The sequence below is a fragment of the Tenrec ecaudatus genome, chromosome 13, assembly GCF_050624435.1.
Source record: "Tenrec ecaudatus isolate mTenEca1 chromosome 13, mTenEca1.hap1, whole genome shotgun sequence".
Lineage (NCBI taxonomy): Eukaryota > Metazoa > Chordata > Mammalia > Afrosoricida > Tenrecidae > Tenrec > Tenrec ecaudatus.
Window position 1 is genome coordinate 124,864,916 of NC_134542.1, and position 72,089 is coordinate 124,937,004.

The 72,089-nt window shown below is 42.7% G+C and overlaps 2 protein-coding genes and 3 pseudogenes across 2 annotated transcripts in view; 3 read left to right on the forward strand and 2 right to left on the reverse strand.

Moving 5' to 3' along the window:
- Positions 1-11,742: 11,742 nt before the first annotated feature.
- On the reverse strand, positions 11,743-15,755 carry LOC142424086 (serine/threonine-protein kinase RIO3 pseudogene; annotated as a pseudogene).
- Positions 15,756-16,354: 599 nt separating this feature from the next.
- Positions 16,355-42,054, reverse strand: LOC142424087 (uncharacterized). Its single transcript, XM_075529161.1, has 2 exons — positions 41,937-42,054; positions 16,355-17,760 (listed from the first exon to the last, which is right to left on the reverse strand). Exons 1-2 carry the CDS (start codon positions 42,052-42,054, stop codon positions 16,355-16,357), a joined length of 1,524 nt encoding a protein of 507 aa, XP_075385276.1.
- A 27-nt stretch (positions 42,055-42,081) lies between these two features.
- On the forward strand, positions 42,082-42,358 carry LOC142423795 (non-histone chromosomal protein HMG-14 pseudogene; annotated as a pseudogene).
- Positions 42,359-43,332: 974 nt separating this feature from the next.
- Positions 43,333-44,061, forward strand: LOC142424088 (small ribosomal subunit protein uS11m pseudogene; annotated as a pseudogene).
- A 12,739-nt stretch (positions 44,062-56,800) lies between these two features.
- Positions 56,801-72,089, forward strand: part of LOC142424420 (anomalous homeobox protein-like) — a 15,776-nt gene continuing 487 nt past the window's right edge. Inside the window, exons 1-5 of the mRNA XM_075529613.1 lie at positions 56,801-56,927; positions 65,574-65,656; positions 68,591-68,723; positions 71,600-71,681; positions 71,986-72,089. The exon at positions 71,986-72,089 is cut by the window's right edge and continues 487 nt beyond it. Coding sequence (XP_075385728.1) covers positions 68,602-68,723; positions 71,600-71,681; positions 71,986-72,027 — 246 coding nt within the window. The 5' untranslated portion in view covers positions 56,801-56,927; positions 65,574-65,656; positions 68,591-68,601 and the 3' untranslated portion in view covers positions 72,028-72,089. The remainder of the gene's footprint in view (positions 56,928-65,573; positions 65,657-68,590; positions 68,724-71,599; positions 71,682-71,985) is intronic.

A 72,089-nucleotide genomic window follows, 5' to 3' on the forward strand; every position in this document is an offset into this window, starting at 1 on the left:
TGTGTGATCACGTGGTTCCGAAGGGATCAGTTAGCAGGCATCAAAGAACAAAAAAAAAATCATATCATTGGGTGCACACCTTCATGATAGCATTGCTGAGGACAAACGGGTGCATTAGCACATGTGGCGAAGGAAGTTGATGGTGACCGGCTGTCAAAAGGTATAGCGTCTGGGGTCTTAAAGGCTTGAAGGTAAACAAGCGGCCATCCACCACAGAAGCAACAAAGCCCACCTGGAAGAAGCACATCAGCCTGTGTGATCACAAGGTGTTGAAGAGAGCAGGTATAAGGCATCATGAGAACAAAAAAATCTTACCATAGTGGATGAGTGGGGAAGTGCAGAGTGGAGACCCAAAGCCCATTTGTCGGCCACTGGAGATCCCATTGCAGAGGGGTTTAGGGGAGGAGATGAGTCAGTCAGGGTACGATGTAGCATCGATGAAGAACACAGCTTTCCTCCAGTTCCTAAATACTTCCTCCCTCCCAACTATCATGATCCAAATTCTATCTTGCAAGTCTGGATAGAGCAGAGTTTGTACACTGGTGCAGATAGGAGCTCGAGGCACAGGGAATCCAGGGTGGATGATACCTTCAGGACCAGGGGTGTGAGTGGTGATACTGGGAGGGTAGAGGGAGACTGGGTTGGAAAGAGGGAACTGATTACAAGGATCTACATGTGACCTCTTCCCTGGGGGATGGACAACAGGAAAGGGGGTGAAGGGAGATGTCAGACAGGGAAAGATATGATAAAATAATAATTTATAAATTATCAAGAGCTCATGAGGGAGCGGAGAGTGGGAGAGAGGGGAAAAAAGAGGACCTGATTTAAAGGGCTTAAGTGGAGAGCAAATGCTTTGAAAATGATGAGGGCAAGGAATGGACAGATGTGCTTTACACATTAGATGTATATATGCATTGTGATGAGTTGTATGAGTCCCTAATAAAATGTTTTTTAAAATGTTTTTTACCTGGGGCACTAAGGGGATGGCTAGTCCAAGGTAGAAAGTGGGCTTGGGTCTTATGGCAATTGCAGAAAACTAGGAAGTAAATATTAGAAAATAAGAGTCTTAGCTTTAAGGGATCTTCTGTGGTTGAGGTCATCACCCATGAGTTTTCTTCTCGAATGCCCTTCAAGTGGGAGTGGTGCATCTGTGGGGCATGGGTTTGCAACTGCTAGAATCAGCAGAGTAAAAGTTAAAACAGGCTGTATGAAAGCTGGGGTTTGAGGTAGTGCTAGGTTTCGGTTTCAGGTTCCTGGTCACTGATGCAACAAATCACCTGATCCACCTAACCAATGGGATATAACCTGACATCGCCTGATCAGACCTAACCAATGGGACACATCGCCTGATGATGCCTTAGCCAATAGAGTTCGAGTAACAGCCCACCAGTGACCGATCAATCAGGAAAGCACATGCGAAACCTACTCACCAATCACCGCTAGACAATGCTGGCGCCAGAAGTTTTCTCCAAAAAGTTTAAAGAACAGCAACCCTGGACTGCCCCTTGTCCCTGGCCCTATAAAAGCCTGGAGAACAAAGAGCTCTGGGCTGATTCCCTTTGGACACTGGGTCCCTGCTGGGCGGGGCAGCGGAGGGAGAAAGCCCTGGCTCAAGCTAGCTAATAAACTCCTTTTGCCACTTTTGCATCTCAACTGGTCGTGATTATTCCGTGCCCAAGGTAAGCTCGCCTTCCTTCCCCAAATCTAACATATCCAAGCAGAGAACCCACTGATCTTAACAGCCATGAAGGTGGTGAGGATGATGGTATAAGGTTCCTTCCAATGAGGAGTAAGTCCTGTAGAGGTCAACCACTTTATAGAAAAGGTGTCTCCTGGCTGGAAAGGGTGTGCTTTAGATGGGTAACATCTACTGGGGATGGGAGAGCAGTATTTCACAGGGACCTCTTTCTCATGTTGTGGTGACCCCCAATCATAAAATTTTTTTCATTGCTACTTCATAACTAATTTTCCTACTGTTATGAATCATAATATAAATGCCTGATATGCAGGATGTATTTTCATTGTTACACATTGAACATAATGAAAGCTTAGTAATCAATCACAAAACAATATGTAATTGTATATTGTGAAATATTTCTTTCTTTTTTTGGGGGGGGGGACCATAAGGATTTTATTGGCTATTTTTCAGAAGCAGCATGCCAGGTCTTTCTTCCTAGTCTGTTTTAGTCTGGAAGCTTCCATGGGTCCTTGCTGGCAGTTGAAATACCACTGGCATCGCTTCCAGCATCACAGTTACACACATGGGGCCACAATGCACTAGCTGACAGACTGGTAGTTGATGAAGTAGCACATGGTTGATAAAGATGGTACATTGGAAGAGAGAAGCAGAGAGGAGCTATAGAAGTCAGTTGAGGGGCAGGAGTTGGCTTGTCCAATAATAATGGGGTGATCCTGGAAGCCCCCTTTGAAGGAGGTAAGGGAGCTCAGCAAATCAGGGCTCCTAATGTTATTGTAACGAATTTAGTTTCTCCAGAAAACACCAAAGCGGCGGCTTCCATTCAGAAGGTTCTGTCACTGGGGGAGATGGGTGGTACCCTCATGTTGGGGGAGCTATGCCACGTAGGTGCCCCGTGGGAGAGTGTGGCAGAAGGTCAGAGCAAAGGGTTGTTGAACGTTGGGGACGCCAGGAAGGGCGAGCCTGGGCCCCGGGCAGGCTCTTCCTGCGGGAGCAGGATCCGAGACAGGAGCTTAAGCGCCCAGCACCGGCTAGCAGACAAATATTTGACATTCCGAGTTTATCTGGAGAAGGGCGAGGCCTGAGAAGTGACGTCCCTCCCCCTGTGCTGGATTCGCTCATCGCTTCCGGGGGTGGGGACACTCGGGAATGGGCCGTCGGGAGAGGGCGAGCTTAGCTCCAGCAAAGGGTTCCACCGGAAGGGGAAGCGCCTGTCCCCCCTCCTCACCCCCGAAACTGCAGTCCGCGGTCTCCACCTCCCACTCCCTCCCAGCCGCCGAGCCCGGCGCGCGGGTCCTCTGCGTCCCAGGCGCCCTTCACTCGCCAAGCGGGGCCACACTGCGGCGTGGTCAGTGCAGGCGGCCCCGCAGGCGCACGTCGGCACCCCGACCCGATTGCTCATGTTCCGCTCACTCTGGGCTCCCGGCGCCTCGACGCGGCCCGCTTCTCCCTGGAAGAGCGCGAGGAGGACCTCTACCGGGCTCGGGCCTGGGTCACCGCGAGGGCCGCTCCCTTCAGGCCCGAGCCCCGAACCCCTTCTTCTTCCCCCTGACTCCTCCTTCAGTTCTTCACCGAGCATCTGGGGGCCGCTTTACAAATCGGGCGACGGGGCCTAGGAAGTCCTCGAGGCGGCACTCTTCGGACTCGGCGCTCGGTCCGTCCTTCTGGCTGCATACTTAAAATTTCCGGCCGGGGGGGAGCCTCCTTATGCGCGCACACCCCCCTCTCCTTGACTGAGTCCTGGTGTCCCCACCCCCGCCCCCACCCCGCAGTCTGGCAGGTTACTTCGAACAGGTTTCAAGGTCCCTGCGGGGAGGGGGCGCCCGGGAATCGCTTCCCGGAGCATGCGGCTAGCCTGGAGCAGGAGTGCGTGCGGTCGGGGCTGGGTGCTGGTCCCCCTCCCCTCGAAATATTTCTTTCTAATTACAAATAAATGAAATTTTGTTTTGAAGCATGGTGTACCGTGGGTGACAGTCTTAATATAACAACAGTAAACTACATTGCTACATTTTGCAACAGTAAGCATAAAAAGCCAATGTCAGTGTCAAGGTTGAGATAGCGTCTTTCTCACCACATCAGAAATGCTCGGAGCAGTCTTTGCAAGAGCACAACGAAGATCATCTTCCACAACAGGTCTATTTCTGTATTTAGACTTGATAACCAACAAGCTGGAAACCCCTGTTTCACAAAGATATGATGCTGGAAATGGAAGAAGGTGCAACATAGTCTCAGACAGAACAGGATATGATTGCAAACACTTGATGCAGAATTTTTAAACTGGCATTATAGAGAAATCAGTTCTCACTGTATCGCTGTTAATAAGTTCAATGAGCTCCTCTTGTGCTGTCTTAAGAACAACTTCAACTTTGGCTTGTGGTAAGTGCAAATGGTGTGTCAGGTAGATTTGGAAATAAGATGAAATTTCGTCTGCAAACACGTGCAAGTGTTCTTTCACAGAAATTATCATCATATTCCTTTTGCCTGGTTCAATGTCATATTCCTCAAAGAAACCATATAAGTTAAGCAACATGTAAACTTTATTTTCATCCAACTTTTTACCCCAAAGTTGAAGTTTCATTTGGAATGATCGGATCTCTTTAGACAAATCGAGTCAGGTTGAATTTGGTCCTTGCAGTGATCAATTTAACTCATTCAAGATGCAAAGATGTCAACTAAGTAAGCTATTTTCCTCAGTTCACATTTGTCACTGAATAGTTTTTCAAAGTCCAGTCTTGCCTTCTGATTAAAAATGTTTTTTCAGTTCATCATGAAGCTCAAAAACACATTTTTAAACTTTTCCTCTTAACACCTATGTCACCTAGTGTGAAATAGCAGAGCATTTTTGGCACATACATCTCATTGCATAATTGCAAAATCAGTCAGCTGTTTAAAGCGCCCACCTTTAAAAAAATGACAGAACTTAGGATGCTTTTCATTACTTCTTGTAACTCTTGTCGCAGCATTGCTAATGTGTACTGATGAGTTGTACAGTGAGTTCTGATGTCTTTTGGTGACTCATTCAGTACCAAACATTGAAATCCAGATCGACATCCTAGCATTGCTGCTGCATCATCTGTGCAAACACCACAAACATTTTCCCAAAAGATCTTATGCACTTTAAGAAATGAACCAACTGTGTCAAATACATCATGTGTACTTGTCATTTCCAGAGGTTTACAGAAAAGAAACTCATCTTACAGTTTGCAACATCTGTAGATTCATCAAGCTGGATGTTAATATTGGAAGTGGAGATTTAATTTCCTGGATAACCTGATCAGGAATATCAGCAGACATGTCATCTTTTCTTCTGCGGACAGGGTCGTTAAATAAGGAAATTTCACTCGATTTCATAACAAATTCATAAGGCGGACAATGTCTTTGGCTGCTGGCAACAGTAAATCCTCAACAGTGGTGTGAGGTTTCATAGCTCTGGTGATTCTGAGTGTAACCAAATATAAAGCTTCAATGGCTGCTACATTTTGTTTGTGGCACTTGCCACCAGTGTCAAGTCTGGCATTATTGAGTCCATCAGCTTTGCTTCTAAAATAGTTGGGATCCTTGTTGGCAAAACTCAGATGCTTGTTATCAAAACGGCATTTTCGTTTGTTCGGCTTCTTAGATTCTGCTGAAAGAATTTCACAACAAATAATACTTTGCAGTTTCTTAATCCTTGCTGTAATGATTGATGTCAAACCATACTGTAAAAAATCCTCACTATATTTTCTTTTCTTAGCATTCTTCTGTACATGATCCATCATCATGGGATGGTTTGCTAATGAAAATAATGCATAATAGCTTTAATAATACAAAAGAGGGTACATGGCATAGTTCAGTCATTACAGTTGATTAAAGTTTCCTATGATTTCCCATTCTGTATTGTTATTTTTACATACTTGTTACTATCACAAGGGGGAAGTGTAACAAGGGGGAAGATAGGCAGGATAAACAATTCAGAGATGAAAAGAATTGGACCAAAGGTTCTGAGGGAGATATGGGAGAAGGGGATGTGGTAGAAAGGAAGGATGTGGGGTGGGGGTGGGGAAATGAACCCAGAGACAAGGGAACAATAAGTTAATTAAAATCAGTGGAGAGAGGGGCGCAGGATGCCTAGTGGGGCTTGATCAAGGGCAGCAAGGGGCTTGATCAGTGTAGCAGTAACGAATTACTAAACTGGAAAGAAGGCTGAACATGATGGTGGGACAAGAGGACAGTAAAAGCAAATAGAGCAGTGCTTCTACATCTTCCTAAGGCTGTGACCCTTTAATACAGTTCCTCATGTTGTGGTGACCCCCCAACTATAAAATTATTTTTGTTGCTACTTAATAACTGTAATTTTGCTACTGTTATGAATCGGGCAACCCCCGTGAAAGGGTTGTTCGACCCCCGCCCCAAAGGGGTCGTGACCCACAGGTTGAGAAACTCTGAAATAGAGGACAGCACCAAGAGGCAAAGGACATTTATAGAGGTCTCAATACAGGCATGTACACTTAAGTAGGAGATGGACATTGGGCCTCTCTCAAGTACTACTTCAAGGAAAGAACACTTTTTTTTCTAATAACCTGGCATTCCATGATGCTCACCTTCCCAACATAATCGCTGAAAACAAAGTAGGAGCATAAGCAAATGAGGTGAAGAAAGTTGATGGTGCCCAGCTATCAAAAGATATAGTGGCTGGGATCCTAAAGGCTTGAAGATAAACAAGCAGCCATCTAGCTGAGAAACAACAAAGCCCACATGGAAGAAGCACACCAGCTGTGTGATCATGAGATGTCAATAGGTTTAAGTATCAGGAATCAAAGACCCAGAACCAAAAATCATATCATTCTGAATGAGGGGAAGTACGGAGTGGAGACCTAAAGCCAATCTGTAGGCAACTGGACATCCTCTTAAAGAAGGGCCGTTGGTAGGAGACCAACCACTCAGGGTGCAGTATAGCAAATGTGGTTAAATACAACTTTCCACTAGTTCTTTAATCCTTCTTCCCCCCTCCCCCCACTACCACGATCCCAAGTCTACCTTACAAATCTGGCTAGACCAGAGATTGTAAACTAATACAGATAAGAGCTGGAAACACAGGGAATCCAGGACAGACAAACCCCTCAGAATCAATAATGAGATTACCAATACCAGGAGGGTAAAGAAAAGGTGGGGGGAGAAAAGGGAAACTGATTACAATGATCTATATATAACCCCCTCCCTGGGGGACAGACAACAGAAAAGTGGGTGAAGGGAGACATCAGTTAGTGTAAGACATGAGAAAGTAATAATTTATAAATTATCAAGCGTTCGTGAGGAAGGGTGGGACAGGGAGGGGGGAAATGAGAAGCTGATACCAAGGGCTCAAGTAGAAAGAACATGTTTTGAAAATGATGATGGCAACAAATGTGCGTCACACAATGGATGGATGTATGGATTGTGCTAAGAGCTGTATGAGCCCCCAGTAAAATGATTTTTTAAAAAAGAATTAAAGGCAGGACAGAGATGGTATCATAAGCTGTTTTCTTGCTCACCATAGGTTACTACCCTAATAACAAACTTAATAAGTCATTTAGTTTTCAAAAGAAGTTTCCAAGAGGAAAAGCCTATAAATAATTCAAGGTCTGTGTTGTTGTTTTTTTTAACCTTTAGGAGTGTTTTCCAGTCACGTCCGATGGGTTCATTGTCCTGACCCCACAGTCTATTTTTGGTATTCCCCGTGGACTTAATTGCTCTGTTCCCCTTGTTGTTCTATTGCATGCCTTTAGTGTTTTGCTTCAGTGTGATGGGGTCAGATTGCATACAAGCCCTGCACTGTCTCTCCAGTGTTGTGCGCTGTAGCACTATGGGTCAGTGAAGGATATCATGTCTCGTGGTGGGGCCTGCCTTATGGTACCCTCTGTGCATTGGCTGCTCTGAGCAGGAATATCATCCTCAGGGCTTGGTGGTCCACGATGCGCTCCACTTTTTCTCTCCCCCTTCATTTGTTCCTGTATGTTCCATTCAGACATGTCTCTCTCCCTGAGATGTAGCTTCAGTGCTGTCCTCTGAAGTGAATTATTCTGCGGGAGAGGGAGTTGTCAATGAAGTTGCGATTGGTGTCAGCCCTTGGGGATTTTCTAAGAGACTTAAATCCTCCCATTGGCCACCAGCTAAAAAAATGACTCCCAATTTGGAAGGAAATGGCATAGTGTTTATTCATTTCTCACAGCACATGACACAATATATTCAAAATATTTGACAAGCATTGCAACCTTTTTCTTTAAGGAAAATCTGGTCGTATTTCTTCCAAGATAGAACTGTTTAGTGGCTACAACCCATAGCGACACTATACACCCCAGAACAACCCGATTGCAGGGCATGCATAGACTACTAAGTATAATGGAGGACGCATATTCAGCAAAGACAAGGTAGACGATTTGGACTTGCTGAAATGACATCACTTATGCACATCAAAAACTTTTATCAGGAGAATGAAATGAGAACCCACAGATTGGGAAACAATTTTTACCAATGACACATCAGACAAAGGGCTAATTACAAAAATATATGGAACTCTAAAATATATCAATAAGAAAATAACAAAAGGCCCAATAGAGAAATGGGGAAAAGGTATGACCATGTAGTTCACTCAAAATGAAGTACAAGTCATTAACAAATACATGAAAAATTCTCAGTCATTAGCCTGCAGAGATGCAAATTAAAATCACAATGAGAGAACGCTTTATACCCACAATGTCAGCTCAAATCAAAGAAACAGAAAACAACAAATGCTGAAGAGGATATAGAGGGATTTGAACTCGTATATAATGCTGGTGACTTGTAAATACATACAGACACTGGAAAATGATATGGCGATACTTACAAGTAACCAGAAACTGAATTCCTACATGATCCAGCATTACTACAACAAGGCATCATGGGTTTCATTTACAAGAAATATCTATTTTAAACAACAACAACAAATTTAAAAAGATAAATCTGAGTGGAAGAGGAATATTAAAAACTGCAATAGATTTAAAACGTGTCATAATGGAGCTCAAAAGATAAAGGGCTATATTTTAACCTAACTGCATCTGCAACAATCCATTTTCCAATGCATTCTGCAAGACAGTGAGGCCATTCACATTCCTGGTCTATGGTCAGAGTATCTCTCCACTTTTTTAAAGACTAAAACTATATTAACATGGGTCAAAAGGGAGATCGAATGTAAAATAAGATTGGTCTTGATATCAATGTATATACAAACATAGGATGAATCAGACTTTCCCAGTCTCTGTATTCATGATTTCCCGCAGGATATGCATGTAGTCACAATGAAGCAGGCATATTGTCAGCCCTCCTGTATAATCAGTGCATAAAAGTTGATCCTGAGCTTTGTGGAACATAAAATAAAACGTAGCTAGACACTGGAGACACTTCCAGAGTCACTAAATTCATGCACAGTGCCACATTCACTGTATTTATATGGTTTCTAATCCTCTACTGTCACTTGACTCCTTTCTGGCTAAAGGCCGTCTCACCAGAGCTACATCAGTTAGGATTCCACTGGTATTTACTGACACAAGAGAGACGCCACAGAAGGCATATACAAAGTCACTATATTGACATGTGTGATGACACATGACTCCCTGGGGAGGGCTTCCCAACCACATTTGAATTTAAAGCTTTTTCAGTTTTGCGGGATTCTTTATGTCAAGAAAACTTAGAAACAGGTAAAAGTATCCCCACACTCAATACAGCTGCACGGTAACTGTCCTACATGAAATCATTGAAGAAACATGAGCTCTTCATTTTTTTTTGCAACTTTTATTGATTTAAAATTTTATAGAAACTCGCCATGTGTTCCTGTGGATCTGTCTTGCTTCAACTGTTTGAACGGAACAGATCCGGAGACTCACTACCTCCATTCGACCACTCTCCAGTTTCCTTTCCTGACGTAATGTTCTGGGCGAACTTCTTGATTAACCCCTATTATTGGGACCAGTTGACACTTTTGTGTGTGGTGACCTCCAAACCAACCAGTCAAAAGGTCTCAGATCCATGAAAATTATTCTACTGAAGCTGAGGCCAGAGTCAATCTTCTGATCAACCTGCATGTGCGGGCCTCTGGGCTTCTTTTTCGACCACAATGATGTGGCCTTGGAAGGCAAGAGGCACTTCTTCGGCAAGCTGGCAAAGGAGAAGCGTGAGGGAGTTGAACATCTCTTAAAGCAGCAAAACCAGCGTGGTGGCCAGGCCTTCTTCCAGGAGGTGCAGAAGCCGTGGGAAGATGAGTGGGGTAGAACCTGGACACCATGGAAGCTGCGCTGGCCCTGGAGAAGACCCTCAATCAGGCCCTTCTGGGCCTGCATATGTGGGATCCACTCACACTGACCCCCATCTCTGTGACTTTCTGGAAAACCACTTCCTAGATGAGGAGGTGAAACTCAAGATGGGAGACCACCTAACCAACCTCCGCAGGCTGGCCAGCTCCCAGAGTGGGCTGGGCAAGTATCTTCTGGAGAGGCTCACCCTCAAACCCGACTAGGAACTGCGGTGAGCCACCTGAGGGGCCCTCTGCCTCACAGTTGGCCTTTGCCCCGCTACCTGAACCTGCCAGGCCAGGCACAGTGGCACCGCCCAGGAGTCCCTCCCCTAAGCTGGTGACCAAATAGAAACGATAAAGCTACCTTTTGCAGCTAAAATGTTTTGTTTTTTAACAAAAGTAAATTGGTTTTCCATTCAACAATTCATACATTGATGCAGTCCCCAGGATGTACCAGCATTCTTTCCACTTCCGCCCTCCCTGTTTTTCCATTATTATTCAAGCTTCTTTCCTGTCCCTCCCTGCTTACAAGTTTCTATCCATAAGAAAATGCTGACCTTACGATTTCGTACAGTTGGATGTTTTAAGGAGTGCATCTCTCTCAGATGTTGTTCTTCCCCCTCCAAGCCTACATGTCACTTGGCAGAAACCTGAGTCAGAGGAGAGAGCACAGTTCCAAGAGTGAAGAGTCGTTAACGGCCAGAGTCTTGGGATTCCACCAGTCTCTGTCAGACCAGAAAGCCTGGTCTATATATTTTTTCTAACGATCTCTTCATTTTCAATTTTAAAAAAGCATGTTCACAACACACTTAAGAATCTCATGCAGCAATGGTTTGTTGCTCTTTGTGAAACAGCCAATGTTACAAAACAAAACATTTAAATGCTAAAGCTTTTAAAAATTAGTCCTCTGGAATTTCTGTCACTAATCACCAGCTACTTAACCTGTGCTTCCTAAGAGTAAACATTTTAGGATTGTAATGAGTATCTACCTCAAACACACTTTTCTGAAATGCAGTTAAAAACAGTATCAGAGAAATAAAAATGTTTAAGAACAACTTATTTGGCATTTAAGGGTTAACATGTTTTGCTTTTTTCTTTCTCTAATCTGAGTTAATAGTAACAGTAGGATTCACCATGTTGTACTTTGTAAACCTCATCCTAACAAACTAATGAGGAAAGCAGAGAGCTTGCTTTTCTTGCAGAAGGGCTCAGCCATTCTCAGTACTAGAGACTATTTAAAGATCAGATCACTCAAATCAGCTGGTTAGTTTGGTTCCTGATCTGCTTTAAAGGTAATTTTACCATTGAATTCTCTATTTCTCATTTGCCATATTTCCCTAGAAAACTAATAACTAGTTTGAATAAAATGTAAACAGAGCGTAGAATGGGCCAAAGATGGTTTAAATCTTATAGCCCATGCTTTCAAATAGTCCATTTACATTATAGCTGTGAGTTACAATTTAACCATATTAAGTAGATGCAAAAAAATTGAAAATTTAAAGAAACTTTTTGGGCCAGGATATTTAGGTAGTTATTATGCATTTATCTTCTCCACAAACTTATGATGTCTCTCCTTGGGTGTTATAGTATGGAAGACGTGCCATTCAATTCCATTTAATGATGTTCCAATGAAAGGTTTTGCCTGTTTCCATGCTTTTGTGAAACCAAATTTTCATTTTTCATACCAACTATAGAGAACATTTTTTCCTGTAGGATCATGGTCACAGTCACTGCTAACATAGAAAGGCAGTGGGCATCGGTGTTATTCATTATGTAGTACTGGTGGACCTCTGTCATCCTTGACAAATGAAGCAGCTTTCCTTCCATTCTTGTGAACATAATCTTTGCTCATTTTCTCCAAAGCTTCTACTTCAGCTGAGAAATCAGCTTCATTATCTGCTGAGATGTTTAAGCCTGAAACAGCATTAAAGAGTTCTCATTCACTGAGAACTTCCATAACACCTCCTTTCTGGAAAAACTGGAAGACATTCCTACATTCCCAGAACAGGGATTACAGGCCGTGAGGTTGGTACTACAGACTGACTGACATCAATCAACCAGACCTTTCCAGCATGCCACAGCATGTTATACCCATTGATGTCAGTATGGACCAGTGCACACTCATACAACTGCTGCATCATATCAAGAGTTTCATAGTGTGCATAGTTAAATTCATCACTACTGAGCTTTACTTCTTTTAATGAAGAGAAACTTTGATCGTGGCCAATAAAAGACATAACTGAAATGTGTTTCTTGAGCATGACAACTGTTGGACAAGGAATTCCAATGTTCTACATTCTTGAGAGATAGTGCACTTCTTTTTCTGCCCACATGTGGATAATCTTACGTGGATTTAGTTTACTCACGCAGTCTAAATCTTTAATGATCCGTAATATATTTGTCAAGATTCTTGAACTCAATAAGTGTTGTTTTAAATACCTTGATAGCATATTCTGTAGGTACAACTTTACTATCATCCTTTTCATCTTCCATGCTCCCTCTACATGCATGAAAGACAAGAGATTCCTTTCCTGTAATAATACAGCCAGTGATTGTCTCCAATACTCCAGAGTTGACCATTTTATACATAAGTAAACGTGCCTTAGGATCAACTGCTTTTTCAGTAGAATGCTCTTTTTGTTCATGCAAAGCCTGGTCTATTTTATGATTTTGGATTTTGTTCCACTTTGTTCTCCCACTTTACTCAGGACAGTCTTTTGCGATCCCTTTCAGAGTAATTAGCAGTGGTAGATGGCCACGATTTAGTTCTTCTGGTCTGAGATACATGGAGGCTGAGGTTGACTGTGGTCCATTTTTCCTCTGGACTAATTGTTTCCATATGTCTTCCAATATTTTAAGAGTGCTGCTTGGAGTCATACATGATATGAGGGAAACAATACAGAAAAAGGATGAAATGATAGAGGAGATAAAGGCCATACACCAAGGGGAAATACAGGAGTTTAGGGAGGAGATAACAAAAACCAGTAGCAGAAACATGGACCCCGAGAACTGACTGGAGGAAGCAAAGAACCACATCAGTGACTTGGAGGACAGCCAAGCAGACTTTAACAAACATGAACAAAAATCTAATGAGATCATTAGAGAAGCTGAAGAAAACCCAAGAGCTATGTCGGATGCTATGAAGTGGCACAACATCAGAATTTTGATCATTAGAGAAGCTGAAGAAAACCCAAGAGCTATGTCGGATGCTATGAAGTGGCACAACATCAGAATTTTGATCATTAGAGAAGCTGAAGAAAACCCAAGAGCTATGTCGGATGCTATGAAGTGGCACAACATCAGAATTATTGGCATACCAGAGGAAGACACAACAAAGAAATCATCTGCAATAATAGTGAGTTCTTGGAGGAAAATTTCCCAGCTTAATAAATGAAAAAGAGGCAAGCATTCAGGAGGCTGAAAGGACACCAGTTAGACTGAATCCCAAGAAGTCACCAAGGCACATAATATTCAAACTATCCAACTCTGAGGAAAGGGAGAAAATCATGAGAGTAGCTAGGGAAAAACAAGCAATCACTTATAAAGGTTCCCAAATAAGAATATGCACACACCTATCAGCAGAAACTATGAGGAAGAGGAGAGAGTGGAGTAACATGTTCCAAAAATTGAAGGAAAACAAAACAAACCCAAGAATACTCTACCCAGCCAAATTACCGATCCAGATAGATGGAGAAGTAACAGTCATCTGAGACAAGGGAAAGCTCAAAGAATACGTTAGAAGAAATGCAGCCCTACCAAAGATTCTTGCCAACCCAGTATGGGCAGAACACTCACCAAGCATATATAAGAGACCGCCACATAGAACAACCTCACCCAGAGGGCAATAAAGAGATAACAGATCCCAAGATAGCACTGGAGTAAGGATGGAAAGCATTCAAGAATGATACACACAAACACATGCACAACACACTAATGAGAAAGGAAATTAGGAAAACTGCCAACACAAAAGGTATAAAATGACATCACAGAGTCTGCAGATGGAGATAATAATCTTGAATATCAATGGCCTGAACTCAGGCATTAAAAGACTGAGACTAGCAGACTGGCTTAGAACACACAGGCCATCAATCTGCTGCCTACAGGAGACACATGTCAAGGCTACAGACAAAAATAGGCTGAGAATGGTATACCAAGCAAACAAAAATTCAAAAAAAAAAAAAGCAGGGGTTGCAATCCTAATCTCGTATAAAATTGACCTCAAAGTGCAAACCATAGAAAGAGAAGGAGGGACACTATATGATGCTCAAGGAAATGGTAGGTGAAGTATTGTAAACATATCTTCCCCGAATGAGAGACCGGCTGAATATGTCAACCAAACACTCCATAAGATTAAAATAGAAATCACAGACTCGACAATTATAGTGGGTGAATACAACACACTACTCTCTGAGAAAGATAAATCACAGGGTATGAAACTCAACAGGAGGCTAGAGAACTAACCATCACAATTAGACAATTTGACCCAATAGATATTTACAGAGCTTTTCATACAAATCCCAAAAAAATCACATTGTTTTCAGGTTCACAAGACACATATTCGAAGACAGATCACATGCTGGGGCATAAGGCAAATCTACATAAATTTAAGCACATTGAAATAATACAGACCTCTCTCTCCATAAGGCTGGAAATCAACAAAAGGAAGACGAAAAAAAACAAGAGCAAACAATTGGAGGATGAATAAATCTCTGCTGCAAAAAGAATGTGCAATTGCGCAGATCAGAGATGAAACTAAGAAATTTCTAGAAACCAACGAGAATGAGCACATGATGTCCCAAAACTTATGGGACACAGCAAGGCAGTCATCAGAGGAAGTTTCATAGCAAAACACACACACCTGAGAAAGGAAGAGAGACTCATGATTGATATGCCGGCACAAAATTCACAACAACTATAGCAGAGTCAGCAGGACAACCCTACTAATAGCAAAAGAAAAGAAATTATAAAAATCAGGGCTGAGATTCAGGAGAGGGAAAATAAAAAAACTATGGAAAAAATTAATACTGCTAAAAGTTGGTTCTTTGAAAGGATAAACAGAATTGATAGACCACTGGCAAACCTAACCAATGAAAGGAGGGAACAAACCTCAATAGCAAGAATAAGGGATGAAAGAGGGGTAATTGCAACGAACCCTAATGAAATCAAAAGGATAGTCACATAATACTATGAAGGATTGAAATCCAATGAATTCTTCAATTTGGAAGATATGGAAAAATTCTTGGAAAACCAATTCCTCCCTAGGCTATCCTCGGTGGATGTCAAGAATCTCAACAGACCTACAGCAATAGAAGAAATAGAAAAGGTTATCAAGGGATTACCAACAAAAAAATCCCCTGGACCAGATAGCTTCACTGGAGAATTCTACCAAGCATTTAGGGAAGAACTAACACCAATCCTACACAAACTTTTCCAGAACATTGAAAAAGATGGCCAACTCCCGAACTCCTTCTATCAAGCTAGTATCTCTGATACCAAAACCGGGCAAGGATCCCACAAGAATTGAGAACTACAGACCAATATCCCTAATGAACATCTATGCAAAAATCCTTAACAAAATACTAGCCAACAGAATACAAATGTATATAAAACAAATAATTCACCATAACAAAGTGGGATTCATACCAGGGATGCAGGGATGGTTCAACATACGAAAGACCATTAGTATCATTCGCTACATTGACATGAAAAACTGTAAGAATCACATGATACCATTAATAGAAGCAGAAAAAGCATTTGATAACATCCAGTACCCATTTCTGTTTAAACCGCTTGACAAGATAGGAATGGAAGGAAAATTCCTCAAGACAATACAAGCTGTATATGAAAAACCAACAGCCAATGTGGTAGTCAATAGAGAAAAGACTAATACAATTCCACTGAAAAAGGGGACCAGCCAACGATGACCATGGTCCCCACTATTATTTAATATCGTGCTGGAGGTTTTGGTTAATAGCATAAGGCAAAGAAAAGATATCAAAGTTATTCTCTGGGGAAGGAAGAGGTGAAACTTTTGTTATTTGCAGATGATATGATTTTATATATGGAAAATCCCAAAAGTTCCACGAGGGGAATACCGGAAGCAATAGAGGAGTTTGGCAGAGTGGCAGGATACAAGGTCAACAAACAGAAGTCCATTGGACTGTTATACACATCGGATAAAACCACAAAAGAGGAGATCAAAAAGGTGGTACCCTTCAAAATAGCCAAGCACATATTGAAATATCTAGGGATATACCTGACTAAAAGAAAATATATGGGGAAAACAATGGAACACTATTACAAGAAACCCAGAGTGACCTCAACAAATGGAAGAATATCCCATGCACCGCTTCTGGCTAAAAGCTTTACCTGACTCACACCATACATAAGGTTTTTTCTCCAGCATGGGATCGCTGATGAAGAATGAGGCTACTCTTCCAGGTAAAGGCTTTTCCACATTCACCACATACATGGGGTTTCTCTCCAGTATGAGTTCGCTGATGAACAGTGAGGTTTGTCTTTCTGTTAAAAGCCTTTCCACATTCATCACATACATAGGGTTTCTCTCCAGTATGAGTTCGCTGATGAACAGTGAGGTTTGTCTTGTAGGTAAAGGCTTTTCCACATTCATCACATATATAGGGTTTCTCTCCAGTATGAGTTCGCTGATGAACAGTGAGGTGTGTCTTTCTGTTAAAAGCCTTTCCACATTCATCACATACATAGGGTTTCTCTCCAGTATGAGTTCGCTGATGAACAGTGAGGTTTGTCTTGTAGGTAAAGGCTTTTCCACATTCATCACATATATAGGGTTTCTCTCCAGTATGAGTTCGCTGATGAACAGTGAGGTTTGTCTTTCTGTTAAAAGCCTTTCCACATTCATCACATACATAGGGTTTCTCTCCAGTATGAGTTCGCTGATGAACAGTGAGGTTTGTCTTCCAGGTAAAGGCTTTTCCACATTCACCACAGACATGGGGTTTCTTTCCTGTGTGAAATATCTGATGTGCTCTCAGGCATCGCATCTGCCTGAAAACTTTGCCACATTCACCACATACATAGGGTTTCTCTGCAGTATGAGTTTGCTGATGAGCAGTGACATCACTGTTCCTGTTAAAGCCTTTCCCACCTTCACTGCATACACAGGGGGTACCTGCCACATGAGTTTTCTGAAGCTCCTTGAGGTATGATTTACTGTGACAAGTTTTGACACATTGCAAGCATGTATATGGCTTTTGTCCTTTATGTGCGGTTTGATATTGTGCAGTGAGTTTGAATACTTTCTTGAATTCTTGCCCACACTGACCGCATTCATAGATCTTATCTAGAATATGAATGAACTGATGCTCACAGAGGAAAGACTCCTTGAAGAGGGTTTTCCTACATTTATCACCTATGAGTGATTTCTTAATTTTGTGCGATTCTTGATGCTGAATGCATTGTGACTTCATGCTACTGGAGTTTTCACATTCAGGGAATTTCATTTCAGTACAAAATTGCTCTTCTTCAATATTGAGAAAAGTTTTCTCGTCTTCATTGAAAACAACTGACTTCTTTATTTTGCTGCTACTGTTCTGATTTAATGCCAAAATGATCAAATCTGATTTTTCAATTTTATCATGTAAGCCTAATATCTCATAATTTGCCTTTACAGGAAAATTACTTTTGTGTTGATAAAGAATATTTTCAAATGTATTAAATTTATAGCATCGTTCAGTTCTCTCCACACTTCTTTCATGTTGCGAGTGCTCAACCAAATGATCATCAACTTTCTGAGTCTCTATAAAAAAAACAGAACATAGAAACTCCATCATATTGATTTACAATGGACCCCTTAAAACATGCATTGATACAAGGTAGATCTTTAGTGACAAACTGCTTATATAAATGTAAATAAAATACTATGCTTCATGTTTCTTGCCCATTGGTACAAACACAATTGTGTAAACAATCCAAATGGTAAATGCAGTTACTGTAGAAAACATGCAAAAAATGTGAATACAGGCAAGACACTGAGACCCATAGACCACAAGGTGGTAAGGCCTTCTAATTTCAGATGCTAGAGGTCAGATGTATTCATTCCATCAATCTTTACTGAAAGACAACTAGGTACTAGACAAATTGGAAACGTGTAAAATGCAGAATGTTCAACTTGGGAGAACACAATTTTACAGGTATATATGAGAGGTACTATGTTACACAAACATAATCCTTATGTTTATGTGAAGCCTACGTCTAGCTTATAAAACTCATCTTCAAGTGTTTTCCTGTGGTGGTGTGCAGGTTGCTGTGTTGGAAGCAATGTCACCAGTATTTCAAATACCTGCAGGATCACACATGGTGCACAGGTCTTAGTGGAATTTCCAGAAGTACAGACTGGGAGAAAGAACTGGTGATTAACTTCTAGAACATGAGCCCTTCAGGTTTAATGGCACTGAAATAACACTTTAGAAGTACTAACTTCCCAAAGTACAGTCTACAGTAATGATGCGAATGGAGTAACGCTTTGGGGACCTTCAGTGGGTGACATGGCATGAGTGAAAATGAGAAAAAATAGCTGCCTGCAAACATGCACTAACAATTGGACGACAGAATGCATGAAACACTATCAAGAAAAATTGCAAATTGTAAAAACGAAATGTTTAAAATTGATAGTGTATGTACTATTGGACTTTAAGCACTAGCTATTTTTAGATTACCAAGTGGTTTATGAGGCTGAGATTTACCAATTAAAAACTGGTGTCATATTCACCATCAATAAAGTATATTGCAAGATCTTTCCTGAAGTACAATGTTGCCAGTGGTGGGTTAATTTTCATATGCCTACAAGTGAGAACAATGACTACAACTGTTATTTCATTTTTGTACCAACTCTTAAAGCAGACATTAACTGTGGGATCCAGCCTCACAGTTAAATGGGTCCGTAGAAGTAGCATGTGAAATTAAGGAAGATAAAGCAGATAGCAAAAACAGGGTACAGCATCCTCATCTCCAATGCTGATAAATGATCGAGGTGAGTTAGTAGGGAGTTTATGTAGTAGTGAGACATGAAAGTCTTCAGCAGCCAAATACACAACAGAATGGGCAAAGTATGAATCTGGAATATCCTGATCCTTTTAGAACACTTCATGATAAATATCAGGCTGTGAAATTGAGGACCAGGAAGAGCCCATTTGCAGATAAATTCTCTATTGTCTGGAATAAAAAGCCTGAAGGTGGATTAGAGAAGCATCCCAGTCATATTGTCCTAATGAAAATTCATCCCCATCATTCTCACAATATTCTCCCATTGTAATGATACCTCATAAGACCATATGGCTAATATCTAATAGCCACCAGTTTTATCTAGAGGAGCAGACACTCTGTTATTGTTCTCCCCACTCAGGGGACAAGATACTCGCCTCTAACTGCCCTCAGCAGTGGTGTTAAGTTACTCAATCAAGGAACTCAGGGACCTCCACGGTAAAGACTCTGCCACCTCGTTATGTAGGTAAGCCTCTCTGTGTTTGCTGAGGGGTGGGGGTAGGTTTGCAAGCCTCGAGATTATATAAAGTGGTGAAAGAATACATTCTCTCAATCCAGCTCAGACCTGACATCATGGAAGAGGTGACTGCCTGAAGACTTTTCTCTCCCTTTTTATTTCTGCCCCTCAGTTACACAACCATCTCTTAGGACCCATCCAGAAGGCATATAAGAGACAAAGGAATAGTTGACTCTTTGATAGCAACAAAGAGAGCCTGATTCCTCTTAAAGCTAGACATCTTTTAGCTGAGGAGAGAAAGTCAGATGCCTGTAGGAGACAGTTTTATACTAGCATCTTAATGGAGGGCAGCATAGAGAGAACTGTTTCTATCTGGAGATTCTGGAGTTTCAACTTTATCTATATCCTCTAGACTCTGGATGATTTCCTTTACCATTAACACTGGTCTTCCAAGCCCTGTGGTCAGGAGTATTGAGATGAGGCTGCTTACACTTTTATTCAGGTTCTGTTTCCCACAATTAAGAAATTGAAGGGTGGGGGTTGAAGGAGAAAAAGGGGAGACGATATCAAGGAGTTCTAGAAGAAAAAAAAATATTTTAAAACTGATTGTGGTAGCAATTTTGTAATGCTGGTTGATGTGATTGAACTAGTGTTATCTGTAAGAGTTCACAAAACAATAATTTAAAAAAATCTATATTGAAAATTTCACCTAAGTTTTATAGCCTGAAATTGATCGACCATGCAATCATGTACACTGATGAATGTGAAATTTCAAAAAAGTATCAGTAGTTGAAAAATGTGGTGTGAGTGATAGAAATGACACTCAAAATTAACAATAAAATTTTGAGAAACTAATGATGAATTCATAGCAAATTCCTTATTAAACATCAAAATTAAAAACTATATATATGAACTTTTCTGAATGGACTACAGAAAAATCAGATTAACCACATCTGTGGAAAGAAATGATGAAGAAGCTAATCAGTCAAAACTAGGCCTGGGATCAACTGTGGAACAGATCATCAAATGCTCAAATCCAAGTTGAATCTGAAGAAAAGTTCAAAGAACTCAACAATAGCTAAAATATCTACCTCACTTGAGTTTAGAGATAATATAAAAAATAATCTTGAGGAATAAAATACTGATGACTAAAGACTAATAACTGAGACCAGATGAGTTGTGGGATTACAACAAAGACATCATACATATGGAAACCAAAAGGCTACTCAAAAGACAGAAACAAAAGAGCAGTACTGACTATACCGTGCATGTTTGAATATCACCAAAACTTCAATGTTGAAAATAGAGCCAGAAGAGTTCTTTAAAAGCAGCAAGGTCATCTTTCCCATTTTGGACGTGTTAGGAAGGGGTGGGCCTAAAGAAGGCATACTGCATAGTAAGGAATATACATCAGGTAAGTGTTTAGTGAAAAATCCAAGGATGCACGATGTTAAAAATGTCCTTTCCACTTACAAAATTATTAGAGGAGCAGACAACTTCAAAGAAAATCCTATAGGTGGAAAAAAAATTGAAGGTACAGTGCTAAACGATATTCTAAACTGATAACAATTGTCTTGCTGGGAAGATGATGTTAGATATCTGAAAATTAACAGAAGTCATAAACTTGTTTCACTAAAAGGAGTAAAATATAGAGAAACATGTCTGTTAAGTAATTCCCACACAGAAGGCAAATTGACCATCAGTACTAGAAAATAGAAAGAACTTATATCACCCAGAATGAAGAAAACTTTAAAGGGTTAGGGGACCAAATGAGAAAATGGACACCAAAACCTTTGTAGAAACTCCAAGGGATGAAGCTAAGGATGCACAATGGAGACCCGCTTATGGTGGGAGCTCAAGATCCAAGGTGGGGTGAGATACTACAAAGGGAAATCCATTCTTACTCAATAGGGGAAGAGTGTTCTGTATTTGGACAACAGTTACAAATTGAAAGTTCTCTGTATGGAGAGAGGCGTATAAGACGGACTTTCATAGTAAGGTAGAAGAACATAAAATAGGAAAAGGTATGAGAATCTTCAAGAAAGAAAATTATGGAACCAAATATACAATAGTAAAAATCAAATAATTGGAAATCTAATCTCAGAAGAGCTAGAGGAGTTCTTCTCTCAACTTCCACTAAAATTGGGCTATCACATTTGAACAAGTACACACTTTTAGGCATTATCCGACACCTATCATGGCTGTGAGGCCTTCTACCAGTTGAATCAACCACCCTGGCCAATTCTCCTTAAGGTATTTTGACCACACACATGAAAAAGTGTACTGTAGCTTGTTTCTAATACAGACCACAGTTCTCTTTGTTTCAATTGAGAGAAAGTTTCTGGGATGACAACTAGATAACCTGTTCATGAGAACTTACAGAATCAGACAGACCATCATTAACCTAAGGTTTGTAAAGCGTGCAGGATGTTGTATTTCTAGGACAAAAATGTTCAAAGGAACAAAGTAAATAGTGTTTTCTCAAGGGTAGAAGAATGTATCCACTAACTTAGGACCAGAGAATGCAACAAGAATCTACCTCGTTGAGAACACCACAGACACTGCAAAGATTTTAACACATACGATAGGAAAAACCAATGACTTTAGAATGCTCCTCACCAATGGAAACCAGGTTGTGAAAGTTCTCCAATATCACATCCTGATATAATGTCTTCTGAGCAGGGTTCAGGAGCAGCCATTCCTCCCAGGTGAACTTTACAGCCACATCGTTGAATGTCAGTGATTCCTGTAGTCAGAGAAGTCTAGTTAATTACCATATATACTCGTGTATAAGCCAAGTTTTTAAGCACAAAAAAATGTGCTGAAAAAATGGGGTTCGGCTTATACACGAGTCAGTGGTAGTATTAGTAATGCAATGGATGGCAGTGAAGACTGCGCTTTGTGTGAAAATGACAGCAGTGATGGTGATGACAGCAATATCAATGAGGACAGCGTCCATGATGACCTCACACCAGCTGAAGCTCTGCATTGGGATATGGATGATGATTAGGGATCCAGTTTTGAAGGATTTTAACTCTTCACATTTTAGCTTCGTTGCTGATTGAGCTCAGGGAATAGTACTATTAAGCTATCATTGTTAATATCTTATTGGTCTTGTTGAACCTATTTTCAACTTACTGTGCTGGTTTACTAATGTCAAATGACTTGTCCTTTTATTTAAGTTTTTTAGTTAAAAATAAATATTTAAATACATTACCCCATTGATTTCTCAATTTTTAGTAATTTTATTTTTATTTGTTTGGATTATTGAAACTCATCATTAACTTCTTCATTTTCCACTCTCGGCTTATACTCGAGTCCATCAGTTTTTCTGGTTTCCCAGGTAATAATTAGGTACCTCGGCGTATACTGACGTCAGCTTCTATTCAAGTATATATGGTAAGTAATTTCCATTGGAAGATTTTTTAAAAATTATTGTACAGTAAAGAAAGCAAAACAGAAATAAAAACTATTCTGTGCTAGTACATTCCATAGTGTGTGGTAAACCGAGGAATTAGTAGAACGTATTTGACCTTATTTCTATACTCGCTACCACAAGCACGAGATACTAGCCCTATTCATAGAAAAATCTCCACTGTTCTGAAATAGAAATGTTTGCAAATACACGTTCTCCAGGCCAACTAATGTGCCCACCCGCCCCTGACCCCAGCAAATTAACATTCAATTAAGGAGCAGTTTTAAAGCAGCTACCATAGTAGATGAATCATTTGTGTGGACTAGACTATTTCACTATATCTGAAGGTTATCTGTAGATTAGAGCAATCATCTTGTATAGCCAACCCAATATAAATGTAACAAATCACTGGGGAGGGAAAAGGGAAGGGTCGATTGGGGTTTTCGAGGTCAAGTAGCATTAGGTAAAGATAGTAACTCACCTCCTTGATTTTTTGTTGTTACCTGCTTGTAATAGTACCCATAGACTAAGTATGTTAACTCTATGACGTGCATGCCTAATGAAAGATCTGTAAATGCAATTATATATATCCAGTGGAAAATATATTCAATCTCTCAGTCCCGACATGGGAAGAGGAGCTCCTGTGCCTGCTGTCTGTCTGTCTTTAATGTTTTCCACAATCACAAAGTCATTCCAGCGGACCTGATCCAGTGTTGGAAATATTAATGCATCCACTCATAAAATTAGAATTTTGTGTAAGAGTGAAATTAGCTGAATGAGCTAGAAATAGCTCCCATTTATACTCGCACACAGTAGGTAAACACATACCAGTTTATATTAAAAAACAAGTTTACAGTACATTGTGAAATGGAATTAGGAGGCCTAGCAGTATCACCATTATAAGATGCTCTGGTACCTTCAGTGGTGATAGGCATCAGGCTCAATTCAGAGCTGATCCCTATGGGAAAGATCAAACATACCTCAGCTCTCCAACATTTTTGTCAATTCTTACACAAGTCATTCCTCCCACACCACTCTTTGTCTTATTTCCGGATATGATAATCCATTGCTATGGTCACACAAAACTCACAGACTACAGTGGTTTACTAATGAACAAAGTAAAAGTCGGGATCAGGAACAAGAACCTATAATTAAGGACAAAGAACAGAAAGCTCAAAGGCAAAACCTTCCTGAGTGCAGAACAACTTTCGAAGCTCTTGGAGGCCACCTTAGGACAAACATCTCTTGTTTAGTTTACTTTAGGACAAATTCTCCTCAGCCACCTGTGGACAGTATTGCCTTCACTTTAATTACAGGGTCCTTTTGGACCTGCTACCTGTCATCACAAGCTCACCAATGGGCCCCTCCTAGTTTTATTGCCATTGCCTTGACCTCTGAAGCCCACCTAATCTCACCTAGGCTGTGAAGGTGCTAGGATGGCCAAAGAAGCTATCATATCCAGAATAAAAGCCAGAGGGAGAGAGAGAACTGCCTGCAGGCATGGTTGAGAAGGGATAGTGAGATATTGGCCTATCATCTGACCTATTGATTTAGTTTTGTTATCCTGTGCAGCCACAAAGTTCAGAATGAACCAATGGTTTGAAGATTTGCCAGCTTCCAGAAATACGGGAAGTATTTCCTTGACATCCTTGCAACTGAGTGCTACATGTATGACCTGATTTGGGAGTTTCCACTACTCTGTCAGCCCCAGCATGCTGTGTGACCTTCCCCTTTGGGTTCCTGACCCCTGCAACCTACTATCTGACCAGATTCAACAACTTCAACTTGTGAGGCAGCTGGTTCATCAGTCTTGGCAAACACATTAATGAGGAGCACTCTCCAGATTGATACTGGAACTATGGATTTGGGACTCACCAGCTTCCACATCCTGAAGAGTTATTAACTTGATATATATTTAGTTTTGTGAAATACTGCAGAGCAAATCATAGAACAGCTTATATCTCTACTTCATAGGGACTGGTCTACTGCTGCTCCTGCAAAAGGAACTTTAATACTTATGGATCAAGAGCCGTCCAATGAAGATAATGACCGGGGCAGAAAAGACACGGCAAAGGAGTCAATGGCGAAAAGTCCAGAGAGGGCTTTTCAGCCAAGATAGTGGAACAGGCAGGCAAGATCAAGAGGAGGATATCCTCAAGGAGCTGAGAGGAGCCTATACAGATGGAAGTAAGAAATGAGCCTATCTTTAGAAGAAAAGATGACTGTTCAGGACAGGGAAAACAGGCCTGCCCTGAAGAAGAGCAAATGTGCCTAATGTTTCCTTACTATGAATCCCAATGTGTAGCCTATTGATTCTGATACCAAGTTACATTCTGTTACTTAATAAAACTTGAACCTATGACTCTGTACTGTAATTTCTATGTGGCCACTGAAAAGAACTAGTGAACTGAGAAGGAGTGAATTGTGGTAAAGGTAACTGCTGTCAGAACTGGAAAACCATTGGAGGGTACAGGTGTATGCTTAAGCTCTCCCATAGAGGAATCAGAGCTGGTACTGATGGCTGATATTCTCCTCTACATCTATAGTTAGAGGAGGTGAGAAGCTATCAACCAGTTTTAAACCACTATTGCTACAAGGCCCGTTTTATTTATTTTTAAATGTTTTATTAGAGGCTCATAAAACTCTTATCACAATCCATACATACATCAATTGTGTAAAGCACATCTGTACATTGACTGCCCTCATCATTTTCAAAGCATTTGCTCTCCACTTAAGCCCTTTACATCAGGTCTGCTTTTTTTTTCTCCTCCTTCCCCGTTCCCCCCTCCCTCATGAGCCCTTGATAATTCATAAATTATTATTTTTTTATATCTTGCCCTATCCGACGTCTCCCTTCACCTCCTTTTCTGTTGTCCGTCCCCCAGGGAGGAGATCACATGTAGATTCTTGTAATCAGTTCCCTCTTTCCAACCCCCTCTCCCTCTACCCTCCCAGTATCGCCACTCACACCCCTGGTCCTGAAGGCATCATCCGCCCTGGATTCCCTGTGCCTCTAGCTCCTATCTGCACCAGTGTACAAACTCTGCTCTATCCAGACTTGCAAGGTAGAATTCGGATCATGATAGTGGGAGTGGGGGGGGGAGGGGGCACGGCAGCACTTAGGAACTAGAGGAAAGCTCTACAAGGCCCATTTTAGATGCATTAATGAGGATGCTGCTGTTTGGGAGATTACATAACATATCACCTTCAGGAAAAAACAATAAAGAAACTTATCAGATAAAAATTCCATGGAATACTGAACTCTCTGAAAGATGTGATCTTATTTCGCATTAAAAACAAGGCATAGTATTTAATATGAATGATTCTCATGGGTTGGCCATAGAATAATGAATTAAGAGTTGGACGCTAATATCATCCAAAGAATCCTCAGCAATATATTATGCTCAATGTCAGTAGTTTAGTATTATTCCTATGATCAACATATTCCTAATCTTCTCCAGCCCAATATTGAAATCAGAATCAAAGTTTAAATATAATTTCTACTGTTTCAAATTTCAATCTTTCATGAAGACACCCCAGAAATAATAATACCAAAATAAGGAACTTCTTCTTTCCTCTAAGCTGCTGGTGATGCACAATCTGCAGGCTGATGGGAGAATACAATGTGAGTAATACAAAACCTGTAGGTCCAGATGCTGTTACTGTTCTGTCCCTCTTCCTACAAAAAGTCCCCAGTACTGTTAATGGTGCCCTTATTGAGTGACAAAAACATGCTTATACCATGAGCAATAAAACCTAAAATTCATAATTTTCAGACATGTGAATAAAAGATGACTTTATAAAATAGAGATTGGACAATCAAACATACATATCAAAAGGAAGAAACAAAAGAGCTGGGTCCCTACCTCACAGCATACACAACCACCAATTTCTTACTGTGTGACTCTCAAGGAGAATGACAAATCAATGAAATTTGAAGATGATTATGTTAAAGCATTTGGAAACATTTCAAATGGGCTACATAAAAAGCTATTATAAATTGAAAATTATTTTCTAGAGGAACTATAAATTGCACAATCACTTTAGATACATTTTAAAACTCACCATCAAGTAGAGTTAGACATGTAAGCACCCGATAGGACACAATAAAGCTGCTGCATGGAGTTTCTGAGACACTAAAGCCAAGACAGGCAGCCAATGGGATTTATACTTCCGACCATGAGGTTAGCAGTCCAACTCTTAATACATGGGGCAAAACCAGGGCTCCAAAATAAACACGTATATATCATATTAGATTGAAATTTATATATTTTTAATAGAAATAAGAAGTATATATCCCCCCATAAGGAGTGCACTTTTCAATCCCAAGGTAAGCAATGATTTAATGCAGCATTATTTGTAGTACCTAATGGAATTTGCTCGTTGGCTTACACAAGTACACAGTCTTTCTAGCTGTGGTCCCTTAACTCCTTCCAAATATTTACGTGGGTTTGTCGCCCGCCAATGTGAATGAAGCAAAGGAGCCCTGGTGGCATAGTGGTGACTGTTGGGCTGCTAACTCCAAGGTCAGCAGTTGGAAACCACATATTTCTCCACAAAAGAAAGATGGCACTTTTTTCTCCCAAGCGAGACATGGCTCTCTACTCTGCTAAAGAGATACAGTCTTTGAAACCCACAGGGGCAGTTCTATCCTTTCAGATAAGCTCTCTATGAATCTGTGTTAACTTGATAGCATTGAGTTTGGTTTTTCGGGTTTAAGAGGATGGGCAGCTTCCCCAACAATAGACTGGTACCATTGTAGTTAGGCAAATAAGATGTCTAACAACCTAACCTGTCAATTAGTCACATTGGACATCACATCAGGTTTAATTGAGCCATTTCAGAGACAGAAATTAGGATCTCACTACCATCTAAAAAAGAGAGCCAGGAGTAGGGCCTTTGCATGCTAGATTCTGGTATTAAAACTCTTCAATGCAGAAGACAGAGAACTGTGACACAAGAGAGAAAGTGTTGGGGAGAAGCAGATACAGAGACAGGGTGGCAACAGCACCAAGACACTGAGACAGAGCAGTGGGATTCCCATGCCACAGAACAAGAGAGCTCAGTGCCTTTGGCCAGGAGGTTAGTAGGTGAAGTGGTGTACGTATGAGTATTTATCTGGGGAATTACATTTGCCAACCTACACAGTGCTGAGTGTATTTGGTCTGAGGCTAAGGGGCGGAGTGAGAATTTATGGGCAGAGCAAAAAATCCTTTGTAACATTTTCCCATTCAGGATAGAAACCAGGAGGCTGCAGGGCCTGACCTTATCCGCATTTATGTCTGTCAAGATAATGTCCGAAAGAAGAACTGTGTTGAGAACTGTGTTATGATCCTAAATTGTGCGTTAGGGTAGAAAAGTGACCCTTATGCCAAATGTAATTTAAGGAGAACATTTATTAAACTTAAGAGATAACAAAAGATACACACGCACACATGCACGCACAACAACACACACATCATATATTAAGGGAGGCCATGAGCACGAGGTCAAAATAACTACTGAGGATTCGTAGCCGGGACCCTGAATAAATAGGGTATACAAAAAAATGCAAGTCACAAATGACGTTCGGTGACAGATTAATACATTACAGGTACAGATGGGACTTCAGCAGCAGGAATGGGACCATGATCAGCACATGCACATTATTAGATAGAGGTACTTACAAGATAGATTCAGAGCCTTTACACAAAGCCAGTCAAGGTAACACTTATGACAATGTCCCCTGTTCTGTACTCAGGAAGTTGACCTCCATCAAGGATACACCTAGGCTGGCAAGTGGAGTGGGGATGGCTGGAAACAAGTGCAGGCAATCTACTTCGAAGGCAATCTAACCCCGGGGAAGATGATCTACCTGCTTGGTGAATGATCAGAGAGAATTTAATGGAAGCTTAATCAAAGTGAGGACACAGCAAATAGACACTGAGTTGTCACTGTCATCAGCAACCCAAAACTAAAACCCTACTCACTGCCATCAAGTGTATTCCGATTACAGAGACTCTCTATGAGAAGATGGAACTGCCCTTTGTGGGTTTCCAAGACTAACTGTTTATAAGTGTAGACACCCTGACTTGTAATTCTGCAACGCTGACCTTGCAGTTAACAAACAGCCCAATCTGTAACTACTATGCCATGAGCCTTTTGTAAGTTGGAGTGCTCAGAACTTAAATTCAAATACAATTATAACAGTTACTTACCCAGGGAATTCTCTCATTCAGGAAGATGAGCAAAGACCTCGGACCCTGACTATCAGGACAGCCTGGGTCCTTGTACACTGGTGCTCTCCTATTTCCCCTCGAGCTCCCTGCCCGGCACTACCTCCTGAAACCCCAGAGTGGCTCACCCTGTTTGGAGTCAGGTCAATGGATTTGGTTAATAACCCAACCAGAAGTTGAAATTCTTCCTTGTGATGCTTCAATGTGCAAGGCAGTAGTAAGAGATTTCTAACTCCCTAGACTGGACCATATTTCTTTTTTCTGAAACAGAAGTGGAATCAATGTTAAGAAAGGCATGTCAGGTTCTTGGCCTACACTTCTTGTGCTAAATAGTGATCACCCCCACCCCTTGGGATCAAAACCATGCTCCCATCTGAGGGTGTTTGCATTAAACAAGAGTCCACTCTATCTTTACAGAACAATTTTACTAGTTTCTGAAATATCATTTTCAACGCTGGATCCACATCCTATATATACAATATTTATTCGTAGAATAAAGTGCATAAGGCCTCAAAATTTTCAATCTCCATTGAAGGTAAATATCATGTTTTCAAACCAATCTAACTGAAGAACGGAGTATTTTATGAAGAACGTTCTTTACCAGTCCGTATTGCACCTCAGACCATAACCCTTGACATATCTGGCGAAAGTGGTCACACCACTCTAACCCATGCTAAGCTTTTCATCAAGTTTAACCTGTCCCTACCCCCTTGCATCCTGTGTGTTCTTTACAATATTTATTGTGAAGAACTGCCTATGGTTGGGTAGTCCATTTATGCAAAGTAGAGTGTGGTAACTAGAGAAATTTGTTGTACAGGTGGACAGCAAGAGACAGAGGGACACCAATAGGACATCCTAGAGGTACCTAAGCCAAGACAGAGCTATCCTAAACAAGAAAACAAGCCAGGGAAACCTTTATTTGCTACTCTTTTATGCTCTTGTGTTTACAGACATCCAATTTTAAAGCCTTTGGGAAAGATTGCAGCCTACAGTCAAGGAAGTAAAGGGGTAAGTAGAGGGGTCATAGAAAGAGCCAAGGTGAGGGCAGAAGTTTAAAAGTACAAGAGAGAACCAGGAAAGAGATGACCGATCAACTATTGTGTCATCTTGGCCTAGATTCTGGATTCCAAGCTTTCTAGGTAATGCTGACAGAGAGCAAACAACATAGACTGTAGGAGAGGTGTCATTGGCTTGGGTTCAAGGCTAGTGCCTAGGCTTGAGCTTGTGAAACATGCTCCACCAGGAACCTAGTTTGGCGGGAAAACAAAATGAACATGGTGGGAAGAGGCAATGCTGCGATGAACTAGAGAGGCAGTAGCCTGAGTGGCTAGTTGGATATCATTGGCACTGCGCTTCTGCAACCCCCAGGGTGTTTCTGAAGGCAGGGATGTGTGAGGTTGCAGTTATAGGACAAAGGGTGCAGATTAGTGCATCTCTAAAACTAATCAGCCAGTCAGGCTACTAGAGAAAAGTAAAATTTGTTTTAAACTTTCTCATGTACACCAGCCATCAAGCATACCTTGAATATAAGGCTCATCATTCCACCACGTCTTGACAGGCTTAAACGCGGGGCTCTTACATTGGTTGGTTACAGAGTAACGTTGGCTTCCAGGCCCCTCTTTGAGCAACATTCTTAATTTAACCTTGACTAAATTTTAACTCCTTCCAGAAATACTGCTAGCTTATGCAAAACATACCCAAAAAACCAGAATGGTGATACTAACAGTCAAGATATTAATAGATACATTGTATAGGATAAATATGCCTTATTAGGCTAGTTTAGAGTGTTGAAGAGCAGGGATCTTACTTTGAAGACTAGGTTCACCTCACCCAAATCATGGCATTGTCAATTGCCTTATATGTATGTGGAAGTTGAACACTGAATAAGGAAGACTGAAGAACTGAGTTGTTTGAATTGTAATGCTGGCCAAGAATACTGAAATATCATTGGTCTCCAAAAGCACGAAAAAGTCTGTCTTTGAAGAAGTGCGAGTTAGAGGTAAAGAGAGTAAGAGTTACATTGCATATTTTGGACAATGTTGTCAGAAGGGAGCAGTCCCTGGAGAAGGATAGTGTATGTGGTAAAGTGGAAGGGCAGGGAAAAATAGGAATCCCCAACTACATGGAGTGACTCAGGGATGGCAGCAATTGGTTCATCCAAAATTGTGAGTCTGCCAAAGGAGAAGGCAGTGTTTCCTCCTGTTGTATGCTGGGTCCCTATGATGTGGAATCAACTCAATGCCACCTAACAACAATAACCACCTCAGAAACCACTAATCAGTACCCAACACGTGCACAAAATTCCAGTCAGTGTGTTAGTTATGTTTAAAAATGTTATTTCCATAGTAACCAATGCCAAATTTTTCATGTGACATTTGCTGGAACATTAGTTCTCTTACTAAAAAGAAGGAATAGGTTTTGTGTGTGTGTGTGTGTGTGTGTGTGTGTGTGTGTGTGTGTATAACAAAGCAATGACAAAATCACTGAGGAATTCCTACCCCTCATTGATTTAGACAATTCTCCTAGAGGTGAGCTGAGGAAATTCTCTAAGATCCACCTAGCATGTCTTATGACAGAATATTTCCCAAACTTGGGCTCTAGTGTGAGGTCAGCACACAGTCACTAAGGTGTGAGTCTGTCAAGGGGAGTGTAAATCACGTAGCCGTCTACACTGAAGGGTCAGCTGCAAGATCAGAGGATCCAGCCAGAGCAAGTGATCTATGAGAATTGTGTGGGTTTCAGGATGCTCAGAAGGGCTATAAACAACTGAATCACAATTAAATTCCTGAGAAACTTCAAGGATAAACTGTAGACAGATTAATGTTTTGTTGCTTAAGTTCAAGTTTATTGGGTGCAAATATTAACAATGTTTGTGAAAGTAAAATTACTAACATTTTCTTTGAGACCAGTAATAACCTGATACCAAGATCATACATTTCAAGTAAACTGTAGCCAAATATTGATAATGGATCTACATGAAAGACTTGTTCAAATTCGTGGTGAGGAGGGGGTGGGAGGCCTGGTAGGGCATGATCAAGGGCAATGTAACCAAGAGGGATTGCTGAAACCCTGATGGGGACTGAGCATGATAGTGGGCAGGAGGAAAGTCAAGGAAAATAGAGGAAAGAGCTGGGAGGCAAAGGGCATTTATAGAGGTCTAGATAAAGACATGTATATTTGCAAATATATTTATATATGAGGATGGGGAAATAGATCTATGTGCATATATTTATAGGTTTAGTATTAAGGTAGTAGAAGGACATTGGGCCTCCACTCAAGTACTCCCTCAATGCAAGAACACTTTGTTCTATTAAATTGGCATTCTATGCTGCTCACCTTCCCAACACAATCGCTGAAGACAAAGTGGGTGAATAAGCAAATGTGATGAAGAAAGCTGATCATGCCCAAAGAAGCACATGAGCTGGTGTGATAACTAGGTGTTGAAGCATTCAGGTATCAGGTATCAACAGAACAAAAAATCTTATCATAGTGAATGAGTGGGGGAGAGTGCGGAGTGGAAACCCAAAGCCCGTTTGTAGGCCACTATCATGATCCGAATTCTACCTTGAAAGTCTGGCTAGACCAGAGGATGTACAGAAAAACAGGGAATCCAGGACCAGTGGTGTGAGTGGCGATGCTGGAAGCGTAGAGGGTGGGTGGGTTGGAAAGGGGGAACCGATTACAAGGATCTACATGTGATCTACTCGTTGGGGAATGGACAACAGAAAAGTGGGTCAGGGGAGACATCGGCAGGGCAAGATATGACAAAATAGTAATTTATAAATTATCAAAGGTTCATGAGGGAGGGGGGTATCTAGGAGGGAGGGGAAAAAAGGAGGACCTGATGCCAGGGGCTTAAGTGGAGAGCAAATGTTTTGAGAATGATGAGGGCAATGAATGTACAAATGTGCTTTACACAACTGATGTGTGTATGGATTGTGAAAAGAGTTGTATGTACCCCTAATAAAATGATTAAATAAAAGAAAAAGTTGTTTAAAATATTAGGAACTGATTCAGACAACACATTAAAATAATTATATACCATGATTAATTGAAATCTGTCCTAGAATTGATTTAACATAAGAAAAATAAGCACTGTAATATAGCAATTAATGTAAAAAAAAAGAATTACTTATCCAAATAGACACACAAAACATAGGATACAAATTCAAAGGATTTTAATGTTAAGGAAAAAAAACCCCTACAAATCTAAAATAAAGCAGACATAGTTCAACATGTTAATATGCTAATAAACATTCCTGGGGGGGGGGAAGGTCAAAGTCATTCGAGGAATGAGAAATTTCTAAGAGGAAAGAGAAACAACATCACCCTACCTCAGAAAAAGTACAAAAATATCCACTCTCACCATAGATATTAAAAATTGACTGTACATTAAAACTACAGCTATCAGAATAAGATTTGTTAAGGAAGAAAAGAGGCTTCCAAAGAGAAATTAAAATTCTTCTAATCATAAATCAGCAATCATATTTATACTAGATTCAAGATATGACATAATAGCTAATAAGTATAAAAATGTTGTAGGCCACATTTCAACATGAAAAAATAACTTTTGGTACTTAATTCACAAACCATTAATTGAAAGGAACATCTCCCAAACAGACCCTTACACTTTAACATGCTGAACGTCCTTACAACACACAGATAATTTCCTCAAACACTGAACCCCTAACTACCCGAAAAGCCCCTTACCATCCAGGATGACTATAACACCTTGAGCATTCCTTGATATCCACAACCAATTTCATTTATCCCAAATTTTTAAGTCACGAGCACAACTTGGAAGCCTCAAATTAAAAAACCAACTTCCCAAACTGTACTGTTTAAATTATAACTCTACATCTTTATACATAATACATAAGCCCTACGCAACCCCAAACATAAGCTGTTAGGAAGGACACATTCTAAATATAAAGCCCTTTAATCTGTCCACCAACATCTGACACTTAACTCGCAACATTTATCTTCTGTTTCTATCCATTGACGCTTATTCTTGAACAGGGAACATTAATCCCAGGACCTAGATTCCAATCTAACATACAGACTCTGGCTCTAGCACTCTACAACACTAAATTCAACCCAAATCTAACTCTCATTGCTAATTACGTATGTGGCACTGTTTTTTTTCTTTCAGATTTCACCTAAATGTAAGGAACTAAGGTAGGTGGACAGACCAAACCAGGAATCACAGGCACATTTTCAGTAAACTATTAAATCATTTGCATCTGATTCCTGTTAGTTGGCAAAGTAAAGTGGTTTATAAATGTTTCTATATGATAAACAACAGCATGTCCATATCACAGGTGTCGTGGATCTCACCTCTACTGTGCCCTGGTGTCAAGCAATCTCCTCTGCTATTAGACATATGCACGGACGTGTTACCCAATAAGGAAGGTGATTGAGGATTCAGTTGTACTGATTTACTAATTTGTAAATCCTAATTTCATCTGGTTTGGTTTCTTCCTCAAAGATGTAGTCACTACATGTGAAATAAGGCATATTAATTACTGGTTATTTTGTCATCGAACTCTTCCCTGCCTTCATCCCGGGAGATACTCAGGTCACAAAAGATGCAGGAGGCAGAAAATTAAAGGTGGAACATACATTGGAACCATTGAATCCATTTTTCAAAACCAACATTGGCCTTCTTCTCAGACCTAGGTAAAGGGCTCAGAGAATTATTTTGTATACCTGTTCTACCAGTGTACACTCATAACCCTAAAATATTTGACTGTGCATCCTTTAGATTGGTGTGAGCCAACAAATTAACCTCACAAGACATATTTCATTTAAGTAGGGCTGCATTTTCATCCCAAACTGAAAATATGTCAATCCTTTGGACACCGTGTGTCCAGGGCCAGGAACTCCCCCTCAGAGCACACTGTGGTTCTCCTCTCATGAAGAAGTAAGTCCTCAAAGAGTTACTCATGATAAAAACAGCAGACCTACCCCTCACTGACCTAACCTGTGAAATGCTGACCAGGCTCCCTGGGCACATGGATTTCTTAATGAACTCGGGAGTGAAAGTGAGGCCCTGGTGTGGACAAATTAGCAGAAGTGATTAGTGGATGCTTCATCATCAGGATGATGGCCCAGGGCTGAATACCTTTGAGCTCAACCTCAGAGGCTTCCAAAGGCAAAACGCAGGGTTCCTCCCTTAAATACCTACTGGATGAGGGTACCTGGCCTACGATAGGCAACCCCTGCCCAGGTCCCAGGGTATCTTACCTTCCAGAAAGCACAAAACATCCAACGAAGAATGATCCACTATCTTTCCCTACAGCATAGCCTGATCTGAGATCCCCATCTGTCCCAATTTCAGTACCTCAAATAATATCTCCAAGATCACTTGGTCTGAGCTCAAACTGGGAAATAAAGGGAGGACTAGAGACAGATTAAATGGTAATCACCGAGAATTACTTCAGCATGATCAATACATCAATATAATTTATCCTCCAGGTGCCTTGCTTATTGGAACAGCCATCCTGGGGCTTGCAGTGGATTGCCACATAAAACCTGACGCTATGCTAAGAATATGCAGACTTCATGAAGCCCTGATTAGTCATCTACACAGAAGGTGCCAAGGATGTAAATCCATAGCTGGAATGTGGGACATGGCCAGCTATTACCGTGTGAGACACAGTGAGGGAAGTCAGTGTGAACCCAGGAACAAACCCCACCTTCAGGAATGGGTTACAAGGGGTGCTTATGATCAAGTGAGCACAAGAACCAGGCTCTGAGGCAGGGAGAGATGTGTTGTCAGGGTGGGCTTCCTGTTGTAGTCTGGGAATTCTCAGTTCCATAGTTTCTTCAAGAAAATATCTCTATTTGTATGATTATGTTCCAAAGTCCTGAGATGTATGAATTCAAGTATCGGACTTCCTTAGAAGTTAAAATAATCTGTGTGTGAACTATTTGTCTTCAGAGATCATCACTTCGGTCAGAGCCAGTTTTCATTTAAGAGAAAGTATAGAAATCGATGACAGAAAAGAAGGTGTTAACTGCCGGTATGAAAGGTGTGATCTCATTTAGGTTGTAAACAAACCCTAGAAAGGCAGCTGCCTTAGAGAAGTGCTGAATGTGTCTTGTAATTCTGCGCCTCTCTCTCCTAGCTGTGAATATAACATTTGTAATAGGGGAAATGTCACAAGAAATACTCTTCAGCTTTATGAAGGTTCCTTAACGGCTGTGAACACCTTTCAAACAGTGACGATGTGTGTGTACGTACTGGAAGACAATGAACGTCTAATAACCCGGCCACACTCTACACCCATACCGAAGAGAAGGGCACATAATGGCAAGCGAGTTGCCTTGCTGAATAAAACAAGTCTTTTAAACATGATTAAAGAAAACATGGCATGATTAAAAGTGCAAAATTATTCAGATTAGGACCCCGAAAGACGGAATTTGTTTTCACCCATTCTGTGAGGTAAGTCATGGATTTAGAGTCCTGTAGTTTTCTGTAGTGTTAAAGCTCCTCATATACTGATGAATGAATGAACTAAAACAAAAAATTTCTGTGCACAGAAACACAAAAATAATTCTCATTAAGAATCACCATGTCAAAAAAATCATATCATTGACTGCACACCTCCATGATAGGATCGCTGAAGACAAATGGGTGCATAAGCAAATGTGGTGAAGAAAGCTGATGGTGCCCGGCTATCAAAAGAGATAGTGTCTGGGGTCTTAAAGGCTTGAAGGTGAACAAGCGGCCATCTAGCTCAGAAGCAAAAAAGCCCACATGGAAGAAGCACACCGGCCAGTGAGATCACGAGGTGCCAAAGGGAACAGGTATAAGGCATCATGCAAAAAAAGAGAGATATATGTGTGTATATGTATATATATGTGTATGTATATATGTGTATATGTATGTGTATATATATATATACCATATTAAATGAAGGGGGAAGTGCAGAGTGGAGACCCAAGGCCCAAGTGTCGGCCAATGGAGATCCCCTCATAGAGGGGTTCAGGAGAGGAGATGGGTTAATTAGGGTGCGAGGTAGTACCGATGAAGAACACAGCTTTCCCCCAGATCCTGGATGCTTCCTCCCCCCAACTACCATGATCCGAATTCTACCTTGCAGGGATAGATAGGGCAGAGGTTGTACACTGGTACATATGAGGGCTGGAGGCACAGGGAATCTAGGGTGCATAATACCTTCAGGACCAAGGGTGTGAGGGGTGACGCTGGGAGAGTGGAGGGTGAGTGGGTTGGAAAGGGGGAACTGATTACAAGGATCCACATGTGACCTCCTTCCTGGGAGAGGGACGGCAGGGAAGGGGGGGAAGGGAGACTCCAGATAGGGCAAGATATGACGAAATAACGATGGATAAATTACCAAGGGCACATGAGGGAGAGGGGAGAGGGGAGGGAAGGGAAAAAAAAAGAGGACCTGATGCAAAGGGCTTAAGTGGAGAGCAAATGCCTTGAGAATGATTGGGGCAGGGAATGTATGGATGTGCTTTATACAATTGATGTATGTATATGTATGGATTGTGATAAGAGTTGTATGAGTCCCTAATAAAATGTAAAAAAAAAAAAGAAAATGATTAGGGCAAATAATGTATAGATGTGCTTTATACAATTGATGTATGTATACGTATGGATTGTGATAAGAGTTGTATGAGCCCCTAATGAAATGTTAAAAACAAACAAACAAATAAGTACAGTTATGTACAGTGGAACCCTGGTGCTTGACCACATCAGTAAACATAATTGGATTTCGATGCAAAATGTAGAGAAAATTTTGCATCGGAGCTCCAACCAAACATCGAAACAAAAGCAGCTTGTGTTCCATTAGTTGGCGTTGTTAGTACTTGTTGATTAAACCTTTTTCAGTTGTGTTCCAAAAAAAAAAAAAAAAAAAGAATCACCATGTCAGAATGATGGTGCAGCAAATGTACAAAATGGACTGATGCAATGGATGTATATAAGGATTACGAGCCCCCAATAAAATGATTTCAATAATAGTAAAATATTTTTTTTTTTAAAGTATCATCGTGTCCATAATGCAAAACATGTCAGCTTGGCAAATCTAAATTAGTCAGTGAAGAAGCCCTACTGCTCAGGTGGTTAAATGATCGGCAACGTGATGAAATGAAAGCAGTGAGTCCCATGAGGTGGCAATCTGTTCACATAGAGATTACAGCAAGAAACCATAAGGAAAAGTTTAAGGCCCCATGGCATCACTAACAGAATGCACTGGAGTGCACCTGAGAACAATAAACTGGAGAATAAAACAAGCCTTCTATCAAGAACACTTGGATAAAAGGTTAGAAAATTTAAGTACTACCATGCAGGGGACAGAGAAAATCGTCACCTATTTTAAATAAGATGGTATCTTACTATATATGAGAATTGTATATCTGGATGTTGCCTTGTACTAGGAACAATTATAACACAATTTTTAAAAAGTAGGAGCTAACATTGGGACACAGTTCTACACAGTAAACTCAATCAAATTGAAAAAGAAACAGTTAAAAAAGGAAAAAATCCAAAGGATAAAAAGAATTTACATACTTAGAATTTGGTTGCAAGAAACATTTTCTGTATCCACTAGGACAGCGGTTCTTAACCTTCCTAATTCTGCGACCATTTAATACAGTTCCTCATGTCATGGCCCCCAACCATAAAGTTATTTCCATTGCTACTTCATAATGGTAATTTTGATACTCTTATTAATCGTAATGTAATTATCTGATATGCAGGATGTATTTTCCTTGCACAAATTGGCCGTAATTAAAGCATAGTGATTAATCACAAAACAGTATGTAATTATATGTTCTGAAATATTTATTTCTAATTACAAATAAATGAAATTTTGTCTTGAATCATGGTGTAGCATGGGTTAACAGTCTTTACCTCTGTGTACTCATATGTGGGCGTATCTGCATGTGGGTGGACCTGCCTGGAGACAGAGGAGCAGTGTTTCGGTTCCTAAGACCATGGGAAATATGTTTTCCCATGGTCTCAGGTGATCCCTGTGAAAGGGTAGTTTGACCCCCTAAGGGGTTGCAACCCACAGGTTGAGAACCGCTGATTTAAATTCTATGTCACTGTCACTAAATGACTGATTTAAATTCTATGTCACTGTGAAAATAAAATAAAACAACAAAAAAGTGCTGACCTTGAGGACATGTGTCACTAAAATATATTCATGCACACAGCCCAAACTCACTGCTGTCGAGTCAATTCTGACTCATAGTGACCCTACAGGAGAGAGAACTACCTTGTGGATTTTCAAAACTGAAACTCTTTATAGGTGAAGAAAACCTATTCTTTCTCCAGATTACTCCATAAAAGGACCTGAAACATCAATAAATAATTGCTGGATTCTGCAAATAAAGAGAATATAAAAGGAAATCACAATTCCCTATTAAAAAATTGAGTGGACTTTAAGGCCAGCCATGCTCAAAGAGCCAAGAGGGACGGTGTGGGGGTGGTAGCAATGGATTGAAGAGCGCAGTGTTAAGGAGAAGTGAGCCAATAACAGACTCCGTCCATGAAGTGAGGTTTATTTGGGGAGACATACCCAAGTGAGACTTCACACTCCAAGTGGAAAGTTGCAGCATCAGCAGAGATTAGGAGACATGTCCCAGGAGCTGTCTCAGAGATTAAAGACGTAACACCCCAGCTAATGAAGGTCTATGGATGGCAGTGACTGCCTAAAGTTCAATTGAATGGTCTCTCCATAGATTTAGCCTATATCTTTAAGCAAGGATATAGCTTAAATTTGCCCAGAGGCAGAGGAACTTGGAAAGTGGACAACCTCCATCATTCTCCAGCCAATCCAGGGTGTCCTATATTCCTTAAGTTTAGCTCTGACTGCCTACATTAGATGGCCCTGGACCAGTCTTGTAGGTGCCCCAATTATGGTCCTGTCCCTGCTTCAGAAGTCCCACTTATAACAATGATGTATTGATCGTCCATCAATCATAAACTTGTGAATTTCCTAGTTCCAATATTATTTAGATTCCCAACTTGAATGATTCCTTGAACTACATTAATGATCTCCGTCATCCAGGTGACGTCTGTTTGCTTCTTTGTATTCTCTTTGTCACAATTAAGACTTAATAAATGTTCTCCTTAAATTATATTTGATATTGGAGTCCCTTTTGCAATCTAAAACAGCACAAGCTAGTTTCTGATGGGCAGAAATGATTGAGGAGGCACACACAGGAAAGATCTGTTTTAGAGTAAAAAGGAGACCCCATTTTAAATATGGTTGAAAGTGAACATTTGTTAAATCTTAAATGAAAAAGGCAGCACAAAGACACAAACACATCATCTGGATGAGGAAAACCACTAACAGGAGGTGGAAATGGCTTCCCAGGTTCACAATTGAGATGTGAAATAAAGAGGGTGTGGGGGAGGGGCAGGGCAAAAGAAACTCACAAAAGCGTGATTGGTGGCCAATCAATAATCACAATGACAGACACTTCCGATCGGTCCAGGGCCTTCTGACCCATGCAGTCACGGCAAGACTGATAAGGGATGGCAAGGAGACCCCATGTACTGTCTTCAGTTTGGTGACCTTCATCAAGGGCACACAGGCCTGTAAGCTTCTAAGAAGGACCGCCCCTCCCCCGGCTCCCCAGGCTGCCTGGAGAGAGGTGAAGGTAATCCACACTCCCAGGCCCTCGCTTCCTGCTCAGAAAGCGTTCAGTGGAGGTTTGCTCTATGTGGGACTCTGCAATGCACCTGAGGACCTAATCTGTGCGGGGACTTGGGGCCGTCACTGCTATTGTGCCCTTTTGCGAAGCAAGGTGCTGAGAAGTTAAGCTCTAATGCAGACCTTGGTCATCAGTGGGGTGGCCTGATGACTGCAAGGCTGGCCTCTCCTTTCAGTAAAGGCCACTCTGGGGTCCCCTGCTCGCATACCTGACCTGGAGGGAACGGCCCTAGGCAAGAACGCACCCTCAATCAGGCCTTTGTGGCCTGAGGGTGAATGAGCGGCTCTGAGCAGGAAAGGGGAACCCGAGGATTCCAGGGGCCTAAGGTCTTGTAATCGGCTCAGAAAGGAGTTAACTGGAAATATCCCAAGAGCTCCCAGCGACCTGGAACGCGGGCAGACAGGAATCAGGAACTGTAATATCCGTGGGGATCGGGACACAGCTGAGACTGTAGGGGCCTCCGAGCCTAGGATCAGCATAGAAACAAAGGCTCACTTACCCTCGTGGGACACTCACGCTGCACCTTCTAAGTCAGAGGACCTGGGTTCCGCAGGAAATTGCATCACCTGGGGGTGTGTGTGTGGGGGGGGTGTCTTTCCGAAGGGGCGGGGCCTGGAGGTAATGAGGGCCTACTAGAAGGAGGGGCCTGGGAGTGAGGCTTAGGTCCTGGAGTGGCAACTGATCCATTCTTATTAGTGTCTTCTTAGTCTGGAAGTTGCGCCAAAAACTCTTCACTCTGGGTGACCCTGCTTGCATTTGAAACACCTTTGCATTTGAGTCACAACAACACAGAAACCTTGAGAGAAAGACAAACTGACAGAAAAGTGGTGGGTGGAGGGCATGCTTCCCAACGTTAGACTTTTGTTAATTAGCAATTCAGGAAGAAAGTACATCATATTAAAAACAAACAAAAAATTGAATGGGATAAGTCTGTCCTTTAAGAACAGTTCTAAGTAGACAGAGGTAATAAAATGAGCATAAAGTGTTGCTTTGGGCTTTAAACAAACTGAGCAGAGAGGCGGGAGCAGCCTCCGGGCCCCGCCCCACCCCCCATTCCCGGGTCCAGAGCCCCAGGAGATGGCGGGGAGGGGTGGCGGCCACCTCCAGCGGAGGGCGGGGCACAGCGGTCCAGTGACAGCCCATCTCACCTATTCTGCTCCCGGACGAACGCGCGGACTTGGCGGGCTCGGGCAGCGGCGGGAAGAGCGGCAGCGCCAGGCAATTCAGCTTCGAGGAGACTCTAGGTGCCCCGCGGTCCGAAGGCATCCTGCAAGCGCCCTCCCCACAGGCCAGATGCCCAAGAGGAAGGTCAGCTCGGCCGAAGGGGCGGTGAAGGAGTCGTCGAAGAGGAGATCAGCCAGATTGTCAGCGAAACCTGCGCCTGCAAAAGCGGATCCCACGCCAAAAAAGGCACCAGGAAAGGATAAATCTTCGTACAAAAAAGTGCAAAGAAAGGGAAAACAGGCAGAAGTAGCTAAAGAAGATTTACCTGCTGAAAATGGGAGAAAGGAAAAACGAGGAGAGTGCAGCCTCTGATAAAGCAGGAGAAAAAGAAGCCAAGTCTGATTAATGTTCATCATGTCTTATCAGTGGGCCCTGTTATCTCCCTTCTTGTACAATCCAGAGGAATGTTTTTATCAACTATTTTGTAAATGCAAATTTTTAGTAGCTCTTGAAACATTTTAAAGAAGGTAATCCCAATTCATCCCATTTTTTAGTGTAAATGCTTTTTGTTATGATGTGAAATCATTTACTGGTTGTTTATTTTTTTAGTACAACCAGAAAATAGTGGGGTCTAAAGTGTGGGAAGAATTGTCTTGGGTGTCAACATAACATTCCATGGAATGGGGGGAAGTTTTTGTATCCCTAATACAAAGCCTACTTAATAGCAAGTTGGAGTCACTGTCATGCATTTGTATGACTTGAACATTTAAAATTTTGTTTCTACATTTGTTCTCTTAATAGAATTGTGTCTGAAAAGCATTCTGCCATCATGGCTTTCTTCAGAACTGTGCATTCTATAACACCTTTGGTCGTGGTAGTTCAGTTTTCCTGATTACATTGTCACCTGCTGTGAAGGATTGAACATTTGAGTGTGTAGTGTGTGACATTGAATTGTGAATTAGTGGAACTTAAGATGTAGGTTTACCAGCATTTGAAGATAATGGTACTTGATAATCTCTTTTTTAAAATTTGCCTTTAAAATTAAAGCTGGAAAGTCACTGGAATGTAGAAACAAATTTTATCTACATGCCATTTTAGGATTCGGATACATGCATTAAGGATTATGTACTAATTGTTCATAATGCCTCTATACTGATCTCAAAACAACCAATAAAATGCCAGTTACCAAAAAAAAGTGTTCCTTTAAAAACAGTTCTCAGTAGACAGAGGTAATAAAGTGAGCATAAACAGAGGTAATAAAGTGAGCGTAAAGTAGACAGCAGTAATAAAGTGCGCATAAAATTGTCTTAGTGACAATTGAACCACATCAATTCCTGAAAATGAGCAATTCAGGAACACTGGCTGGGGCCAAACCAAGCCATGCAGGCTGTGCGCACAGCGGGCTCCCGGCTCCTGCGCCCAGGGGCTCAGTCCCAGACACCTTGGGCCCTGAGTGTGGCGCCGGCCTGGACTACCCACGTGGGTTCCAGGCAGCTGCAGGGCGCAGCTGCAAAGGTGGCGGCTGAGTAGAAAGCCGCGGTCTCAAGCCACTGCAGCTTCAGCATTTACCCTCCATCTCCCGGAGAGCTCGCTGAGGTGCACAGGAAAGAAATTGGAGATCCCAAACGCACACATTAAGGCCTCCTACAACAACACCCAGATTCAGGTCGTGTCTGCCACGCACCAGCCTCTGGCCTGGGCATCCTGTGGCACTGAGGGTTTCCGAAATGCCAAGGAGGCCACCCGCATCGCATCGCAGACCACAGGTATCACAGCGGCAGCTAAAGCTAAGGGGAAGGGTGTGACCCACGTCCGACCCAAGTCCCAGTCGGGGTGAAAGGCCTGGGGCCCGGGCGCCTGGCTGCTATCAAAGGGCTGACCATGGGCAGCCTGGAGGTGATCTCCATCACAGACAATACCCCCATCCCACACAAGGGCTGCCCCCCCCCCCAAAGGCACGAAGGCTGTGAGGACAGGAAGCCAGAGCCTGACCAGAAGTCGTGTCCAGCAGGGCCTCGCCAGAAAGCACCATGCTGCTCTCCAGAGGGCGTCTGTGGGAACCAAGGGGACAGGACTGGCTTCATGTGTCAGCCTTTGCCTCTCCTTTGACACAGAAGCAAGGCCAGGCCAGGCCAGGCTTGCGCAGGAGGGGACAGCTGGGACCCAAGCGCCAACCAGTAGATATTGTCTCTGCTCCTAAAAGAAATAGAAGTATGTCCCTGCCATGTGGCATGAAAGAAAGAAAGAACAAAAGAAAGAAAGAAAGTTAGCAATTCAGAGAGAAAGAACATCTCATTAAATTAGCTGAAGAGGTTTCTGTTCTATTTCATTGTTTCACCTAAAATCACATGGGCTGTCAGTGTTTTTTCTTAATCGGAATTCATCTAATATCCCATTCAATACCTTATATACAATGGTCTTTACTTGATGGTCAATAACCCACAAGATTTTTACCTTCCCAAACTCTACTGCAGCCAGTATTGTTCATCATTGCTATTGAAACTGCCAGTGAACAAAAGCAGAAGTTGGGCTCACCATGAAAAGTAGCCAGGGATCATCAGGCAACCACGGAAATAGTTACTTAAAAGACTTTTTGAAAAAAAAAAAAGACTTTTTGACACAGGACAATTTCTACTGGACACTGAACTAGAATGAGTTTCTCTGCCATGGAAATGTGTTCCTTATCAACTCTAGAAGAAATCATATTGAAATTTAAAAACCAGCAACAGCAGTTTCTTCGCTCTTTTCTCTTGTCCGTAGTCTTAGTCTGCTTCTTTACGTATGTCTATTTGGCTAAGGGATTTACTACGCTGCTCTCAGTTTCAATCCAGCATAATGGATTAATAAAGTCAATGATTCTTAGTAGGTTGGGTACCCACAAGAAAAATCCTTTACTGATTTCTTTTGCCTTTTTTTGTTTGAAATGAACTTTTTTCTGTAGTTAAAGATCCTAATCCAGTTCTGTTTTACTTTTCCTGCTTTTTGTTGTTTTATTTTTTTGTTAGTCACTCAGACCAATGTTTAGATTTAGGAATAAGAAATCTTGAGGGATTTATTTAAAAAGATGTACACTGCACTTATTTACACAGCCCATCTTTCAAGAAATGGAAACCAAAAGCAGTGTCATTTTAAACACGCCGTGCAAGTGGTTCTCTTTCTTTTCTCTGCCCCATCCTCCTGAATAGCCTATCGCTCTCCTGTCCCTGTTCCCTCCTGTCCTTTGCCTCCTCACAGTCATCAGTCTTGTCTTTTCAAGTATAATCCAAGTTTCTTTATCTTTGGTTTTCATTATAATGCTAGTTATTAAATATTTGTAAGTTTGACTGACTTTGTGAAGCATAATAGGTTTTTCCATGCCTCGTGGTGTTTAAGACATTTTTTCAAGTAAGAATATATTTTCTTACAGATAATACGACTATTGATTCAACACTTTTCAAATTTACAAGATAAAACAAGGCTTAGAATTGGATCATTTGGCCCTTTGCCTCTTCTTATCACCTCCCAGTTCAGATTGCTTGCATCTTTTAATGGCCAGCATGCTCTTGGACCTCCAGGAAGGCTCCACACATTCAACCTCAGCACGATCATCTTTGTGGTTTTAGCCTTCTTCTATTGCATGGAAGTACCGGGTTTGTCTATTCCTTTATAATAGGTGTCTATGGTTGTTTCCTTGTTTCTGATATTTTGGAAAATACAGCAATAAACACAGGTGTGCATATGTCTGTTCCTATTGTATTCTTTATTTCTTTAGGGTTTATATAAAAATGAAGAGACTACTAGATTATAAGATATTCGTGTTTGCATTTGTCTAAGGAAGTGTTATACTGACTTCTATAGAGATTTTAAAATTGTACAGTCCACCAGCAATGTCTGAGCATTCCTATTTCTATTCTACTTTAACATTTATTATTTTGTCTTATTGAATTTTGATTAAAATGTATCAGGTGGTATTTCACTGTTGTTTTATTTTTCTCTTCTCCCTAGTGAATGTTAACATTTCTTCATATGATTGATGGACACCTGGATGCTGTCGTTAATGAATTGTTTATTTTGTCCAGTGCCTATTTTTTATTTCGTTATTTGTATTTTTCTTGTTAAATATTGTAGTTGCTTAAAGATTTTGTTGATTTGTCCTCAATCTGATGTCTTATTACTGAATGGTTTTCTCAATCTGTGCGTTCTTTGTAAATTCTTTGATGAAGTCTTTCGATGTGCATACATGTATTTTGAGTAGGTCTCAGTTCTTTACATTTCTTCCATACTATGGATATTTCATTATGTTCACAGTGTCTTTGTGTCTTGTGTTAGTGCCCTTTAGTTTGTCCCTAATTTTTCATTGTTACTCTTTAGGTTCTAGGGTTTCTGTTTAGGTCTCTGATTTATGGTGAGTTCATTTTTGTACATGGTGTGCATTATCTTCCTCTTCATTAAAAAAAATCATTTTGCAGGTGTGTGATAGTTAGCCTGAGTGGAACCATCTTGTGGCAGTCTCCATTTTGTGTCAAGCTATGGAAATTCCCGAGGTTAAGGTTAAGCAAACATTTGCCAGAAAATAGCAGCTGCAGTATAAGGCCACACCATGTATCTTGAAGGAAAAAAAAGTTTTAAAATGTCAAGGCTAACTGCAAAGTCTACTTCTGTTCTTGCTTGCTTCCTCACACAGCTGAAAAGCCCCCATTGTTTACCCCACCCTATAAAAACGCAAGTCTGTGAGCGATCAAGACCAGCCATTCTCCCTCTCTTTGGGGGGGAGGGGGAGGGTGGTCACTGTGCAGGTTCTTTTTTCTGTTGTGGGGTCCTGGTTTACAACTGCCAGCACCAGCACCATGAAAACCAAAGTCTAGGGCAGGCTTAAGCTCTAATTTCAGATTTCTGGACACTGAGGTAATTCAGTCAGAGAAGGCATCATCTGTCCCAGACTGACCAGTAGGGTGCAGTGCCCACCACCCCCATTAGCCAGTCAAGGAGATACACACAAAACTGCTTGCCAACCACCACTGGACAGTGCTGGCGCCAGAAGTTTTCTCCAATAAATTTAAAGAACAGCAACTCTGGACTGCTCCTTGCCCCTGGCCCTATAAAAGCCTGGAGAACAAAAAGTTCGGGACTGATTCCCTTTTGGACGCTGGGTCCCCGCTGTGCTGGGCAGTGGAGGGAGGGAAGCCCTAGCTCAAGCTAGTGAATAAACTCCTTTTGCCACTTTTGCATCTCAACTGGTCGTCATTCTTCTGTGTGCCCAAGGTGAGCTCACGTTCCCTTCCCAAAATCCAACACTGTCCCCCTTTAATAAACTGTTTTGCTTCTTCTCAGAGACAGTTGTTCTTGTCCGGTTCATGTACAAGTGAAGATCCAACATAACTTGGATCTCTGAGAGAAAAGGCTATCTCTGCCCCCACTTACTCTGTCTTAAACCTTTATCAAAGATTAGGTGTCTATAGGTATTTGATTGTATTTCTGAGTTTCAGTTCTAATCCATTGGTCTTCATGTGAATACTTGTACCAGTACCAGACTCTTTTGTTTACCATGGCTATATAATATGTTTAATGTCTGGGTGTTAAAGACCTCCTACTTTGTTTTAACTTATTAACAGTGTTTAATTTATACCGTGTTTGTTTTCTTTCCATATAAGCCCTTATTGATTTAAGAGGCTTACATTTATTCCCTTAGGCGAGTATGGCAAAAAAAATTGCATTGCACATTTGGTGAGACTGCTAAGTGGAATGATGTCTGGAGGGTTGTGACAGAAATGCAGATGGCAGTCACAAGGAACAGTGTTTTGCCTGACTAGTTAATCTAAGAATCCAACAGGGATTGCTTTAAGGGTTATATCTTAGTCCAGGTAGACTAGAGAAACAAATTCATAGACACACATACCTGTATAAGAAAGAGCTTTATATACAAAAGCAATTGAATATTGAGAAAACATACCAGCCCAGTCAAGATCAGGTCTGTAAGTCAGATTTGAGCCCCTATGTCTGATACCAATCTGTAAAGTCCTCTTCAGATTCATCCACCAAATGCAATGACACCGAATGCAGAAAGATCACAGGCCAGTAGTTGGAAAGTCTTGTCGATCTAGTCACTAGATTCTAGTGGCAATGGAAGCATCTTGGCACTGGCAGGGGTCTCCATATGGCTCCTTCAGCTCAAGGACTCTAGCGTAGTTCCATTTGTCTTGTCTGCAGGAATGTCTGGCAGGGAGTGAGTGTGTGTCCCACCTCCAGTGAGCTATTTATCTCCTTAGTGCCTCTAAATGAGGTCATCTAGCTGTTATCTGATTGACAGGCTACACTCCACCCCTTCATTTTTAAGTCTCAAATTGACAACAGATTTTGTAACTACCATAGGCTATTTCCAAGAGACAACTCCAGTAGAACTCTGAGATTGAAGGGCATCTATGCCTGAGACCTATGTTACTTCAGACCTCAGGAATAAAGCATTATCACTTTAAAAATAAAGAAACTGGATTTTGAGAAGAAGTCTTTCTTCTAACCACAATCCCATGTAAATAATGCTTATACAGGATCAGAATCTGAGGTGGGTTTTCTGTTTGTTTGTTTGTTTTATTTTTTAATAGCTATTGTTCTTGAACTTAAGATCCACACACATCATTTTCAATACATATGAATTTCTTTTATGTCTCTATTGTTCAACCTAGCAAGGACTAAACAATATATGGCTGCACCTTAAAAGTTAAAAATTAATTTTATAGCAATAAAGAATCTATGTCCTCTTCAGTTTTTCCTTTCCTTTATTTTTTGAGATTCAGAGCAATGTTGCTATCCAATGGGTAAATAATGTAAAGGGTTTTTCACGGTGTCACATTTCTCTCTATTTAAAAAAAATTATCTTTATTTTTATTGGTATTTACTCATTTTTATATATTTTAAATACTTCTTTATGATTTTTTGTATGTAGATCACAATAGTTCAAATAAAAACATATTCTGTGTAGTTGCACTAACCATCTTATTAAGCCAAATCAGTAAAAGTTATCCAGTGCTCTCCTCCCTCCCCCACTTTATGTGGTCCTTTTGTGTGTGTGTGTGTGTGTGTGTGTGTGTGTGTGTGTGTCTTCCTCCAAAATTTTCTCTCCCTTTCTTCTTACTGTCCCTACCACATTCCAGCACCCTTGTAGTCCTTGAAATCCTATCTTTTCCTATGAAAACTGCATTTTCTTCATTTCTTATAATAATTATTTCATAAAATAGTTATCTTTGTGAGATTGATTAACATTCTTAATCATAATATTCTCTTGCTACGTCCATGTCTTAACATTACTAACAGATTCGTGATGTTTTAAGTGATATTCCATAACATTCCATTGTATACATACAGAAGTTTGTTTTTCCATGCCTCTAGGGTCAGTTTTTGACTGTCCCCATTGTTTTGCTATTATAGAAATGTCCACAATAAACAAAATTTTGCATGTGTCTTTTGATTTTTTGTTCTTTAGTTTTTTTTGTTTTATTTCAAACAAAATATTCTCCATAACTTTCTTTGGCTTTAAAAAGAACTGTGAATTTCTGGTTGCAAGGAAACCATGGGAAGTGCCAAAGTGATTGAAAAGTCAACTTTTCATGTTGTGGAGACCCCATTTCACAAACATCACATGAGGTCTCGAAGGCAAGGCTGTGTGACACTTGTCTACACCATAGGTGAGCGATGCGGTCTCTTGAATGCTCATTGTAGTCTTATCATCTTGTAACTCTGCTCCTTCTTTTTTATTTCTGTCTGTCTGGATCAGCCTATTGATATGTTTTTCTCATGGTCCCAATTGTCAGACTTGAGATGAAAGTATATTTAATGAATTAAGTGACCAACAAAACTCCCTTCACTGATCCCTCTGAGTACAACTGTGGTAGTAGAATACATTCAAAATATACGTCACCAGACTTTGTGAAGGCAGGCTGTCTTGGATGTTGCTTGAAAGTCTCAGCCTTGACTTTGTAGACCATCACTTTGTAGACCACAACCAGTAATGTAGTAGGGACAGAAAATGGATTGAGAACAGCGGCAAGTGAACCCATCATTGAACAAATGAAAATTAGGAAATCAAGGAAAAGGAGCACACCATTAAGAATTAGTTTTCCAGTGATGTGCAGTTACATAATCTGTCAACTTCCAAAAGGGTAGAGTCTCCTCATTCAATTAGGTTGTAGCTTAATGACCTCTTTTGGAGGTGCAAAGGAGATAAATAGCTCCACGGAGGCAAGATAAATTGACTCCCTTTAAGACATTCCTGATGACAAGCCACTAGCAGCTACACTGATGCAGCCAGAGCCCTGGAACAGAATGTGCCACCTGGAAAGTCAATTAGCAGTCCCTTTCAATCAACTGGTTGGAAATGCTCAGATGTGCCCATTTGCATCGACACCTGCAGGTCAATTTTACTTTAAGACACTGACATTTGAGGTGTGTCTGGCATGTGCAGGTGTGTGTGCGCCTGTTGGTGTGTGTGTGTGTGTGTGTGTGTGTGTGCATGCGTGTACCCCAAATTATGTGGCAAAAAGCAGGTAAGTATCTATACCTATATTTCTCCAGGGGTTACCAGACCATCAACCCTGAAGGATTAGACTCCATTGTTTATCTCTAGGGGGATGCTGAGGCATGCCTGCCTATCTTAATGGCCTTGTTTACCATCTTCCTGAATTAGAAGACTAGCTCCACTAATTAAGCTTAAAATCAATTTGTACTGCAAGTAGGGGACTGCTACATTTTTAAATTCCAAAAACTAAATCTGATATGGTTATACTTCTCATATTTTAACTAACAGCAGGCTAATCCTTTCACTCTCCCCCCACCCTCATCAGTTTTCCCTTAACCATTTCAAGCCCATTAAGGTACTATCTTCTTGCAGTCCATGGGACTTTCAGCATTCTTTGCCAATACCATAAGTTAAATGAATTGATTCTTCTTTGGTCTTCCTTACTCAATATCCAACTTGCACATGCATATGATGGGGCTGAAAAAAGGTGCACCTCTGTCCTCAAAGTGACCTCTTTCCTCTTCAGTACTTTAAAGAGGTCTTGTACAGCAGATATGCCCAATGCAAACATGTGTCCAAATAAGATGAAATCCTTGACAACTTCAATATTTTCCCTATTTATGATATTATCTCTTGGTCCAGTAATCAGAGTTTTGTTTTCTTTACATGGTGATGGAATCCATGCTGAATATTTCCATCCTTTCCAGCATGCAAATTGTGTCATGTATAGATTGACAGATGTTAAAAAGCCTTCCTCCTAGAAAATGAAAAGGAAAAAGGCAAGTTTTTCTTCAGAAACTCCAGCTTCTTGGATGATTTGCTCAGCATATAGATTGAATAAGTATGATGAAAGGATACAATTCTGATGTACACCATTTCTAGTTCTGAACCACAAAATATTCTCTTCTTTTTAAATGAGAGCCTCTTGGTCCATGTACAAATTCTACATGAGCACAACTACATGTTCTGAAATTTAAATTCATCTCAATGCTATGTTCCTGTGTTAGGCCAGGTTGTCTAGAGAAACAAATCCAGGGACACTCATATGTGTATAAGGAAGAGTTTTATATCAAGAAGTACCATTACACCAAGAAGGCATCACACCCCAGTCTAACTCAAGGTCACAAGTCTGATGCAGGGCAGGGTCCTCTGTACACTCACAGAGCTGCAGGTTGATGCTGTATAAAGGTGAAGCGGGATACGGAAGCTAACAGGCCAGTGGATGCAGAATCACATGGATCCAAGGTCAGTCGTAGTGTGGGAGGGCACCAATAGCTCTCAGGCTCAGGCAGCCCACATGGGAACGGCCTTGAAGAAAGACAGAGTTCTATCAAGCAGAAATATGGAGTGGTAGATAGAAGGAAATACCAATATTCTCCAATTATTAGAAGGCCACACCCCCAAGGAGGCATCATGAAGCTGTGACCTGATTGGCAGGTTGGATTTCCCCACTACATGGTCATACATCTTCAAGTTACCATAAATCCACCTGCCACAGGTCCACACAGTTAAATGTTTTTGCATAGTCAATGAATACAAGTAAACACATTTCTGGTAGCTTTCAGGCAAGACCCACCTGATGTCAGCAATGACATCTCATGTCACATTCTCTTCTGAATCCAGATTGCACTTCTGGAGTCTTCCTGTTGAAGTACTGCTACAAGCATTATTGAATCATCTTCTGAAAAAATTTATGTGCATGTGGTTTTAATTCTATTGGTTGATAATTTCTACAGTTTTATTACCAGGCAGCTATGTTTTGAATTTCTTACATAGAGAATTGAGTGATTCCTGTGCTTCATCAGCTGGTTGATACATTTCAGATGGTATTCTGTCAACTCCTGGAGCCTTGTTTTTTGTTAATACCTTCAGTACCTTTGGAACTTCTTCCTTCACTACCACCAGTTTTAGATCATATGCTACCTCTTGCTTTGTGTATCCCTCCCATCCTCTTTTGATACTTCTTGCATCATTTGAATTATGGTTTGGCGAAGTGTAGGGAGCTGCGTGTCTCCCCACCCTGGATTTTAGCCATGAATCTACTCTCGCCATACAAACTGCCCAGAGGTTTTTCGGCCCTTTGTTCCTTTCCCACCAGAGGGTGGCTGCCCTGACCCTTGCTAGGATTGGTGATCTTTCACTAGCAGCTGCTATACTCATTGGTCAATACATGTCTGCTGGCATCTCCCCCCAGGCTCACCAGGAATGCTTCATTAGCATACTTACCTGTTTGATCAGTTGCCCGCCATTCCTTCCTTGTTTGAAGATGCATGACTATTGGCTACCTCAGATGTACCCTATTTTACATGTGATGTAATGGTGCCAGCCCTCGCTGGCTATTTAAACCTCTGCTCTCAACTCAATAAATGAGGCTTGATCAGATTCCTGTCTTGCCTTCATTTCTCACGCCCTTGCCCATCTTCATTCCCAGTCCCTCTTTCAGGTCCACGTTCTTGATGTCCTGCGGGACAGGACAGCGAAGAATATTGAAAGAACCATGGACTTCAAGAAGAACTCACAAATCTGTCTCAGAAGAAGTACATCCAGAATGCTCCTGAGAAGTGAGCACGGTGAGATGTTGTCTCATGTACCTTGAATATGTTTTCAGGAGAAACCAGTCCCTGGAAAAGGATATCATGCTTGGGAAAGTAGAAGGGCAGTGAAAAATAGGAAGACCCTTGTGAGAGATCGAATCATTGACTGCAGCAATGAGCACAAACAGAAAAACTACTGTGAGATGGAGCAGGAATTGGCAGTTTTTCATTCTGTTGTACCTGGCTTCCCTGTGAGCTGGAACCTAATTGAGGGCAACTATCCACAACAACAACACACTATTATTCATCCCCCTCTCTTCAAGGCTTTCCTGTTTCTATTCCTCCACATTTTCCTAAATATGTTCTTGAGTGTGTCCTGTCCTTTTGATCTTACTTATATAGTTATTTAGTCTATCAACAGGGTGAGTTCCATTCTGTACTGTGGGAAACTAAGACTGAGAGAAGTAGGACTATATTCCCTAACTTATAACAGAGGGAATCTAGAAAGCTAGTATTCCACAATAGGAAAGCCACCACTTTGGTATGTTAGAGATAAAGTCCAAGTTCATTATCCTGCTTTAAATATCATTCCCACAGATTCTCCCCTAATAGCTATGCTGTCTTAAAGTGAGCACATGGTTGATTCTATCTCTCTATAGAAGCAAACATTCTCCTTGTCTCCTCCCGCCACAGCACCCATCCCCCACCCTCATGCCTTCTTCCAATGCAGGTATTAGGTTTATTCACCTGTGAACACAGAGGCCTTACTGTGGTTATCACCCACCTTGCAATGTATGTAACTACTGAATATGCACATCTTATGGCTACCTAGAAATATCCCATGACAGTAAAGATTGACTCTCTCCTCCTCCCTCTCTCTGCACAGACCTGGCTGCTGAGATCATGGCCATCCCAGAGGTGAGCATGCTACTATAAAATGTGTCTGACTCCTTTATTTTATTTTCTCCTATGTTCTATGACTTTAGTATGATCTTTATATATTATAGCCGTACAATTTCACCTATGAACCCCGTGGTTGTTACACACTTGTTTACGCTACGACTGGACTTGAAAGGTGACCATTGTCTTGAAGGTCTCTTAGGTGATTGAGTTTGGGTCCACATTTTCCTCCCACTCTGTCTAGGATCTTCTAATGGGATTCCCTTTGGAGCACTTGGTAGTGGTAACTTGGCATATCTGATTCTGATCAATCACTAACATTAAGTTAGCAATTCAATGGAAAGTAGGCTGCATAACTGAGGGATCCTTTTGGACTCTACTTGTGTGCTATTGCTGGTAGAGCTACAATGATAGATAAGGGGCCCTGTTTGTGTAGTGGTTATGAGTTGGGCTGCTAACTGTAAGACTAGCACTTTGAATCCACCATTCACGCCACAGAGAAAGATGGAGCTTTTTACTTCAGCAAAAATTTAGTCTTGGAAACTCACAGGGGAGATTCTAACCTGTCCTATAGAGTCACTATGAGCCCATATTAACTCCATGGCCGTGACTTGTTTATTTTTGTGGGGTTTTTTTTGTTTTGTTTTGTTTGGACAATTCATGATTTAACCATGGGGACAGAAAATGTCACATGAAAGCAGGTGTAGTAGTTACATAATTTCATATTCACTTAATAAATAAGTCTAGGCATGGAGTTTAGCCTGTCAATCAGGTCACAGCTCCATGATGTCTCCTGGTGGGTTTGACCTTCTCATGAGAAATCTGGGAACTTCCATTCTTTCTTCCTGGAGGTGGGCCACCCTCTCTCTCTGCTTCCCCTTCCCACTATTCGGAGAGCTAGAGGAGCCATGTGGAAACCTGCACCAACACTAAGAAATTCTACTGCCATTGGATACACAAGAATTTTCAGCCACCGACCTGTGATCTTTCTGCATTCAGCATCATTGCATGTGCTGCATGAGTCTTAAGAGGAATGTATGGCCTAGTATTGGACTTATGAGCTAATATCAGACTTATGGACTTGATCTGGACTGGGCTGGGGCTGTTTCCTTGATATCCAATTACTCATTGGTAGAAGATTGAAGCTCTATGCTCCACATTATGAGTGTCCCTGGATTTGTTTCTCTAGCCTACCCAGTCAAACAGGGCAGGGATTTCAAGAGAAGTCCCCTTTTAGTTACAAAATCTAGCCTCTGTTTCCCAAGATTTAAGGAAGGATAAGGTGGCTCCATCAGAACTGGGAACATAAATCAGTTTAATTCAGTAAATATTTTATGATAAGTGACTTCTTTTTCAATTCCCGATAAAGTTAGGCAACAGAATTTTCTGTACAGTCTGTGTAATGATTGGACCAAATTGGGAAATGTAACAAAGTGTTGCAATTCTCATCTCTACCTTTTCAGCCAACAACTTTGGAATCTGACTAGAACTTCCATAAAGTAATTCTCTAGTATAACAGGCATAAAAGAAGCATAATCCTTATGGATGCAAATTAATAGGGAAATGCTTCACTTTGTTCTGTCCTATAAGCACTTGTTTGAGAGACCCAGCAGCCAAGAGTTACTTGGAGGAAGTAAATTTATATTCCAGATCTCTCAATATGGAAGAGTCTCGGCAAACATTCTGCCCATGCACTTCAAATCACTGGATTGACATAACCTCTGGTGAGTGATAAATTAAATTAGCAGAGTGTGGAAATCATGATAAGCATCATTGAACTGAACTGTCATGTTTAACTGCGCCAATAGCATTCAAGCAAAATAAAACAAGATAAAAGTACAAACTCCAACTCTAAGAATAGTCGAGTTTAATAACCATCCACCCGACCTCTTTCTCCCATTTTATTTTTAAATTTTGTTACACTGACATAATGGACCTAGACCATATAATGCCAGTTACTTCTCTTTTCCTAAAGGCAGTTATATACGTCAATACTTTGGGGTGCAGAATGGTTCTTCACCTCAAAGGTCATTAGGTTCTCTTCTTGCTTCAGGCCCACTAACACTGTGGCAGGGTTGGATGGCTGGCTGGTTCGCGTTAGTTAGGATGATGCCCCATCCGGGGAATCTGATCATAGGCTGACACACGTACATTGTGCCTGGTCTTGGCACAAGGGACTCCATTTTGAGTTCGGCGCCTCCACCTTAGCTCTCAGAACTCACCCCTCGCTGTCCTCCCCTCCCCTCGCTGAAAACCACAAGTTCTGAAAACCACAAGTTCTGAGAACCAAACACCCCCAGAGCCAGGACATTCTTTGAAGATATGGTCACTCCACCCTCCCTGACATATAGATAAGATTAACGATCTTCTCCCTTCTGAAGCGCCTGTGTGTACAGATCCTCCCCAGCTTTGATCCTTCCCAGCTGTGCCGGCCAGCAGTGGGCATAAAAAACGCTGCCAGGATTTTTCCCAGCGCGGTTTCAATAGCTCAATACCCTGAGTTGCTGAGCCCACCCGCAAGCTTCTCAATAAAGCCTGCTTCTAAAACTTTGCCAATTGGATCTTTGGTTCTGTTTCGCGCCCCAATAAACTTACACATTGTACATCATTTTATGTCCCCCATGCACACTCCTGGCACTGGGGGAAAGTACCGTTTCTCTCCGCAGGTGCCTTGGCCATCATTACCTGAGCCTTTGCAGCTGTAGCCACCTCCAGGGCTGAGGGTCCATTGTCGCCCCACCGCCTCTCCCTGGCTCCTCCCCGCGCCGCCCAGGCCCCGCCCCAGTGCAAACAGCACCGCCCTGCCCGCTTCGCCAGGCACCTGGGTTTGGGCAGCCTCGGCAATGGACGGGTCCAGAGCCGCCTCCAAGGGGAAGTGAAGGCGGAGACCCTGACCCCGCGGGCTCCTCCCACCCGGGTCGCTCTGAGACGGGCCGGAAGTCGCGGTGTCCTAGTGGAACTGCGGCTCACTTGGCGGCTCCTACTTACTGTGCGCTGTACGTGGAGCCAGAGCAGCGCCCACAACCTGAGCACCGTGTAGCCAGCGCTCCCAGGTGAGGGGCGCTCGTCTCCAGGGACATGCGTGTGGGCGGCGGCCAGAGTGGGGGACCCTGGTGCACGCAGCAGCCCTGCTGGGGTGCAAGCGCCCTTTCCTTCTCCCCTTCCCCAGGCGGCGCCCCTCTCTTGGTGAGAGGTGAGCGGGTGTCCCAGGAGCCTGATCCCGTCCCCCAGCTCTTGGATTGGTTAGGGTTCGTGGTGGGAATCCCTGTTGGAGAAAGGGGTAATCCCAGGCTGAGAGTCTTGTCTTCCGGGTTCCCAGGTTCATTGCCGTGGGTTTCTGAACCCGCTTCTGTTTCCTTTCCACATAGCGGTACTTTCTCCCTGAGACTCGTTGAACCTCATCACCTCAAAGGTGAGCCCCGTGTTCTCTTTCTCTCACTATGCGTCTCAGGAAGCGAGTGGCTGCAGCTGATGCACAAAACGTTAGGGCTTCCTTCGGAGGTTTGCTAATTCTTGTCAGCTGTGCGGTACCTTTTCCCGGGAGCGCGGCAGGGGAGGAGAACCCAAGGTCCAGGTCTAGAAACTCCTTAGCTCTTGGTGCCAGCTGGTGTGCGGCCGCAGGGAGCACAGTCAGCCTTGTGGGTGTTGAAGTGATATTCCAGCCCAACCACCATGCACCTAAACATGACTGACATTCCCAGGTTGCTGGGTTAAGTCCTTCCAGGACTTGGGTCCTTAAGGGAGATGGCTCACTGTGGTGGCTATTAGTAAACAACCTGGCAGCTGGCAATTCAAAGACGAGACAGGCCCTGCTCTAGAAAGGTGGGGTTCAACCTTGAGCTCAGCCAAAGGGAGGTCCAGTCTTTCTTGGGGAAAGCTTACAAGTCTCTAGAAGGGTGAGCCCCCTTTCTAGGGCCTGTTGGCAGCGTTACTAAGGACAGCATAGATGTTTCTTTTTTACAAAGCTAACTCTGCCCATCTTCCCGCCCAATTAAGTGATATCGCCTATAGAAGCCAGCACCCAGCCCATTGAGTTATCCACACCCACCAGAAAGATGTGGGGGAACCCTCCTGTCTAAGAGTTAGAAACATCCCAAAGATTTAAATACCCGAATTGATCCTTTGCTCTTGCTTGGACTGGGCACGTTTTACCCTCCTGCTGCTCTGGCTTATCTTGCCTCTCACCACCACCCATCTCTACCCCTAAGTCTGCCTCTACCTCCCACTTACACTCTTTCTGCTGGTTCTGCAGCAGACATTAGAGCTGTTTAACCCCTTCCTCACCAAATTCTGCTTTAGTTTGTGGGTCTTTATCAAACCTGATGTTCTCTTCCTTTATGTAATAGCAGGTCTCATGGACTTTACACCTTTTAAGTTACTCTATATACTTGAGTATCAGCCGACCCGGATATAAACTGAGGCACCTAAGGCACCTAATTTTATCACAAAAAACTGGGAAAAGGTATTGACTCCAATATAGCCCTAGGCTGGGAAATGCAAACAGCTACTGGTAAATTTCAAAATAAAAATAGATACCAATACAATTATATTAATTGAGGCATCAGTAGTTAAATGTTTTTGAAGATTTCATTGAAAAACAGTAAACTCACTCTAAGTGGAAAAGGGGGTGAACAAAAACAATGTTATCAACCATAACTATACACCCTGTGTTACTGCATGTATTGAACAGGGTTCTCTAGAGACACAAACCAGATTGCTAGTAATTATATATAAATATATTTATAAAGGTAGATATATAATTTAAGAAATAAACCGTTAAATAATATACAGATAGATAATACAAGAAATTAACAGTTAAGTATAAAGCAGTGAGACACTAGCAGTCCTTCAAGTTTTGAGAGCCGCCAGTTGCCAGTCCCCTTCTGTAGAGAGATCTGGGCTATATATACCCAGGCAGCAAACAGCAAGGCAGGTCCCCAACTGTCATCAACTGTCAGTCCCCAGCTCCAGAGATGAACATTCCAATCGTGTGGGCTTAAAGGGACCTCAACTTACAGCGACACAGTCCACATGCTAGGCATCCCACAGGTAGTGTACCCCTCTAAACTGAGGCACAGAACAACCAAGGTGAGGCTCACCGAGCCATTTATCCCTCTGCCCTTCAGTTAATCCTACTTGTGTTTATCGGCCAGCCTGGCACAATAAACTATAGCAATCCACCCCTTGCCAGCCTGGCACCTGTACACAATTCTTTACCAATACATACTTATATAATTTCCAGATATTAATGAAATCACACTTATACTTATCATCAATCATCTATCATACATATAAATGAAAACACACTGAGTCAAATTATATCTCATATAACATACTTGAACAAAGGAAATATACACAATAGTCACATACAAAGAAAATACAATTACAAGCCTCACTTGCAATTGATGATGTGGTCGTAATTGATAGGTAGAACTACCTTCTACTGCTACCCATTCTGTATTACCTTTGCCCTCAGCAAGCACCTCAGCTGGCTGTGGTTTTTGGCCTGGCGGGGTGACCCAGACCTTCATTCCTGAGGGGGCTGGGTCATTATAAGTCCTGTTAGGATTGGGTTGCTGTAACTTACCATTTACTTTAATAACAGGGCATGGTAACCCTAAGAGTCGGCCTATGGGATCTCCTGGATTCCAGACATATTCTTCTTTACCTCCATTATGTAGTACCAGTCCAATTTCTCCTTGGTAGTCAGGATCAATCACCCCACTCAGTACAGAGACACTCTTCCTGACCTGTTGATCCAAAGGCATGAGAAGTCCAAAGTGCCCAAGGGGCATTCTCAGCTGCCAGTTCAGTGGAATCCGTGCTGTGTTTCCAGGTAGGAGAGTTCCTTTCTTCAGGACCAGGACCTCCAGGCCTGAGGAACACAGGGTTGCTGGGACAGGAAGCAAAAATGCTGCAAGGGGATCACTAGGAGTATTAGTGAGTGGTGCCACTCCAGCTTCCACCCTTGGTTCCTGGACCCATGAATTCTGGCTATTGGAGACATAGCACCATATATTGGCCGCTGGTTTAGAGCGTGTACAGCTTCCTGGAGAACATTGCTCCAGCCCCGCAAGTTGTTGCCACCTAGTTGGCGCCGTAATTGTGTCTTTAGGAGTCCATTCCATCGTTCTATCAAGCTGGCAGCTTCAGGATGATGAGGAACATGATACGACCAGTGGATTCCATGGGAATGGGCCCATTGCCGCACTGTATTTGCTGTAAAGTGAGTTCCTTGATCTGAAGCAATGCTATGTGGGATGCCATACTGGTGGATGAGGCATTCTGTAAGTCCACGAATAGTAGTTTTGGCAGAAGCATCACATGCAGGAAGGCAAATCCATATCCAGAGTAGGTGTCTGTTCCAGTAAGAACAAAACGCTGTCCCCTCCATGATGGAAGTGGTCCTATGTAGTCAACCTGCCACCAAGTTGCTGGTTGATCTCCCCGAGGAATTGTCCCATATCTTGGACTTAATGTTGGTTTCTGTTGCTGGCAAATGGGGCACTCAGCAGTGGCAGTGGCCAAGTCAGCCTTGGTGAGTGGAAGTCCATGTTGCTGTGCCCATGTATAACCTCCATCCCTGCTGCCATGTCCACTTTGTTCATGTGCGCATTGGGCGATAACGGGTGGCAGAGGAAAGAGGAGGACCAGTCTCCACAGCACGTGTCATCCACTTGATTATTAAAGTCCTCCTCTTTAGACGTAATCCTTTGGTGAGCGTTCACGTGAGATACAATCAACTTTACTTTCTTGGCCCATTCAGAGAGGTCTATCCACATACCTCTTCCCCACACCTCCTTGTCACCAATTTTCCAATCATGGTCCTTCCAATTCCCTGACCATCCAGCCAAGCCATTAGCCACAGCCCATGAATCAGTATATAATCTCACTTCTGGCCATTTTTCCTTATATGCAAACTGAGTGGCCAGATGCACTGCTCAGAGTTCTGCCCATTGGGAAGATTTCCCTTCCCCACTGTCCTTTAGGGAGATCCCAGAAAGGGGCTGTAGTGCTGCTGCTGTCCACTTACGAGTGGCACCTGCATATCGCGCAGAGCCATCGTAAACCAAGCATGACTTTTTTGGTCTTCACTTAAAGTATGGTACGGAACTCCCCAGGAGGCCATATGTGCAGACTGGGAGAAAGGAGGCAATGTGACAGCAGTGGAGACTGTTGGCATTTGGGCCACTTCTTCATGCAGCTTACTTGTTCCTTCAGGTCCTGCTTTGGCCCGATCTCGTATATACCACTTCCATTTAACAATGGAGTGTAGCTGCGCACGTCCAACTTTATGATTACGTGGGTCAGACAATACCCAGTTCATGATAGGTAATTCAGGCCTCATGGTGACTTGGTGGCCCATGGTGATGCGTTCAGTCTCCACCAAGGCCCAGTAACAGGCCAACAGCTGTTTTACAAAGGGGGAGTAGTTGTTTGCAGAGGATGGCAAGACTACTCCAATGGTCTACGCTGTGATTCACCAATAGGGGTCTGCCAAAGACTCCACACTGCATCTTTGTCTACAACTGACACCTCTAGCACCATTGGGTCAGCTGGATCATATGGTCCCAGTGGCAAAGCAGCTTGCACGGCAACCTGCACTTGTTGAAGAGCCTTTCCTTGTCCTGGGCCCCACTCAAAAATTGAGGCTTTTCGTGTCACTTGATAGATAGGTCGATGTAGAGCACCCAAGTGAGGAATATGTTGCCTCCAAAATCCGAAGAGGCCCACTAGGCATTGTGCCTCTTTTTTAGTCGTTGGGGGAGCTAAATGTAATAGCTTATCCTTCATTTTAGTAGGAATATCTCGACATGCCCCACACCACTGGACGCCTAGGAATTTTACTGATGTGGAGGGTACCTGAATCTTTGTTGGGTAATTTCCCAACCCCTTGTACGCAGATATTGTACCAATGAATCTAGAGTCTGATACATCCTCCCTAGTGGGTCCAATCAGCATAATGTCATCAATATAATGGACCAGTGTGACATTTTGTGGGATAGACAGGTGGTCAAGGTCCCTTTGGACTGAATTATGGCACAGGGCAGAAGAGTTGATGTACCCCTGGGGGAGAGTTGTGAAAGTATATTGTTGCCCTTGCCAGGTGAAGGCAAACTGCTTCTGGTGATCCTTTGAGACTGGTATTATTGAGAAGAAGGAATTAGCCAGATCAATAGCTGCATACCATGTACCAGGAGAAGTATTAATTTGCTCAAGCAATGTAATCACATCTGGGACAGCAGCTGCAATTGGAGTCACCACCTGGTTAAGTTTATGATAATCCACTGTCATTCTCCAGGATCCATCTGTCTCCTTTACAGGCCAAATTGGTGAAGTAAATGGGGATGTAGTAGGAATCACCACCCCTGCATCTTTCAAGTCTTTGATGGTGGCACTGATCTCTGACATCCCTCAAGGAATGCAGTATTGCTTTTGGTTTACTATTTTCCTAGGTAATGGCAATTCTAATGGTGTCCACTTGGCCTTTCCTACCATGATAGCCCTTATTCCACATTTTAGGGATCCGATATGGGGGTTCTGCCAGTTACTAAGTATATCTATTCCAATGATGCATTCGGGAACTGGGGAAATAAACACAGGATGGGTCCGGGGGCCCACAGGACCCACAGTGAGGCATACTTGAGCTAAAACTCCATTGATAACTTGACCTCCATAAGCCCCCACTCTGATTGGTGGGCCTTCAAAACATTTTGGGTCTCCTGGAATTAGTGTCAGTTCTGAGCCGGTGTCTAGTAATCCCTGAAAAGTTTGAGTATTTCCTTTCCCTCAATGAACAGTCACTTGTGAAAGGCCGCAGGTCCCTTTGGGGAAGGCTAGAAGAAAGACTAACAGTATAAACCTTCAGTGATGTAGCAGTATCCTCCTTACAAGGGACCCGGCCTCCCCTTCATTCAAGGGGTTGTGGGTCTGTAAACTGGCTCAGGTCTGGGAATTGATTGAGCGATCGTGACTGTCTATTCTGCTGTTCACCTGATGTACCATTCTTTTGCCTGTACACATCACGGAAATATTTAGTAGGCTTCTCATCTATTTCATTCCTAGGGACACCGTGGCTAAGTAGCCAATGCCATAATTCCACATGAGACAGGTTGCTTTGATTATTATTGAAAACTTCTTGTCTATGATAACCACGCCCACCCTGTCTCTGTTGTTTCAGTGCTGACACCTGCCCTCTACCATCATGGGGACCAATCAGCCCCATTGTGGGCAAATGTTGGAGTTCGCTTAGGGCAGTGCCCACTGTTAATCCTGGTGCACATAGAATATCAATTACAGGAGTCTTAAGAGATGCTGGGGCCCACTTCACAAACTTGTTCCTTATGGTTGTGGTAAAGGGTATGTCTTCAGGACACCCCCTTTTTGGATGTATGGGAATATCTTGATAGATCCATTCTAACATACCAATTTCTCTAAGCTTTTGGATGCTTTCCTCTACAGTGTACCAAGGTAGGTCAGGTCCTTCAAGTTGGTCTAATCTAGGCCATCTGGCAGTCCATGCTTCATTGAACCAACCAAATAAAGACTTGGGTCCTTTTTTAGCCTGTCTCGCAGAGACATTGAAAGAAGAGTCTGTACTTAGGCGTCCCATATCCAGAAACTCAGACCGGTCTAATATCACATTTCGTGCACCAGTATCCCACACCCTTAGTAACCATTCCCAGGGGTATTCTCCAGGCTTTTGCTTGTACGTATTTGAGAACTCGAGCAGGTCTTTATGTGTGTAGCGCACTTCTTGGATAATCCTCTCAACCTCACCTTTAGGAGGTTTCTGAGATTTAATTTTAGTGACAGGTCTAGCGGAAATAATGGGTGGTGAGGGTGTTTCCTGCGTGCTCTCTGCAATATCTTGCGAGGCATCTTCCTCAGGTAATGCTACTGATGCAGCCCCACCTGGCATATCAACTTGAATAGTTTGGCTAATCTGCTCAGGTGTTCCTAAGAGCTCTATATCCTCTTCTTCTGGATCATCAGCCCATATGTTCCCATCCCATGTTTCAGGGTCCCAAATTTTCCCAATTAATGCCCTCACTTTGGTTTCAGATACTACTCTAGATCTGCAATTCAGCTGCCGTTGTAATTCAGCCACTCGTATAATGAGACTCTGGACCTGGTTCTCAGCAATGTCAGCTCTTTTACTAGAGGAGAGAAGGCTCTCCTTTGTAGCACAGTTGGAAGTTTTCAAATCTGTTAGTCTGCACCTGAGGTGTGCTTTTGAGGCTCTGAGATCATCGCTCTCCTTAATAACACTTTCCATTGTATGAAGGACCAGCCAACCAGCTTCCCTATACTTGTCATTATCACAAAATTCCTGGAAAATGTCAAATGTACGATTGCCTATAGCATCTCCTTTATCCAGCACGTCATCTACTTTAGGTGCTACTTTAGGTATTATCTTTGCTATTTCACACCATGGATTAGTACGGGTAGTAGACGTATCCCCGTCAAGACTAAATAGGTTGGAAAGCCAATTTAAGAGCTCCATATTTATAGTTTATTTCACTAGAAGCACTCCTGGTACCGAGAGAGAAACAGATTGTTAGTAATTATATATATAAAGATAGATATATAATTCAAGAAATAAACTGTTAAATAATATACAGATAGATAATACAAGAAATTAACAGTTAAGTATAAAGCAGTGAGACACTAGCAGTCCTTCAAGTTTTGAGAGCCGCCAGTTGCCAGTCCCCTTCTGTAGAGAGATCTGGGCTATATATACCCAGGCAGCAAACAGCAAGGCAGGTCCCCAACTGTCATCAACTGTCAGTCCCCAGCTCCAGAGATGAACATTCCAATCGTGTGGGCTTAAAGGGACCTCAACTTACAGCGACACAGTCCACATGCTAGGCATCCCACAGGTAGTGTACCCCTCTAAACTGAGGCACAGAACAAGCAAGCCATTTATCCCTCTGCCCTTCAGTTAATCCTACTTGTGTTTATCAGCCATGCTGGCACAATAAACTATAGCACTTATGAAATTATTTGCAGTTAAAATTCCCATACGGCATACCTTAATGAATAATATCTGAAGGTCTTTTTCTTATATATATTTCAAATTGCTGCTCACTTTGATTAAATTGTTGAGCCCCAGTATTGTTTTATTTGTAATTTTTCCTTTTATCTGTTTATCAAGTTTATTTATTTATTTTACGTTAAAATATTTTCTGAGTAGGCTATAACTTTTACACAATACTTTCTGATTGGAGCTACAAACCCCACAGTCAGCAGTTTGAATCCACCACTCAAACCCAGTGGGAAAGATGGAGAGAGACCTCTGTCCCTCTGAAGATTTACAGTCTGGGAAAAAGAGGGAAGTCCTGCTCTGTTCTACAAGATCACTATGAGTCTGAATCAACTTGATGGCTGTGAGTTTGTAGGAGGGATTTTTTTTTTGCTTTGCTTTGGTTATTTTAACCACAATTCATCCTGTTCCAGCTTTATCCAATTTCTTTTTTGCTATTTCAACAAGTAATTGCAGATCAGATCATTATGAACCATAAATTTTTCATTAGCTGATTTAGCATATTGCACTGCTAAGCACAGGGTCAGCAGTTCAAACTCACCAACCCTTCATGAAAGAAAAATGAGGCTTTCTGCTCCCATTAAGAGTTACAACTTTTGCCATGTTCAACTTTCATTCTGGTTTCAATGTTCAACTTTCATTCTGGTTTCAGTAATTCCTCTCTGTTACCTTGGCCTTGGTCACTCCCTACGACGGATGAACCCCTCAGGACCAGCGGTGGGAGTGGCGACACTGGTAGGCAAGGGGGTGTAGAAAGAGAAACGATCTTGGGGATCTATGGGGAACCTCCTCTCTGGGAGATGGGCAATGGGAAGGTGGGTGAGGGGAGATGCCGGGAAGTGTAAGATAAGATAAAATAATTATTTATAAACTCTTAAGGGTTCAGGGGAAAGGAGGGCGTGACTTCGCGCACCTGCTCACGTGACCACTCCCACCTCCGCACGTGGCCACCCGTGTATGTGACCACGCCCACCCACGCACGTGACCTGTCAACCGGTGCATGTGACCATGCCCACCTGTGCATGTGACCACGCCAAACTGCGCACGTGACTACGGGCACTTGCTCACGTGACCACGCCCACCCACGCACGTGACCAGGCTAACCTCTGCACTTGACCACGTCCACCTGCTCACATGACCAGACTCACCTGCGCACGTGACCACACCTATCAGTGTGCGTGACAAAGCCTACCTACGCACGTGACCAGTGACCAGTGACCAGGCCTGCCCACGCACGGGACCACGCCCACCTGCGCAAGTGACCAAGCCAGCCAGTGCACGTGACCACGCCAATGTATTAACATTAATTTCATTATCAGTATGTTCATGCCACTGTAAAATAATTCTGTAGATTAGTTAGCAATATTCATATTTTTCTGAACATTACATGGGAAATTAACTTAGCAAAGCCTAGAAACTAATAACTTCATAGCTGTTTCTTTAAAACTTACTCTGTCTTCTTTATATGTCTACATCATCTTATTAGTATCTTACTTCCCAGTACGAATACAAATGCACATAATCTCATGTCAACTTGGAGATTTATCAAAGTACAGGGTGGAGTGTAGCCTTCCATTTATGCCTAATTGTATCTGCTTGTATGCGTGGCCGCCTACTACGGAGAGTTCTGGGAACCTCCTCCTCTCTCTCTGGCTTCAGCTTCCTGTTGCCTGACCCTGATGGCTGCAAGACCTCTGGAGATGTGCACACAGCCATTAGATCCACAAGACTTTGCACCCAACAACCTGCGACATTCCTGCATTCAGCGACAGTGCATGCGGCTTCATGAGTCTGGAGAAGAGCTTATGGACTAGTATTAGACTTATGGACTTCAGTTGGACTGGGTTGGGCTGTTTTCCTGATTCACAGTTCCTTCTTGATATAAAGCTTTTTCTTACACATATATGAATCTCACTGCACTTGTTTCTCTAGTCAACCTGGCCTTACACCATATGGTACCTAGGGAGTGGAATACTAGAGAAACAAATCATGAAGGTGGAGAGAGGATGCTTGCCTGACCTCTGCTTTCTGGTAGTCTTTTCTCTTTGACTAGTTGGAGGTCAAATATAGTCATGTATCTTACTTGTTCTCTTCAGGAGAAGCACATGGGAAGTGAAGGTTCTGATGCCCAGAAGTTGTATTTGGTTATTTCTGTCTGAAATGTTGTAAAAATGAATGTGACAGGTGTAAATTTGGAGTTCAGAGGGCAAAAATATCCTTCGAATAGCCTATGGATAACATTGCCAAGAATGGGAATGCCAGAACATACAGTTGTGTTCATCTGGAAACTCCCCATAGACCAAGAGGCAGTCAGCCAGTCACACAGTTTACAGTCACATGGCTTACAGTCAGGGGAGGTGCTCGCTAAGGCGGTGTCCCTGCACATATTCACTCTGCACATGAACAGATCATCTGAGAAGAGGGACTCTGTGAAGGAGAACGCAGCGTCGGCATTAGAGGGTGATTCATAAATAACCTGCAGCATGCAGGTGCCACCGCCGTGGCTGCATGTGGTAAGTCACAAGGACATGGAGCGCTGACTGAAGAAGATAAAGACTGCAGCCTTCACTCAGGATGGGTTGCATCTCAAAAAATCTCCATAACTGGACACCTTTCGGGAGCAACACGATTAACAGAGAAAATGTGAACCTGAAGGATTTCAGCTTGCTGGTATCCACAGTTCCCTCTCATGGAAGCAGAAGTCAAGAAAGCAGATGATGGATTGCATGGGCAAACCTGCTGCCAAATACCTCTTTAAAATCAAAGATGTTAATTTGAGGACTGATGTGCACCTGACCCAATTCATGGAATTTTCTATTGATTTACATGATAACAGAAGACAAATGAAGAATTAATTTCTCTGGATTGTGGTACTGGCATGTCATACCAACTGCATGGACTCTGAGAAGTTTGAACAAGAGGAAAAAGAATATCCAGAAAGCTCCTTGGAAGAGGGAATGGTGGTATTCCGTCTCACATACTTTGAATGTCGCATCAGAAGGGGCCAGTCTCTGATGAAGGACGTTATACCCAGTAAAGAAGAGGGTCATCCTAAAAGAAGGGTCCATCAACAAAATGGACCTCTGCAGTGGGCTGAGACACAGCCACAGGTGTGAGGAAGGCACAGGACTTTCCTTCCGCTGTGTGGAGGTGATTTGACCAGTACCCCCTGCTTTTCCTTCATGCTCCCCTTTCTCAGGGATCCTGGTGCCTGACACCTTGCCTTGTGCCCCGTACCATCATCTAGTGGGCTCCGTTGGCTTCCCAACGCTGCAGGCCTGTAGTCGCCCCGCCCCTGTTTGTCCTGTTTCTGTTGCCCCCCCTTTGCTGGTTTGGTTCATGGCCTTTTGATCATCTCCGTCTCAGAGGGAGAAGTATAACACTGTGCTGAGACAGAGGTGGTCTGATTGGCACTTAAGCCTTATGTCCTGCACTGGAGAGGTCCCCAGGGGAGAGAGAATGGGAGAAAGCAGATGTGCCCTCAGAAACCAGCCTGACCAGGTGGTTTGGGTCAGGAGGTTTAGGGAGGCCAGTTAGCCTGTTTGGTTGCTCGAACATAGGTGTTGCTACTGTGTCGAGCCTGGCCAGCGTGGCCAGCCTCAATGTGGAGCCACTGCCTCATATTCCCTGCTTCTTCCCTGTGTAATCTGTGAACCCTTATTTCCCCAGGATTCACTGACATGCCCCGTGGGAGCACCCAGACTATGTGTCTGGAGGAAGGCCCAGGTAGCAGTGGTGGACACGTGGAGCTACAGGTGACACAGCCTGCATTGCCACCTCTGGAGTTCATCCTTCCCCAAAGGTAGTCTCATAGAATCCCAAGGTCAGTGTCCGTCCTTCCTCAGAGTGTCCTGAAAAACCCCATGCTCAGAATTTGTTCTTCCCCAAAGATCGCTGTCCATCCTTCCCCAAAGCTGGTGCCCCAGAACCCAACATTCAGAGTTCCTTCTTCCTCAAAGACAGTCCTGTAGAAACCCACGGTGGGAGTTCATCCTTCCACAAAAGTGGCCCCATACAACCCCACAGTCTGGGATACCCTTTCCACCATGGACCCTGGAAAGTAAAGGCAACAAAGGCCCAGTAGGAGGGGGTCCAGCCTTCTCTTCACCCCTCAGAGCACACAGATTTGACATTTCTGAAAGTTAACAGCGTTCATCCAGGTTGCTTCTACAAAGAGTTTGGCTTTCTGGTAAACAGGAAAGGCACCCACAAATACCCAGGCTTATGTGGGCACCATCCCTGGCCTGTGTCTGAGTAGAGCTTGGGCTCACTTGCCCATGAGGCTTCCCAGGTTCCCAGCAGCCTCTTCCTGGTGTTTTCCTGTCTCCACACAGGTTGTGGGGCTCTGAGCAGCAGCATCCTGGTTCTGCATTTCAGACTTTGGTTTTGAAAGGGCTTCACGGGGTTGCAGGCAACCTGGAAAAGGTTTTCCTGTTGATGGAGGGTGGGTTTGATGTGCACCTTCCTCATGGCATTTCCTGAGGGGCCCTGCCTGCAGAATGCACTTCTCTGCTGGTCAGAGGTTCAAACCCACCAGCTGCTCCCCAGGAGCGAGATGTGGCAGTCTGCTGCTATAAATATGTTGTCTTAAAACCCTAATTGGGACACTTCTGCTCTGTCTGACACAGTGTCATTTGGGTCAGAATTGACCCAGTGGCAACATTTGTAAAAATACTATCTCATAGGGGCTTGAGCCAACTTCTCTGGCAGCTCTGGGTTTCTGCACAGGAGAGGGAAGTACTCAGTCCCTGGTGAAATCACTTTAATGGAGGGGAAGTTCTTGGTCCCTGGTGAAATCACTCCCTAATGTGGCTCTGGTTTCTACACAGGAGAGGGAAGTTCTTGGTCCCCGATTACTCCCTTTGTAGACACAGCTCTGCCAGAGGCTTTTTCACAGTGTGGTTCTTCTTCCAGCAGTGAAATTGCTTGAGCCCCTAAAGCTTGGCCGATGCCCCAGGGCACTTGTGTGAGGAATGTGCTCACCCCAGCTGCGCCTCTGCTCAGATGCTGCTCAGAGGTGGGATGAGCGCCATCAGCATTGCCTTCAACGCTTCGGTGGCCTTTTCTATTATATGGATGCCAACTGGCAAATCCAGCAGGGCACCGCCCAGTTGTTCCTGGACCTGATCCAGGGGAGGCAGCGCATCCCTTCTATACTGGGTGCAGGGACCGAGAGCCAGATGGGATTTGTCTTCAGTGTGTGGGGTCCACAAGTCCTCCATGCAGACTGCAGGTGGTCTGCCTTGTGGGGTACACAGACAGTGTCCCGTTGAGTGTCTGCTTGTCAGCTCTCTAGGTCTTCAGGGGTGTATTCAAGTTCAGACAAGTCTAATTTTCAGTTGCAGTCCAGAGTTGAGGCTTTGAGCTGGAGGGTCTCTGCTGCTACTTGAGCAGCGAGCTTCAGGCAGAGGCAGGCAGTAGCCAGTGCATCGGCCCAGTGGTTGCCCAGGACCTGTGGTGTCTTGACATTTTGGAGCTCGGGTGATGTGTGACAACTCCCTGTGTGGTGTGTGACAGTCCCCCCTTGTGGTGTGCACACACACACACACACACACACACACAACCCCCAGTGTGTGACAGCCCTGTGCCTTTTCTTTCTCTTTTTCTTCTTTGGAAATGCCTGTCCAGGTCTTGGAACAGTAACAAACTCCCTGGGGCTGGGACTGGCATTGGCCCACTCCAGCTGCAGGGTCCATGCGTCACAGGTAGGAAGGGGGGCTTGGATGAACCCCCACATGTGTTGCCACAGAAGTTGGGTCTCTGCGTGCTGCTGAAGTCAAGCCAAAATGTCTGCTCCAGTGCAGGCTTTGGTGAGAAGAGAGCGTTTTATTGGGAGCAGACTAGCACAGGACACAGAGGGATTCTTCTAACCGCCTTCCTGAATGCAGACAGGAGGGACATTGAGTCACTGGGGAGAGAGTGTGGAGAATGTTGAAGTGGGGTTTGTGCATTGGTCAGTCAGTGTCACGCTTTCAGTACTGGGGGTCATCCCTGGGCAGTGGTCCTCGTGTCCAGGCAGTGAGACCACCAAGACAGCACAGTGTAGCGGTTTTTCTCAGTTCTCTCTGACTCAAGAGCATCAGTTTTAGTGAAGTTTTTCTTAAGCATTCTTATTTCTGTTTGAAAATCAAAAAGTAATGATCTATTTAAAAATTTTAAAATCATTTCACGGGGGCTCATACAAATCATTACAATCCATACAGATCATTTGTGTAAAGCACATTTGTACATTCGTTGCCCCTCATCATTCTCAAAACATTTGCTTGCCACTTAAACCCCTGGCATCAGTTCCTCATTTCCCCCCGCCCTCCCCATTACCCACTCCCTCATGAACCCTTGATAATTTATAAATTATTATTTTGTCTTATCTTATATTTTCCAACGTCTCCCTTCACCCACTTTTCTGTGTCGGTCTTCCAGGGATGAGGTTATATGTAGATGCCTGTAATCGGTTCCCCCTTTATACCCTACCTTCCCTCCACTATTTAAATTTTCATTGCTAAAAGGAAACTTGAATGAAGCATATGGAAATAATAAAATTATGTAAATTTCAGTTTATAATAAAACTAATCTCCAAACCCACTCTTTGCCATCTCACTGAGTGCATGGATGCTACTCCCAAGCCTCCCTGGACACTTGAGACAGCCTGTCCTGACATCCTGCCTGTTTGTTTTTCAGACCAGAGTTGGCCCAGGCTGAGTCCTTCTTCCCCGGAGTCACGTCTGCTGTGGAGCTGAGCCCACCCCTTCTAACCGGCCAGGTGAGGCCTCCCCCAGGCCCTGTGTGACCTCTCCTGAAGTCCCAGTGCCTGGCCCAGAGGAGAGACACTGCTCCTGCCTGTGCATAGCACCCCTGAGGTGCAGAGGAACTTAGTACTTGGTGGTGGTGAGGGCTTGCAGGTGGAAGTGGAGGAGGGGTTTTTGAGGAGAGGAGGGAGTGCACTGTGTGGGAGCCACTGGGCTCAGGAAGCTGGTGAAGTCTGGCATCCAGGATGTCCTCTGGGCTGGAAAGTCAGGACTCTGAGGACACCTGGAGGCAGAGAAAGGTGCTGTGCTTGGTTACAGGTGCAGCGGCCTGCTGGCCAAGCCTCCAGTGATGCCGTCTGAGGGGTGCAGATGCTCTGTGAATTCTCCAGCAGCAGTCTGGACTGAGCTTCTCTTGGGGAGGT

Excerpts from the sequence above, each read along its gene's own strand:
- LOC142424087 (XM_075529161.1), bottom strand. The coding sequence starts at position 42,054 with ATGCCTTCGGACCGCGGGGCACCTAGAGTCTCCTCGAAGCTGAATTGC. Across the intron at positions 17,761-41,936 it reads TTCGTCCGGGAGCAGAATAG|AGACTCAGAAAGTTGATGAT; the intron begins GTGAGATGGGCT and ends TTTTTTTTATAG.